This window comes from Triturus cristatus, chromosome 10 (assembly GCF_964204655.1).
Source record: "Triturus cristatus chromosome 10, aTriCri1.1, whole genome shotgun sequence".
Lineage (NCBI taxonomy): Eukaryota > Metazoa > Chordata > Amphibia > Caudata > Salamandridae > Triturus > Triturus cristatus.
Genome location: NC_140593.1, coordinates 490,314,304 through 490,386,392, shown reverse-complemented (window position 1 = coordinate 490,386,392; position 72,089 = coordinate 490,314,304).

Here is a 72,089-nt window from a genome sequence, read left to right as displayed (position 1 = left end):
CATTTGGGGTTTTGCAACGCACTCTGCTTTTGTGTTGGCCAATTCGTAATTTCACCTTTTGTGTTGTCTGTCTGATATAAATCTTGTTGCATGGACAAGAAATGAGATAAATAACATTGCACATATTACAGTTCGAGAAGGAATTTAGAGTGATAGACACATTGTTAAATACAAATTCTTTCCCTTCCATAGTAGTACTACAAACATTACAATTGCCACATTTGGCATGTCCAATGAGGGGGCCTAACCCCCAGTGTGCATCAAGAGTGACCATTGGGCTGGGGGAAGGTAAAGCGGCTCTTACCAGATGATCATTTAGGTTCCGGTTCTTACGGAATGCAAAAATAGGTCGCTCTATTGAGAGATTCCCTGCATTGACCACTGGCCAGTGTTGTAGGATGGATTTACGAATTTGGTTGGACGCTGGGGAAAACGTGGTCACACAAACTAAGCGGTTTGCATTAGTTTTGACTTTGGGTGACAGTAGGATTTCCCTTGGGCAATACCAAGCTCGTTTTTGAGCATTTTTTACCAGTCTTTTGGGGTAACCACGGGCTCTCAGTTTGTTGGTGAGAATGAGAGCTTCAGAGAAATAGTCATCCTTGGAAAAACAGTTACGTCTAATGCGGAGAAATTGGGAATATGGCAAAGAATCTCTGAGTGCTCGGGGATGGTGACTTTCGTATCTGAGTAATGTATTTCTCTCTGTGCTTTTTCTGTATAGTTTGGTTAATAGTTCACCTTCAGAATGATATATGGTTAGATCAAGAAATGGGATTTGTGATCTATCATACGTGTTGGTGAAGTTGAGGCCAGAGCAATTATTATTGAGCCAGTGATTGAATTGGGAAAGTGTATGCTCATCTTGATGCCATATCAGGAAAATGTCATCTATGTAACAACGCCATATAATTATGCCCGGAAGGAATGGGTTGGTAGCATCAAGGATGGTAGTCATTTCTAGATGATCCATATAGAGGTTCGCTAGGTTCGGTGCAAAAACTGCGCCCATCGACGTACCTTTGACTTGCTGGTAATATTCATTATCAAAGGTAAAGAAGTTACGGGACAAGCAGAGTTCAAGTAACTGAATAATGAAAAGTGTAGGGACAGGGTGGGGACGTGGTCTGGAGTCCAAGATCCCTTGGATCACGAGAAGTGCTGGGATTTGGGGAATGTTAGTGTAGAGTGATTCTACATCCATGGTGCAAAGGATATCAAAGGAAGGATCAAAGGGGTGATGCTCGATGAGATTTATCATAGCCATACTGTCTCTGATATAACACTGGGTGAGTGGTACGAAATCCTTAATAAAGTGGTCAATGTATTGACCTAGGGGTTCTAGGATGGAACCGCAACCGAAAACTATGGGCCGTCCCGGAGGGTTGGTCTGATTTTTGTGGACCTTTGGTAAGGTATAAATGACAGGTGTGCGGGGTGATTTTACATTGAGGAATAGAAATTCTTTCTGACTTAGAAAACCCTCCTGTTTGGCTTCTGTAGTGATTTTTAAGATAACCGTTTGTAGCTCTTTGGTAGGCTTCGTAGGAAGTCTACAATAATGATCTGTGTTTGATAATTGGCGTAGAATTTCTTCCTTGTACGTTACTCTTTCTTGAAGGACAATGCCTCCGCCCTTGTCGGCTGATTTAATGACTAGGGAGTCATTCATTTTCAGAGAAGTGATGGCTTTCTTTTCAGGAAGAGAAATATTGTAGGGAATGAAGCGTTTTTTAGATTCCAAGATGGATAAATCATTCAGAACCAGTTTTTCAAAAGTGGTAATTTCACTGGGAATCATGTTGGTGGAGGGTGAGAAAGTAGATGGAGGTCTGAAAGGAGTATTGGAGATGGAAGAAGGGGAAGGATTTAAGAGAAAGAAAGTGTGTAGAAGTAAACGTCTAAAAAATCTGAGTAATTCCGTATGAAGTTCCAAGAAATTGGGATGGGTAGTGGGGACAAACGATAATCCTTTGCTGAGTAGTGATAACTCAGGGTCTGAAAGTATGTGTTGAGAAAGATTGAAAATGGGTATGCGTTGCAGATTGTCACCAGTCTTCTCTCGTATATATCTCTTTCTCTGTTTTCTCTACATCTACCCGTTTTTTGTTTCCCCACAGGCAATTTCGTTCACAATCAGGCATGTACACATCAAAGTCCTGATGATGATCCTGGTACTCTTCTAAAAAGGATCGAAACGTCGTCGACCCCTTAAAATAGCATGCACGTTATTCCCTTGTGTTATAAAAGTGCACTAGCTGTTTTGAAAAAGCTTTTTCCACTGGATAACCTAAAAAGCTCCAATTTTTGTCTTGCCTGAAATGCCTTGTTTGTTTTGTTAATGTCAATGTTCATTCTGGACACAGAACTGTGTCCCACGTGTATTGTAATTTGTGTATGCAACTTCAATTTGAATAATTAAATCGGTTGTCCGGCTGGACTTCCAGAATATAGTATCGATTCTGAACTATATTTATCTATACATTACTCTATCCATTTGAGGATCACTGTTGTTTTTATTGATATTTATTCAGGTGGCGCTTAAGGGGAGCAATAGCCCGCACCAGGGCAGAGTTCACAGAATGCTGCACACGAGCATTCAGGGCCTCCACGAGGTCCTGCTCTAGGGAGCCTGACGGCTCTGCATAATAGTAGTCATCCTCATAACAGTAATCCACCATGGTAGGGTGGACGGTACCAACTATACTCCTGTGATAGAACAGAGGAGTAAGGGGGGAGAGGTACAACCCCAGGCAAGCCAGGCTAGACAGCCAAACAAACTTCAGGAGTGGAGGGAGGGCCTGCCTACACCAAAACCTCTCTAGGCAGTGCCTATGCTGAGTTATACAGCCCGCAGCACAATTAAGCTTTTGGCGTCAGCGGGGGCATAAAATACACGGGCTTCGCTTTAAAATTTTCAGGTTTCCCGCTCCGATCAGCTCCGTAGCGGTGAAACTGACAACAAAATGGCCACCGCGCATGCGCGGTATCGGCCGCCCGTCACAACAGAAAGAGGACTTAGCGCGAGCTTGACGCGCGGTCCTTAAGTCCCAAACTCCCGCTCCACTGCAGACGGACTCGGGGAATCGCGCCCGGCCGGGGAGGCTGGCGCGCTCCCTTTTGCCGCGCACACGAACGGAGGCGGAATTAGGGGCCAAAGCGGGCTCACAGGCTCAGTGCTGCAAGTACCACCGATTCAGGTACGCGTCAGCAGCGAGGCAGCCAGAGTGCGAGCACGCGCTAGAGAATGCCAATTACAGCGAGGTAACACTAACAAAATACAATAAGAAAAACATACACATAAGCATACATGCGCAAAATACAGTGCAGTGCCCCCAAACACATACACCACTAGTGCTAGAAAAGTAGTAAGGGAGAGGCACTTAACTGGCTGCGGAGCAGCAAAGAAAGAGGACGTGTGTGCCTCGGTTGGACATTATATAGGCACAGTCTCAATGGTTATGGAGTACAGGGTGCTCATGGGATTTGTGGTTTATTATGATATGCTGAATAAAAAAGATCGTTTTTTATTGGCTGCTGTAATAAAGCAAAGAAAATGAGAAGCATAATCGGAGCCTCCGATCCTGACATAGAATTGTGGAAGCTAAATAGGCTTTCCGTGCTCCCCTAATCATATTATGATAGACTATAAACCCGAATAGATAATTTGCTTTGTCCTTGGGGGATTTAGTGGAATGCCATCTACGCTCAAGGTGTTTACAGGCCTATTTCTCTTGACGCAAAGTCTCCAAGTAATACAGAGCTGGACTTCTAGAAGAAGCAGATGAATATTTTTTAAAAGGTGCAATACGATCAAAAGCGATGGTCAGGGAATCGTGGTAAACAGACAAAGCTGTGTCCCCATCCAAGTGAGAGTGGCAAGGGGCAAAGTCGACCTCCTTGAAGGCAGCAGGGGTAACTGTGTTTTCTAATTGCGTCGGGATCTAGAGACTGCTATCATTGGATTTCCATGAACAGTTTTACACAAGATGGAAAACCTGATTAGGTAATGATCTGACCGTGTAACAGTAAAAGGTGAATCACAAGAGACTTCGTTAGCATTAGTAGAAATAAGATCCAGCATATGTCATGCCCTATGTATAGGGCCAGACACTATCTATTTAAGCCCCCGTGATTCCAAATCTCTTGAGAGTTGAATCACACCTGGATCGTCCTTGTTTTTGCCATGATAGTTAAAGTCACCCACTACCAGAAACTTTTCAGAGGTCAAGACATAAGGTGCAATATAATCCATTAGTACCTGAGTAAACTCCTTTTTTGTACCAGGAGCTTGATATAATAGCGCCCCTTTCCAGGTTTCTGTGGCAGATAAAACTATCTTAACAATGCATATCTCTAACCAGCCAGTGCAAAGGGTGTAAATTAACTCAACCTTTAGGGGGTTGTCAAAAGCAAAAGTAATACACCCCCCTGCCCCCCTGGTGCTGTGTCTGGTCAGATCTAACAAGACAGTAGTATTTGGGAATGGCTAGAGGAAGTCAAGGGATTTCAGAGGTACAGAGCCAGGTTTCAGTAAAGAAACAGAGCTTAGGGTTGGGCGATAAAATAAGGTCCCATATATTTCTATGGCATGCATGGACATGGATGTAATGTTACAATACAGGCCCACAATTTCCTTAGCCAAATCTTCCTTAACATTGTCTTTGTTAGTGGAAGAGCCAGTGTTGGTCCTATTAGAAATAGTTCCAGACAGCCGGGGGTGCAGTACCGGCAAAGGTTCTGGCACTCCTAAGGGAGTAGAGCACGAAAATCGACATGCCCTATAGGAAGCAGAGCCCTCAAGGGATGGAAAACTCTGGGAGCAACTCCAGAAGGTGTTGTGAGCTGTGACGCTGGCCAGACCCATATTCTTCAGTTCTATGGAAGAATATTTCCTCGCCATGGAGAACAGTTTTGAGGCAAGGTCAACTTCTTCAGATGCATTGATGTTCAACGGTTTATGCTAAAGACCAATAACATCTGTTTAAAAAATCTTTATTAAATAACACCTATAGCATAAATTGCCATGCACCATGTTAGAACTGGGGGTCTCTAGTTGGCAGAGGTAGGTACCTTTGACCAAATAGGGACCCTTGCTTCTAAGTCAGGAAAAGGGGATTACACTACTGGATTACCCCTGCTCACCCCCTTGGTAGCTTGGCACGAGCAGACAGGCTTATATCAGAGGCAGTGTGTTAAAAATTTGTGAACACATATAGTAATACAGTGAAAACACTACAGATGGACACCACACAGGTATTATAAACATAAGTATTCTTTATATAGACTTAACACAAGACCACAAACGACAAAAATCCACACTACTGTACTTTAAATTGGTTTCAAGATGGTAGAATTAGCTTAGTTCAAGTTGTTGGTAAATGCAACACAGTTCTCACAAAAGTACCTGGATGCGTAACGCAAAATTAACAAAAGGCTCGCAGCGTTGGAGATGCGTTGGTTCCTTGCTTCGGGGGAGACGATGCGTCGCGCCTCAATGCTTGCGCAGAGTAGGGGATGCGTCTTGATCCTTACCGGAGGGGAGGTGATGCGTAGATTCTCGTGCTGCAGCCCGGATGCGATGCAGCAAGATGGCACCTCGATGCGATGTGACAATCCGGTGCGATGCGATAAGATGGCGCCCTTGATGTGACGACGTTGAGACGATGCGACACGCCCTGGCAGCCTTGCTGCGACTCTGTACCTTGGAGCCGCCACAGGCCCTGCGACACGCTTCTCCGATAATGACACGGCGACCCTCGCGGTTGCGAAGTGCTTCTCCGGCGATTCGACAGCAGACAGCTGCGACAAAGGCACGCTTCAGGGAGATGCGGCGGTGGCACGGTTCTCCGGCGATGCGATGACTATCGCTGCGGCGGTGACACACTTCTTCTCGTTGCGTTACGCTTCCAGGTCCCAGCGACACGCAGGCTTCTGCAGATAGAATTCCCAGCAAGGAAATTCAGAGGGGAGCTGGTGGTGAAGTCTGTTGTCCCTGAGACTTCAGCAGGATGCAAGCACAAGTTCAAGCCCTTGGAGAAATATTCTGCAAGATGATGAAGTACACACAAAGTTCCTTCTCCTCTCCTTGGCACTGAAGACACCACTGTAGGCCAAACCAGCAACACAGCACACTGGCTGGGGGGCAGTCCACTCCTACAGCTTCCTTTGGTTCTTCTCCTTGTTCCAGAAGTGATCTAAAGTCTTGGGGTTTAGGTCCCCATATTTATACTGCTTTTCTCTTTGTTCTCTGAAGGCAGAGAGGCCTTTGCCTAGTCCAAACCAGTTCTGGTCAGTCCTGGAGCACTTTGTTTACCTGACTCCTTTCCTTTCAGAGTGCAGGGCAGAGACATCAGACACACCACAGGAGGTGGAGCCAGCATTGTGAAGGGAAGGCACAGCCCAATTCAGGTCCCAGGTGCAACTCCTCCCACCCATCTACATGCAGCTCTTCCTATTCAGCCCTGTGCTGACTCACCCTCTCCCCTGGAATCCCCCAGCCCCTGTCACTCACAGAACCAGACACACAATACACAACCTAGCAGAGGCAGGCTTGGACAATTTTCAAACACAGAATGTTAAAACCAACTTTACTAAAATATGTATTTTATCATTTTATCATTCTGAGTTCAGGCATACTAAATTCGAATTTCTACCATGTTCCCTGAGTCAGTTAGGATTATAACATGTAATAATCTAACTGCCCATTCTGGCCTATGGAGAACAGGTAGCCTTGCAATAGTGAAAAACGAAAATGGCTGTAATTCACTATTAGGGCATGCCACACACACCAGGGCATGTCCTACCTTATACTTACAATGCACCCCGCCCTTGGGCCTACCATAGGGGTGTCTGATATGAAGATATGGGACGGTTTAGGGACTGGCAAGTGGGTGCACTTGGTCAGTCAGCATGGCATGACCAGACTGCATATAGGCTCTGCAATGGCAGACCTGAGACACACTTTACAAGCTGCTTCTGTGGGTGGCACAACCAGTGCTGCAAGCCCGCCAGCTGCATTTGATTTACAAGCCCTGGGCACACATGGTGCACTGTACTAGGGTCTGACAAGTAAATCAAATAACCCAATCATGGATTCACTAATCAGTACATCAATTTAACATAGGGAGCACTTGCACTGTGGCACTGAATGGCAGTGGCACAGTGCCCAAAGCATCTAAACCAGCAAAAAATATAAAAAAGAGAGGAGGCAATCAGAAAAAAATGGAAGGGAGACTCACGCCAATGGTACCTGGTCTAACACGTGTCTCCTCCAGCTGACATGTGGGGAGAACTACCCTTCCCCTTGGGAGTTCTCTTCACTAAGGCGGAAAAATTTGGACAGACCAGCAGCATTGGCGTGTTCTGTACCAGGGCAGTGTTCCACCGTAAAGTCCATCCCCTTTAGGGAAATGGACCACCTCAACAACTTTGGGTTCTCACCCCTCATCTGCATCAACCATCTAAGGGGCCTGTGGTCTGTCTGAACCCGGAAGTGAGTTCCAAACAGGTATGGTCTCAACTTCTTCAGTGCCCAGACCACAGCAAATGCCTCACGCTCAATTGCACTCCACCTCTGTTCCCCTGGAAGTAACCTCCTACTGATGAAGGCTACAGGTTGGTCTAGGCCCTCTTCATTAATCTGTGATAGACGAGCCCCCACACCATGCTCTGAAGCGTCTGTTTGAACAATTAATTATTTTGAGAAGTTGGGCACCTGAAGCACGGGTGCTGTGCACATGGCAGTCTTCAGGGCGTCAAAAGCCTTCTGACAGGTGTCAGCCCAGTTCACTTTCTTGGGTTGCTTCTTGGAACTCAGCTCAGTCAAGGGTGCAACAATGTTGCCATACCCCTTGACAAACCTCCTGTAGTACCCCGTGAGTCCTAAAAAGGCTCTCACCTGTGTCTGAGTCTTTAGGGGTTCCCTTGCCAGGATCGTATCATTCTTGGGTTGCAGGGGCGCCACCTGGGCGCTCCCTACCTGGTGCCCCAAGTACACCACGGAACTCTGCCCGATCTGGCTCTTACTCGCCTTGATCGTGAGGCTTGGCTTGCGCAGCGCCATCAACACTTCCCAGAGGTGGCGCAGATGTTCTTCCCAACTGGCGCTGAACACTGCAATGTCATCCAGGTAGGCGGCACTGAAATCTTCCAGTCCAGCCAACACCTGGTTGACCAACCTCTGAAAGGTGGCAGGGACATTCTTCATTCCAAAGGGCATAACTCGGAATTGGTAGTGCCCATCTGGTGTGGAGAATGCTGACCTCTCTTTGGCCCCATCAGTTAAGGCGATCTGCCAGTACCCAGACGTCCAATCAAACGTGCTGAGGTACCGTGCAGCCCCTAAACGATCATTGAGCTCATCAGCTCTGGGGATGGGGTGCGCGTCAGTCCTGGTGACTGAATTGAGTCCTCGGTAGTCCACACAGAACCTGAGTTCAGGTGAGGCACCAGGCGAGGCAGCTTTTGGGACTAAGATCACTGGGCAGGCCCAAGGACTGTTGGAGGACTCAATCACCCCTAAGGCAAACATCTTGGAGACTTACTCCTTGATGTAAGTCCTGACCTTGTCAGTCACTCTGTAAGCCTTGTGCTTCACAGGAGGACTGTCCCCAGTGTCCACATCATGGACGCACCACTCAGTTACACCAGGAACCAAATAAAACAAATCAGAGAATTGTCCCAACAGTTGGCGACAATCTTGCTGCTGATCAGGGGTCAGTGTGGCAGAGAGGCTGACACCATCCACTGACCCATCTTGCTCTGTTGCAGACAGGAGGTCAGGAAGAGGCTCTGTCTCCTCCTACATTCCATCATTCGTTGCTAGGAGCATGCCCTCTTCGTACCTTTCTAAGTGGGGCTTCAGGCGGTTAACATGTAGGACCCGCAAAGGGTTCCTTGAAGACTGCAAGTTTACCAGGTAGGTGACATCACTTTTGCACTCCACCACCTCAAGTGGACCGGTCCACCTGTCCTGGAGCGCACAAGGCTCTACAGGGGCCATGACCCAAACTTTTTGTCCAGGTTGAAGCTCAATCAGAGTGGCATTCTGATTGTACCACCGCTTCATCTCTTCCTGGCTGGCTTCCAGATTCGCCTGAGCGAGCTCTCTGAATCGCCGAGTCTGGTTCCTGAAGGCCAGCATGTAACTGTATACATCCTGGGGAGGTTTCCTGGGAGATTGCTCCAAGCCTTCCTTGACCAGACTCAAAGGTCCTCTTACCGGTTGACCATACAACAGTTCAAAGGGACTGAACCCTAGGGACTTTTGTGGCATCTCACTGTAAGCAAACAGAAGACATGGCAAGACGATGTCCCACTTAAGCCTCATTGGTTCTTCAAGACCCATGATCATGCCTTTAAGGGTCCGGTTGAATCTTTCAACCAGCCCATTACCTTGGGGGTGGTAAGGAGTGGTGAACTTGTAGGTAGCACCGCACTCCTTCCACAGGGACTTCATATAACTAGATATGAAATTGGTATCACGGTCTGACACCATCTCTCTGGGGAACCCCACACTGGTGAAAATCCCCATCAGTGCACGTCCCACCACGGGGGCCGTCACTGTCCTGAGTGGGATGGGTACCGGGTAGCATGGTCCACCAAGACCAGGATAAACCTGTTGCCCATGGCTGTCTTGGGGTCCAGTGGCCCCACAATGTCAATTCCCACCCGTTCAAAGGGGGTACTGACTACAGGGAAAGGTTGGAGAGGAACCTTTTGCTTCCTTCCACTTTTCCCACTTGCTTGGCAAGTTTGACAGGTCCTACAATGAGTATCTGAACTCTTCCACATCTGGGGCCAATAAAAGTGGGTGACAAGCCTTTCAAAGGTCTTGTCCTGCCCCAGATGTCCAGCTAAAGGTACATCATGAGCCAACCCCAGTAGGAAGGTTCTGAAGCGCTGGGGAACACAGGCTGACCCAGGCTCAGCAACCTTAGGCTCTGTATATAGGAGGTCATTCTCCCAGTAGATCCAATGTGATGCAGACTGATCACCTGTTGCTTGGTCTGTGCCCTGTTGCCGCAAACCCACAAGAGAAGGGCACTTCTTCTGCTCTGCACAAATTTCCTCACTGGAGGGTCCGCCTTCTTGCTGCCAATGGGTCAGCTCAGGCAGGACCCCCAGTTCAGCAACCTGTTCCCCTGTAGGTTCCAGGGCATCCCCCTCAAGGTCTGCCTCCTCCTGGACCGTGGGAACAATAGGGGCTGGTTTCCCACGCCCCCTGCCTCTTCTCTTTAAGGCAGGCTCCTGGGCCATACTTTCAGGCTCCAGGACCTCTTCAACACCGTTACTGGCTGCCATAGATCGAGTGGTAACACACGCCCAATCAGGCAGTCCCAACATCTCCAAATGAGCCTTCTTCTCCACCTTAGCCCAAGGGGAGCTCTCCAAATCATTGCCCAACAGACAATCCACAGGCATGGCTGGCCTCACAGCTACCTGAAGAGTACCAGAGACCCCACCCCACTCAAGGGGAACCTGAGCCACCTTGCAGTGGATCTCTGTGTTGTCAGCAGCAACAACTGGGTAAAAGGCATTGGGGACAACCTGCTCTTGAGACACCAGGTGACAATTGACAGCTGTCACACTGGCTCCTGTGTCTCTAAGAACCTCCACTCTATGGCCATTGATGGTCACCCACTGCCTGTATTTCTTGGTATTATCAGGCAGCTGAGCTTGAGGGACCATCTCAAAGTCTCCTAATGAGACAAGGGACATTTCTGCGGGACCCCACCCACCTTGGGTACCATTCTCCTCCCCTCCCAGGGCTACACTCGCCATCTGACAGGGTGGTGCACGTGGTGGCACTCTGGAATCGTTCACGGGACACTGTGGATCAAACCAACGGTGGCCCATTTGACCACATGTAAAGCACTTGTAGGGGCACCTCTGTACAGGTTTACCTGGTTGGGCCTCTTGCTTCTTCTCAGGGGTAGGCTGGGAACCCTTCCCTTGGTTCCCTTGGGAATTACTTTGGGGCCCTTTCTGGAACTCCCTCTGTTTACCCTTGTCCCCCCACTCTTCTACTGGGGACCCTGCCCACCTTTGGCGGAATCTCCCACATGACCCTTGTGGAACCTGGTACTGACCTAGCGGTCCGCCTCCTCAGCAAGCTTCCTAGGGTTAGTTAACTTGCTATCAATTAGGTGCTGGCGTAGCTCTGGAAAACAATTAGCAGACAAGTGCTCCCTGGCAAACAAATCATAGAGCACTTCAAAAGTATCCCCTTTGCTTCCCATCACACAACCATCCATAGCTCTGCAAAAGAAAGACGCATATTCTACCCAAGCGGTTCCCTCCAGTTTCTTACAATTCCTGAATCTCTGTCTATAGAGCTCTGGGGTCAAACCATACCTTGTCATCAGGGCTTCCTTCATGTGGGCATAAGACATCCTATTCTCACTGGGCAGGTCTAACAAAGTATCCCTCCCCTCGCTCACAAAGCGGCCCCACAACCCAGCTCCCCAATCCTTCTCATGGACCCGGTGGGCCAACATTGCTATCTCATAGGCTGCAAATCACTGCCCAATATCCTCATGCTTATGTAAATGTTCGATGACATCCTTGGGAATATACACTCTGCTTTCTAAAGGCACAGATGGTGTGCTGCCAGCAGAGGGATTGATCTCTAACCCCTTTGCCTTGATCTATAACTCCCTCAACATCCTCCCATGCTCCATTCTCATTCTGTCTCTCTCCAAGGACAACTTGTTATTCTCCATTTCCCTCTGAACCTCCATCTTAAGCTTAGCCATCTCCAGCTTGTGTGCCCTATTTCTCTACCTGTCTTCCAACTCTCTGGGGAACAGGTCTTTGGAAGAAGCACTACTGCCAGATGGGGACGGCACTCCTCCCCTGGCTGGAAACACTGGTCTATCAAGTTGCCCATCAGCATCCCCAGCTGGCCCTACCACTGACTCAGGGGCATTTCTTGCTTCTACCCAGGCCCTCAGCACCTTTTGGTAGTCATCCTTTTTAGAAATGCCTGGTGTAGCAACTTTCAATTTCTTGCAGAGATGCTTGAGCTGTTTCAAAGTGTAGGTTTCCAATCTATCTTCCTCAAAATCTAGATCCATTGATGCAACAGATGCTGGTCTACTCATGGCAGTAAGAATTGGCAGTTCTCAGGAAAAAAATAACAGTCCAAGGAAAATAAATTCTACCAAAAAAAAAGTATGTGGTCGCGTTTGGTCTGCACTCACTAGTAGTGTACACCAATCACTGTATATGAGTCACAAATGCAGGTTCAAATCCTCACCGCTGACCACCAATGTTAGAACTGGGGGTCTCTAGTTGGCAGAGGTAGGTACCTTTGACCAAATAGGGATCCTTGCTTCTAAGTCAGGGAAAGGGGATTACACTACTGGATAACCCCTGCTCACCCCCTTGGTAGCTTGGCACGAGCAGACAGGCTTATCTCAGAGGCAGTGTGTTAAGCATTTGTGAACACATACAGTAATACAGTGAAAACACTACAGATGGACACTACACAGGTTTTATAAAAATAAGTATTCTTTATATAGACTTAACACAAGAACACAAACAACAAAAATCCACAATACTGTACTCAAAATTGACTTAAAGGTGGTATAATTAGCTTAGTTCAAGTTGTTGGTAAATGCAACACAGTTCTCACAAAAGTACCTGGTTCCTTGCTTCGGAGGAGACGATGTGTCGTGCCTCAATGCTTGTGCAGAGTAGGGGATGCGTCTTGATCCTCACTGGAGGGGAGGTGATGCGTTGCTTCTCGTGCTGCAGCACGGTTGCGATGTGGCAAGATGGCGCCACGATGCGACAATCCGCTGCGATGCGATAAGATGGCGCCCTTGATGCAACGACGTTGAGACGATGCGACACGCCCTGGCAGCCTTGCGGCGACTCTGTACTTTGGAGCCGTGACAGGCCCTGCGACATGCTTCTCCGATGATGCGATGGCGACCCTCACGGTTGCGATGCGCTTCTCTGACGATGCGACAGCAGACAGCTGCAACGAAGTCACGCTTCTGGGAGATGCGGCGGCATGCTTCTCCGGTGATGACTACAGCTGCGGCGGCGACACGCTTCTTCTCGTTGCGTCGCGCTTCCAGCTCCCAGCAACACACAGGCTTCTGCAGATAGAATTCCCAGCAAGGAAATTCAGAGGGGAGCTGGTTGTGAAGTCTGTTGTCCCTGAGACTTCAGCAGGAGGCAATCACAAGTTCAAGCCCTTAGAGACATATTCTGCAAGATGATGAAGTACACACAAAGTTCCTTCTCCTCTCCTTGGCACTGAAGACACCACTATAGGCCAACCCAGCAACACAGCACACTGGCAGGGGGGCAGTCCACTCCTACAGCTTCCTTGGCAGAGGTTTTTTCTTGTTGTTCCAGAAGTGATCTAAAGTCTTGGGGTTTGGGTCTCCATATTTATACTACTTTTCTCTTTGTTCTCTGAAGGCAGAGAGGCCTTTGCCTAGTCCAAACCAGTTCTGGTCAGTCCTGGAGCACTTTGTTTACCTGACTCCTTCTTTCCTTTCAGAGTGCAGGGCAGAGACATCAGGCACACCACAGGAGGTGGAGCCAGCATTGTGGAGGGAACGCACAGCCCTATTCAGGTCCTAGGTGCAACTCCTCTCACCCATCTACATGCAGATCTTCCTATTCAGCCCTGTGCTGACTCACCCTCTCCCCTGGAATCCCCCAGCCCCTGTCACTCACAAAACCAGACACACAATAAACAACCTAGCAGAGGCAGGCTTGGACAGTTAAGCAAGAAAATACCTACTTTCTAAAAGTGGTATTTTCAAATACAGAATGTTAAAACCAACTCTACTAAAAGATGTATTTTATCATTCTGAGTTCAGGCATACTAAATTCGAATTTCTACCATGTTCCCTGAGTCAGTTAGGATTATAAGATGTAATAATCTAACTGCCCATTCTGGCGTATGGAGAACAGGTAGACTTGCAATAGTGAAAAATGAAAATGGCTGTAATTCACTATTAGGACACGCCACACACACCAGGGCATGTCCTACCTTATACTTACAATGCACCCTGCCCTTGGGCCTACCATAGGGGTGTCTGATATGAAGATAAGGGAAGGTTTATGGACTGGCAAGTCGGTGCACTTGGTCAGTCAGCATGGCAGTACCAGACTGCACATAGGCTCTGCAATGGCAGACCTGAGACACACTTAACAAGCAGCTTCTGTGGGTGGCACAACCAGTGCTGCAAACCCACCAGCAGCATTTAATTGACAAGCCCTGGGCACACATGGTGCACTGTACTAGGGTCTGACAAGTAAATCAAATAACCCAATCATGGAGTCACTAATCAGTACATCAATTTAACATAGGGAGCACTTGCACTGTGGCACTGAATGGCAGTGGCACAGTGCCCAAAGCATCTAAACCAGCAAAACATATCAAAAACAGGGAGGCAATCAGAAAAAATGGAAGAGAGACTCACGCCAATGGCACCAGGTCTAACACACCATTTCCGGCACGCTGAGTTTCCTTCAGGTGTTGATGTGAATGATGAATGTGCACATTGCTGTAGGTAAGTATTCCAATTTTAGTAATGAATTCAATTAAACATCTATCACAGAAAGAAAAACAGAGTATAAAAGATCAACTGGCACATGCATCAAGCCTAAATCCACTCGCAAAAATTGCGAATCGGTAAAATAGACCCTTAGAGCCCGCAAAACATCAGTTTCCAATGCAGCATCTAAAATACCGATAATGTCAGAAATTCGCAAAAAAAACGGTCGCTAAATCTGCGAGAAACAAGATTGCGAATCCGCTGAAAGCTGCACTACAACAGCAACCGCTAATAGCGATTTGCAATTATGGAATCGCTATCCTATGCATGGAAATTCGCAATCAGCGATATGCATGAAATTCGCTATTTAGCAAGTGCAGAATTAGGGGAATCACAATCAGGTGGTTAAGTGAAAAGAAAAGAAAAACAACAGGTGCAACTCATTTGAAACCCCTTAAAAATGACTCTGGAGCGCTCTCAATGATTCCAGGGGCTTCTGGAAAGTCATAGACCGTCCTTTTTTTTACAGACGCTGTTAGAAACATGGAATCAACTATAACAGGGGAATCCTGGGTAGACCATTTTTCGAAAATATTTAATCCAAACGGCGCATCCTTGCAACACCAAAAAGACCACACAATTATTAACTTGGACACTGCGACCCAATTGAGTTTATCTATTTCTGCCAGCGAGGTTGAAGAGGCGCTGATAAAAGGCATCTCTGCAAAGGCCCCAGGGCCAGACGGGGTACCCCTAGACATGTTTATGGGCAATCTCCAATTATGGGCTCCATTTTTGGCAAATGTTTTTAAAGCAATTATAGTGGGTCGCATCCATACTACGTGGAAAGAGGCCGTGGTGGTGCCGATATATAAGAAAGGCAACAGGAATGATCCTGTATGCTATCGGCCCATATCCCTAATTAATGCAACATGTAAAGTGCTGGGGAGGGTAATTCTCGCGCGTCTGGAAACCTGGGCTAATGACTCTGGTCTTATATCTCAATCACAATATGGTTTCCGGAAGGGAATGGGAACGAATGAACAATGTCTCAACCTGTCCCTAGTTATAGGTAAGTACATGAAGGCCAAGGGTGGGTCAATCCACCTGGCCTTCATGGACTTATCTAGTCCCTTTGACACAGTCAATAGAGGGAAGTTGTGGACATTAATGGAAAGCATGGGCTTTGAGGAAGCACTTATTACTTTGTTGCGTAGATTGCACTCAACAACCTCTATCTCTATACGCTATGGACCAGGGGGCGAAAAAACTAGGCCTCTTGCGTCTACTGAGGGTGTCAGACAGGGATGCATATTGGCCCCCTTTTTATTCCTTTTAGATACAAATGGGGTGGAGAAATTTTGATTGGATCAGCAGCTGGACTATCCGAGCATTGGAGGAAAGCGGGTTCCCTTTTATCATATGCGGATGACAGAGTACTGATGTCTTTAACTGCTAATAGCCTACAAAAAGCTTTAATGACTTTTACTGACTTTATGATAGCACTGGATCTTAAAGTAAATTTTAGTAAGTCTTTTATTATGGTGTGTGGCCCAAAACAAACAAAAACGAGGAAATTTGTGGTAAAGGAAAATACTGTAGACAAAGTACCTAATTTCACATATCTGGGGAATGTCTTCAACAATAAACTGAATTGGGATCATCTGATTATAGTGAGGGCCCAACACACTGGCAGAATCATAGAGGGCTTGTTCCGCTTTGCATGCAAGTTGGGTCATAAGCCGGTCGCGGAAATGCTTGGCTTGTATAAATCAAAATGCCGGTCAGTCACAAGTTATGGGGCAGGAGTATGGGGCTATCAAAAATGTAGCCAGATACAAATTCTGGATTTTTTTTTAAAAATAAGACTATTGGTGGTCCCTATTAGGTCTCCTACGAAATTTTGTCACTCCGAATTGGGAGTGGATTATGTTGAAGACCAAATTAAAATTGCCCCATTAATTTTATGGGGGAAAGTGTGGTCTTCAGAGGAATTGTCATTCGCTAGAGAGATCATGAAGGACTGTATGAGTCTGGAAAATGTATTGTCCATTCCTTGGCTCCGTTATGTTAAAAATGCATTCAATAAGATTGGTCTGGGAAATTATTATGACAATCCCGAAAGCATACCAGCTAATATGAAACCAATCATAAAAAATGCTTATTACAAAGAATTAGGAATGCTTGACTTGGTCGACGAGACCAGGAATTTTATTTATCTTTTAGCACCCATACACAATCACGCTTCTATCTGACTAGGTTTCGTTTCTACACAGTGCACTTTCTTCTGGCTTTTCCTAACCCAGTGAGCTGGTGTGAGAGACTGACTCCCTGTCCATGTAATAATCTAACCCAACAAAGCACAATGCACTTTATGCTCTTTTGCACACTATATAAGGATATAAGGACCCGTTTTATTAGGCCAATTTTGAAGGAAATTTGTCCTAGTTCGCATCAAGAGGGTTTTATTTATTTATTATCTTTATCTTCGGTTGCCATCTGTAGTGCTGTGCTTAATTTTATTAGAACTGCATTATCAATTAGGAAACGTTATGAATTGTGTTAGGAAATCCGGATAATGCGATTGAAGGGTTTAAATCCATGCAGTTATTTTCGGATAGTGATAGAATACGCTGAAAGCTTAAGATCATGTTTGAAATTTTTATATTGTGAAATCTAAGTATTTATCCACCCCAAATGTTGTATTGGAAAATTTTAAAGATGTTTTATGTATGATGCTTACTTTTATGAGTCAATGAATCGAATAAAGTTTATTTGATGATGATGATGATGACTCTGGAGACCACTGAAGACCTTCACAATGGCAGCCCTCTACGTGCTGGCAAGGAGGATGAGGATCAATGCAGCAGCACAGCGCAGGAGGAGGAAACAGGAGAGGATTTTTCGGGTGCGCATCACATTGCTGGGTCAAAATGAGGATGAAATATATGATCAGTACAGGCTGAACCGTGCAATGATCATGCACCTAATTGCAGAGCTGGAACCCCTATTGCAGCACCAGACCCGTAGGACTCATGCTATACCCGCACATGTACAGGTCTTATGTTGCCTGCACCTACTAGCGTCAGGCAGTTTCCAGGGGGTAGTAGCCGTAGCAGGAACGGTATCACAAAGCTCACTGTCACGCTTCTTCAAAAACTTCCTTGACGCCATGATGACAAGGATCCACACCCACATCACCTTCCCACAACCCCACATGAGTTGAATAAGACAAAACTTGACTTCTACCAGGTAGCACAATTTCCTCATGTGATCGGATGCATAGACTGTACGCATGTCCCTATCTGTCCCCCAGCAGACAACGAATACATCTTTAGGAACAGGAAATCCTATCATTCAATTAATGTTCAAGTTGTGTGCAATGCTAAGCACATCATTACGGACATCGTGGCACAATTTCCAGGAAGCACCCATGACTCCTATATATTTCGGGCACAGTGGTATCCACACACGTCTGCTCAGGGGTGAATTTGGAGAAGGACATCTACTTGGTACACACATATGCCTATTTGCAACATCAGTCATACAGATGTAATTGCATAACTGTGGCTAACCCTTTACTTTCAACCCTGTAGGTGACAGCGCATACGCCGTGCGTGACTACATCTTGACACCATACCTCAACCCAGCCACACCACATGAGCAGAGGTATAATGCTGCACACATCAGCACACGGCATGTGATTGAACGCACATTTAGAATCCTGAAAAGTCGCTTCCGTATTCTACACAAAACTGGTGGAGCGTTGCAGTACCGTCCAGAGACCTGCTGCAGGATGGTGGCTGCATGTGCCATGTTGCACAACATTGCCAGCAGAAGAGGCATACACATCGAGATGTCCGACAGTGAGTCTGATGGGGACGACCAACCAACCGCACAACACCAACAAGCACATGTGCCAAACTCAGCAGAAGGCCAAAGGAGAAGTGCACACATCCCACAACATTATTTTTGATGCAGGTAATAATGAGCCATAACAACTAAAGGGTGAACGTAAATGTTTTAACATGAGCCCATGTTAATTAAAAATTAGAATAGTGCAAATGAGGAGGGTGATTGAATTGAGGCATAAAGTTAAAAGAAAAAAGTTTAAAGCACTGGATGTCAATCACCATGTCGTAAATGACCATGGTTACACCACCATGGCCCAGAAATGAGGATATGCATGGCTTGCGCCTCCTGCCATGTACACCCAGCCTCCTTTTGTGTGCCTCTGCAACATCAAACTGATGTGCAATTGTGGATGTGGTGCTGCGCGAACTGCGCCTCCTGGCAGGGGTCACTGGCACCAACATACTACTGAGGCTCGATGCCTCCTCACCCCCCTCCTCCCCTTACAAGTTGATGGCACTCACTGTCCCGGACTGTATGTTTTCCACTGCTGTGGTCACTTGTCCCAAGGCCCTTGCAACATCCCCACAGAAATGACCGAGGTCAACTTGCATTGCAACGGAGCGCCGTGCCAATTGCACTGTGGTGTTGCAGAGCTTGTTGATGGCCCTTGTATTTGCCTACGTGCGAATCAGGCTCTGGCGATGCCTTTTCCGCTTAGTGCTCTGTCCTGCAAGCACTGCTGGTGTGAGCTACTGTATGTCCGAGTTTGTTTGACGATTGGCCTCTGCAACCACGGTTGTTAGGTCACGCACACTGTCTGCCATTGTGCTGCTATTTTTTGCCAGCTTGGAGATCTGAAGAGTGATTGTGCCCATGTGTCTCCCCTGCAGGCGTTGCACGCGTAGCATCTGTGACTCTACACCACCATACATATTTGTCGCCTGCTCATCACGTGCAGCAATACGTGCCCTGGACTTGCGCCGTTGCCCTGGTTGGACCTGTGCTGGTGGTGGAGTTGGTGTTGCAACACGTGGCTGGATGGAGACTGTAGTAGGTGCTGGTGTTAGTCCGGCCTCCATTGGCTGCAGTGAGGTGACATGTGCCCTGCGTTTTGGTGGTGGTGGTGTGCATGCTTGGGCCACTGGAGTCTCTACATCGGTCTCCGCAGGTGTCTCTGAGATGTGGAGTCGGTCACTATCATCGGAGTCTGCCTCAGCTGCCTCTGTGATGTGAAACAGTGCAATGTTAATTTTTGTTAATCCTACATTTGTTAAACATTTGGCATACTTTTCTCAGATTAAATCACTGACTAAATACACTGGCTGCCATGCAGTGTTGGTGTTTTCTGATTGCCCTTGTGGCTTTTGAATGCAAAATTTGCTGACATGACTACAACTCCCATGATGCATTTTGTGTATGAAGGGATACGTGGCCTGGAGTTTGATCTGTATACTGTGTTTGTCTGGGGGTATGTGCACGATTATACAATACGCAAGGGATTAACGCTTGCATGCATCTTACCTTGTGTTGTACTTGCTGCGCCGGATGTGTCCAGCTGTGTGACTCCAACAACCGCCTCAGGCTGAATTGTCTCCTTAACAAGGTCCTCCAGGGCTGTCTTTGTGGGTGCAGTCGATGCTCCTCCTCCTGTGGCACCTGTTCAGCCTTTCGGCTATGTGCTCTTTGGCACGTATCCTCAGCTCGTACCACCTTTTCTTCAAATCATCAATGCTGTGGTGTGTGACTCCCATAGCATTTACTTTAGCCTTGATGCGCAGCCATATTTTTCGTTTTTCTGCCTCAGGAACTTTCAGAGAGAATTTTCCAAATAATTTGTCATGGCTTCTGCTGACCTCCTCAATTAGGTATTCCAACTCCCTTTCTGAGAACTTCATTTTCCTCTTCCTGGGCGTGGCACTCTCCCCTGATACAGTTTTGTCCATCCTGTGTCTGACAAAGTAGCTGGATACAGAAATGGAAGTGATTCTAGTCAGCCTCAGTACTCTGCCTCCTCCTCTGAGCTCCTCAGGGCACTGAATGAAGCATGGACTGTGTGACTTCCTGGTTGTGATGTCATCAGCCTGCTTCCAATGCGACACGCTCTTTACGATTTTCTCTATTAGCAATTTCGCAAATAGCGAGATTGCAATTTGGGATTTTCTGGTTTAGCGAGTCGCATTTGTGTACTCGCTATAGTTTTTGCAATTATTAGCGAGTCGCTATTAATTTGCGAGTGGCTTCATGCATTCCAGATAGCGTTTTTTTTATTGCGATTCCTTATTTTTCGCAATTAAGAAATCGCTATTTTTTATTTTGATGCCTGTGCATGTTAATTCCATTTCAGAGCAACAATATAAGTGGCAGACTGGTTAGAAAAACAAATAATTCTGTGTTTTATTGGTTATTCAAAATATGAATTGAAACTGAAAGTGTACCTTTTTCAGGTGTCAGCTCCTCAGTTTCATTCTGAGTACTTAAGGCCTGATTACGAGCCTGTCATTCCGAGGACCGCCAGACTCATGGTGGCACGGTGGATCCAGCCACAGCCGCACCGGTAGGAGTTGGCCAGTCGGACATCCCTGGGATCATTGGCTCTGCCAGGGAGCCGCTGCTCTCTGGGTTGGAGCTGCAGTCAGAGGCCGCCATATACTCAGCGGGGCTGGCGTGGTCCCGCCAAGCATATTACGAGTTTCCTCTCCTCCAGTGTTTACATGGCGGTTCCTCCTCCATGTAAACCTTGGAGGAGAGGAAACAAAGGGGGCCCTTCAGGGATCCCCTGTGCCTCACCCGCATGTGGATGTACTCAAGGGAGCATAACATGGACCCCCCTGTGTGCATGCACATAGGTTGCTGCAGGCATGGACTTTTGAGTCTGTGCCATGCAGGAACCTTGTAGTGCGGTCCCATTGCGGTACCTTTATCAAAGGCACAGCGACCTTTAAAAAAGGCACTGCCATGGAACTACTACAACATCCACCTGCCCGACTAGTAAAAAGTTGTAATCTGACGGGCGGGTGGCGGCAACCTTTCGGTGGAATGGTGGCACAGCGGTTTGCGCCACCGCAATGCCAAAAAGTTGTAATCCGGGCCTAAGTGGCTTATCTGCTTTATAAAAATTACCAAATTCAAAGTGTCTCTCCAATCAGGTGTCAAACCAATATAACATAGTTGCAGACTGAAAATAGAAAGAGGGCAGTGTTCATGATCATGAAAGAAAAGCCAAAAATATTTTTGAACAATAATAATGCACTGTGTTGCGAGTAAAGCTGCATCATCATTGTGTGAGGACATTATCCCTAATGTCTTAAAAGACATAGCATCAACCTACATAGATTATTAATCCCCCTCTAAGTAAGGCTGTTAAAATGATTAAGGGCCGTATTTAGGATTTTGGGGAGAGGCTACTCCACCAAACAATTACCATAGTACTCTGTTCCCCATTCTTGGGGCTTCCCCATCTCTATTTAGGTTGGGGAAACAGACATGTTTCTGTCGGTGGAGTATCTGCGGGTGCCGCAGGTGGTAACCTTTGCTATCCAACTTTTTTTTCATGTTCACAACTACTAAAGAAAGCCTGACAGCTCCGAACAGAGAAACAAATAAATGGCCTCAACATGCTGGGAGAAACCTCTCATTTTGTAACTGACATATATTTTTCAAAAACAAACTCCATATTTGGGAGTTTTTTCTTATAAGAAAAAAACTGTGCTGTGTGTGCACTTTGAAGACAACACCCACAGAACAAAGCTTCAGTGCCCTCAGCAGAGCCATCAGCATGACGGAAAACTCTGAATATGGTGGGCAGCAGAGTGCATACCTCCACTGACCTGGTGAAACGTAGTACAGTCTGCCAAACCTTATAGAAGAGTCTAAACATCTGTTGCGTTACAAAGAATTAATAGCAGGAATCATGGTCATCTATGTAAATAACAATACTAAAAGCTTATGCTTTATAGGTGAGCAACCACACCCTCCTAAAATGTTTCATAAGTGGGAACTCTCACTACATATACGCTAAATACATATCCGTTTGTATGGAAGGTCAAGGAAAAAGCCAAATTTAGTCTTAGCAGTTTTTTCAAAATGATGACCATGACAGAATCTATTAGTTAAAATAACTTTGCAGTCTTCGATGGTCTATGTGCAAGGAGTGTTCTTCTATTTTAAGGTATTGTATAGTGTTGGCGGGATGAGAAACCTTTGTTTTGGGTTTAAATTGCTGCCCGAGACAGTGGCTGTGAGTTCCTTGCAAAAGTAAGGGGACCTTTAGTGATAGTCAGCCTGAACCAATATCTTTCATCAAACCCTTGATTCAGTAAGGAGATGGAGGCCTAGTTGACTGAATTCCCTTGGTGGTATATTTTCAATATTTTGGGCCTTATTTAGAATGTGGTGGATGTGTGACATCATCCAAAAGTGGCATATATCCTGTCATCTCTAATTAGGTGTATATAGTGCACTCTATAGAGCATTGATGCAACGCAGTTTGGCAAACGTCCCTCATTAACTAAAATTTGAATTAGGTCCTTTCTATTTCTTTAATTAACTCAAATTTAGTTTTGCCTGAAACGTGAGATTCCATCTGGCCTAAACACAGCTGTAGCTTTCTGAGTAGGCTCATGATTTTGAAAAAAAGAAAACCATAATAAAGTACACAGATATATACATATTTCATGGGGATTTTTTTCTCCATTGATTTCTTAAACTGTCATTCATACTTAGATCTGCTGGCCACAGAATACAGCATAGGTCTTCCTAACTGTGAATGAGGCGTTTTGCATGTGTACATGTGAATCCACAAACAAAGTAGTGTATTTCAATACCAGGTCTCGTAGACCAGTCTCTACTCATATTTCCTTTCTCATTTTGGCTTTATTTGTTTTTGTCTTTGCTAGAGTATTTTTTTTTGTGGCAGGCCAGGAGCTCCCCATAACGTTGCTGTCAGGCTGCTTGCTACCTTGCTGCTGTTTTCAGAGAACTGTTTTCTGCAGCACTGCTTGAATGGGTGGCCATCTTTGAATGATTTACTAATACTGTAACATAGGATTCTCTTTCCTAGATGGTCACCTACTGCTTTTAAATGCAACAATTAACCTTGACAATTGAAAAAGGAAAGCTAGTTACCAATGCTTCTTCTTTACACCATAATAACAAGGTCATTTTTCATCCAGTTTTGCAAATTGTAGCTCTTTTTTCTTGAATTGTTTAAGAATTGTTATTCTTGCATTTGTTTTGCGTCTGTTTCTTCCTGATTTCTTTGTTTAGAGAGATGCTGAGCAATATAATCACCTTTGCAAAAGTCTTGTCAAGATGTGTTGGTAGATTTGTTTCCTTACTTTGTAGTGTATTTATTTACAGTTTCAACTAAGTTGACGCTTTGCTGTTTAATGGGTCTGGTGTCTTGGAAGCCAAGGACAAAGGATGGTTGAACCATTGAAAGGTAGTTGCTTATGCTTGCACAGCTTTTCAGCCATCTTTTCATTGTTTAACATACAGTACCATTGTTTTAGTGCTCCAACATTGCCGGCAGACTACACCATAATTTGTTGGTTATCTTGGAACGAGAACCAATATTAAAGTATACCACACACATTCCAAATGGCGTCCCACACTCTCACAAGCTTTCACGGTCTCCAGTCCTGTGATGCCTGCGTAGTAAAGTACGAGCTAATCATGGCAGAAATCACTTTTCTGAATGCGCTGTGTGTTTTTACAGGAAACAATGCTTGTTCTATACAGGAACCAATGTTTGGTTATATGAAGTAACTCATGTACTATGTTGTAGTATGCAATAGGCTGTGCAAACAAAACAGCAAATATCCATATGTAAGACGTATTTACTGTAGCATACTGTGAAGCACATCAGTGCACTAGCAAATGCATACGAACTATACGTTAAGAAACAAGCACTGTCATATGGCTGTTAGGGTCATTGTTGACATTGCTGGGTTGGCATGAGCTCTGATGCCGTGATGCTGCTTTTGCGCACGTTGCTACATGACTTTATTTTGCAAGACTCTGTTTAGTCTAAACATGGAGTGCAAGGTTGATAAACAATGCACTTTATTATTCTGTTCTGGTCAGTCCCTAGCACTTAGACAAAACATGATACACATTTGCGACTGCTGGAAACTCATGCTTTGATATTATGGGGAGGTATGTTGGTTTAACACACACTTGGAGAGGGAGCTTTCCAGGGAGAAGAGCTATGCTGTTCCTATGACATAAAACTACCATATAGGCACTAAGGTATGGGGTCTGCTGAAAAAGCCCAGAGATCTTCCTTTATATAATAAAACGTATTCTTTCCAAGAAGAGGGTGGTTAGGCCTTATAGTCCTTTATCCACTGTCTGTCAACGATGACATCCCCTTTCATAGTCTATGGACTTGTTACAATGCCAACTGTTTTAGGTTTATGCGTTTTGCTGCTGGTAGTGGCTCGTATACTGCATTATTGAGCACTATAGTTAAAATAAACATTTTGAACTATAACAGTGACTCTGTCAATTCTTATTGTGGACAAGTATGAGTGAGGGAGCAAAAAGCTACGTCTTCCTACCGCGATTCCTGAGAGAGTCAGGAGTGTTTTGTTCTGGGTTGTCTAATCATTTGTACGTTCGTGATTATGTAGGAGAACGAATGAGACACTATAGCTGGTCGGTTCTGGGATTTTGGGTACTGAGGCAGTAGGAAGGCTTAGCCCCTACACACTGAGGTCCTGTTTTCTGGCGCATAGTTCTGTGTATGTGCAGAATCCGCGCAACATGGCTCTGCCAACTTTTGGTCTGATACTTATCTGCGAGACTCCTGAGTAGTGCTTGTGCTTGTCTACAATCCCCTCACTTCTGTTTCCGGAGACGGATGTGACGGTTTAGCCTCCTATTGTCGAAATATCATAGGTTTTTCAAGCTTGAATTTTAAAAGGTCTTTCTCCTTCTCTAGCCAAGTGTTGTGCTGCCGCTCGTAAATTGTTATAATATTCTTTCAATATGGCGGTTGCCATAACGGTTCCTAACCACGCTCCAGTCACAGCTTATTTGACTCAACATGGAGTCCCTAATGCTGTTGCTACTTTTATTTTTGTTGTTTTTTGCGGATGCAGCTCACCACTTCAAGGTATTTTATTCTTGGGTAACCTTTCCGGCTGGGGATGGAATTGATCATTTTTTTCACGAATATACTGCCACCGCGATTCCGCTGGATTATCGACCTTATAGATCTCTTGAAGTTCCGTTAATGGTTTGGCAACATACCATTTGGTTCAATGGCACCCTTCCACACCCTGTAATAGCGGTCCGTTTAGGCCTCTTGTCAAATGATGGGGCTGTGTTGCCCGTTTTGGCTGGGTATACACCGCATTCAAATTATCTTAATGTTCCAGTCGCAGAGCTATGCGTATTGCATACTTCGTTAATATGTGTACATAGAGCTGTTCTACAGTTCATGTTGCGCAACATGCATGTGGGACCACCTGGAGTTGCTGCACAACCACCGGGACCCGGTGATTTAGTTATCAGTCCTGTCATGATTAATTCAGTGATGGGCAAGCATCCGCAAAATAAGGACGAACTTCCTTATTGGCTTGCTGAACAATTTGGACAACACAAAGCTGTTTTTCCAAATACCACACCTGTGGAAAAACACAGGATTCTGACAACGAGTTTACCTAAAGGCCTTGTTCCCGAATTATCTGATTGTAACACTTGAGGTAAAGTGTTTACAGCGGTATATTCAATGTGTAATGGCACGCCCTCCATGAACGTTCTCCCTTCCATGATAAAGCGTGTTCAAGATGAACATGGGGCCGAGGTGGCCCTGGAGTTGGGGATGAGACTGGTGGGAGTGTTCGATATTGTTTGAGATATGATCCTTGCTAATGTAAAAGGAGATGCAGTAAGCTTGCAAGTGGCGCAACGCTTGGAGGCTGTTACTGATGCAGACAAACAATGTGAATTGCCAAAGATTATCGCTAAAGGTTATAAAACCTTAGGGCACAATAGTCTGGGAATTAAGCCTTTTACTCAAACTCAAACACAACCTCAACAAAAAGGCCAAACTGATAAGGATGGGTGACTGCTCTTTCCTAAATAGAACTGGAAAAATAAAAAACAGGAGCAGCAGCAACCGAAGCAAGGTTTGCGTGCTGGTTCACTGACACCTCATTCTTCTGAGCGGACTTATGATCTGCATGAAAATTAAGTCTCCTGATAGATTTCAAGTCCCTGATCAGCGCTCTCCTCGTTCTTTACAGACACATTGGACTCTCCAGTTGGTGGGGCAGCAAAGGTGCAGCCACTTAACAGGGATGAGATCAACCCCGCCAGTTTGACATGAAGGCCAAACAAGAGGGGCTGCCTAGTTTTGGACCCCTGTATCAGAGGAAGATAGTTGCTGCTTAAACAGCGAAATATGACTCAGACGGTGAGGACGCTACTCCTAGACTGGCGATGGGCAGTGTCTCTGCTCGACAGCGCAGCGGAGGTTACCATAGTGCGGGAGGCACTGCATCCCTGTCTGAAGGCGAGAGCAACTGATACATTTATTACAGTAGAAACAGCAGAGTTGCTCCCATGGATAGACTCTATGAAATAGTCATCCAAATTGAGGGTGATATACAGCGTACAAATACAGCGTTTGTTTGGAAAAATCTCACTTCTTCATATGACATTTTGTTGGCGGAGGCATATTGGCCTCCACCATTTTTTTGGGCTGCTTCTAGAGGGGAAGACGTGATACTTCAGAGTTTTTTACCATACATCCCTGAGGAGGTTAAACAGGGATACGCATCGGAGTGGGCATTGGCCCTTGCTTCGGCAGTGTACGGTAATTCAAGTGGGCTGGGATAGAGATTCACCGGCACACGTGATTCCATTACGGTCTATGCTGCAGCCACAACCACAATATCCAATCAGGCAGGAGGCTAAATCTCCCGTGTGACATTCTGACTCAATTGGAATATCAAGGTGTAATTGAATCCTGTGTATCACCGATGAATAATCCTCTTTTTCCGGTATCAGAACTGGACGGTTCATATCTCATTGTGTTGGATTGTTGAAATTTGAATAGTCATTGTCACACGTTTGCAGTATAGAACACTAATAGCTCTGCGTTAGTGAACAGTATTGACCGTAAAAAAATACAAAACGACACTGGACATATACAATGGTTTCTACAGTCACAACCTGGCTCCTGAGAGCCTTGACTTGACAGCATTTACTGCCATCGTAAGTCAAAAAAAGTTTACGCATTTGCCTATGGGGTAGAAGAGTAGCCCGGGGCCTTCGCAGCACGTGTTGTGTCTGCGTTACACAGCATCGACCCGGATACGTTCTCATACATAGATGATATTTAACGGACTACAAACTGATACCGGATCTAGTCCGAGTCAACAAAATTATTCTGTCATTTGCTGACTATGGTTACAAATTTAATTTTCCTAAATCACACATCACTTGTTTGGCAGTGCTATTTTTGGGCTACGAGCTCAATAATGAAGGTAGGGGTTTAGCCCCCCCACTTTCTGGAGAAATGTGCACAGTTACAACCTCTGTCTACCCTGAAGAAGCTTCAGTCTTTGCTGGGAGTTTTGCATTTCAGGAGAACATACATTCCCGATTATGCCCAGCGTATCAAACCGCTCTTTGTGTTGATACAACCTACTATTACTACTGCCTGCTGGTTACCGGAACATACCTATATTCCACGATCTTTGCGGACTGATCTGTTAGAGACTAACTTCTTGTTAACACGAGATAATTCTACGAACCTGGTCATATGCATTGTACCAGGGACGGTGGGTTTCACGTAGTTAACGTTCAACGAAGGAGACACAGTACCTATTGCATACAAATCACATTTGTACACAGCAGCGGAAATGCGCTTTTCGAGTGTGGAAAAGGTTTTGACTGCAGTCCAAATCGCGATTCTGAAGGAACGCTCACTGGTGCAGGGGAAACACATTCTTATGGTTTCGCCTATCCCTGCTTTAGAAGCAGTGACTAAGGCAAGTGTACCGAACTCCAAAGCTTTGCATCCCCGTTGGATACAATGGGCTACTTTTTTGACATCGGCTGATGTCACGTTTATTATTGATCCTGCTCTTCAGACACAGGAGTTTTTACAGTATCAACATGTTCATACTCTTCTGTAGTCGTTGCTTCCTTTGGATGAGTACAAATGTATCATTTACATCGACGACTCGGCACAACCCGCCATCGGGTCCAAACATGCTTATTTCGTGGCTTGCACTATTGTTGCTGGTTCAATTGTAAATGGTGAATTTAAGTCTTCGATTGTGCATACGCAGATGCTAGGAGACTATACGGCACAATTGGCGGAGCTGTGCGGTCTTGTTCTAGCTCTCGAGTTTGCAGATGCTGATGTGAATACTCTTATTGTGTACGATTCTTACTACTGTGTTCAGTCTTTTAAGACAACTTATTCTTTTGGTCTCAAAATTATTATCAAGACTCTAAGGGCCGTGCAATACAGCACAAAATGCTTTGGGTTTGAGTGGCGGAGCTTAAAACACGTCTGCTGCTCACACAGGTTATTCATACTCTTGGCCATCAACGTGTGGAAGCACATGCTGTTGGTAACTCTTTGGCTGACAAAGCACCAAATCTGCAGTAGCCACGTGTTCTGTTGCAGCAGTTACAATGTCCATGACTCAGATACATAATGAAATTCTGGTGGCTATAGCTGCTACGAAGGATGGAACTGCTTACCTTCAGGGCTTCCCTTCTAAATATTCTTATCACTTATCTCCCGAACAAGTTCCTTATGCTACAATTCCGTCAGTTGGGGATCGGCTGATTCCCAATGTGGACCGCAGGCTTCTTTTGATCATAGCAGCACATGAGGGCATGGCTTCTGCACATGCAGGGGTGTCTGCGACTGTGTTTATTCTTCAGCAACGTTATTGGTGGCATGGTTTATATAAACAAACACCTAGTTATGTGCTTTCTTGTGACATTTGTCAACAAATCACACCTTCTACGGCTTCACGTCTACCACAGACACAGCTTTGTATATCAAATCAGCCGCTCGGCTGTATATTTCTTGATCACTGAGGTCCTTTGACAACTGATACTGCATATAAATATATTTTTGTTGCAGTTGATTCGTGCACTAGATTCCTATGGGTTTGGCACCAACGCAGTGCTGACGCTCGAAATGTCATAAGAGATTTACGTGTCTTTGTCGGGACTTTTGCCTGTGGCACCTTCCCTTCTGACCAAGGTCCAGCGTTCGCATCTTTGGCAAGACGCAATGAAGTCTTTGGGGGTGCTGGTGCAGTTTTCGTCTCCATACAGGCCTGAGGGCAATTCTATAGTGGAACGAATGAACCATGACTTAAACCAATCTTTGACAGCTAGAGTCTTCGGTACTGGCAGGAACTGGCTGGCCCATTTGTATGGGGTTCAACGTGCACTTAATATTCTCCCTAGAAGATCTCTGGGTGGGCGAACCCCATACGAAATGCCCTTTGGCATCAAAATGTTTGTACCTGACCTTGATGGTCTAGATGTTGTGGCAGCAGCTCCAACATTTGAAGTATATAACCATTCTACTATGTTACAGGACCTCAAAAATACCTGTGACAGCTACGCAACTGAACATATACCCGCTTCCAATGACACAGCAGTGCTGATTCCAGTCGCAGGCTGGCTTCTTAAGGTTGGGGATCGGCACGAGAAAAGCTGGTGAACAAAATAGAATTTGATTCCTCTTATCGTGCACCTGTCCCAGTTCTTGGGTTGAAGGGTACTCGTAAAGTGATACTGCCACCTCTGCCTGGTCGCAAAGAAAACAGATACATTTCAATTGACCATGCCAAACTACACCATCTGGCCAATTCTGAATAGTGTATTCCATGTTGGTTTAACACACACTTGGAGAGGGATCTTTCCAGGGAGAAGAGCTATGCCGTTCCTATGATGTAAAACTACCAGCTAGGCACTAAGGTATGGGGACCGCTGACAAAGCCCAGAGATCTTGCTTTATATAATAAAACGTATTCTTTCCAAGAGGAGGGTTGTTAGGCCTTATAGTCTTTTATCCACTGTCTGTATACGATGATATCCCCTTCATAGTCTATGGACTTGCTAGAATGCTAACTGTTTTAGGTTTATGTGTTTTGCTGCTGGTAGTGGTTCGTATACTACATTATAGAGCACTATAGTTCAAATAAACATTTTGAACTATAACAGTGACTCTGTCAATTCTTATTGTGGACAAGTACGAGTGAGTGAGCGAAAGGGTACGTCTTGCTACCGCAATTCCTGAGAGAGTCAGGAGTGTTGTGTTCTGGGTTGTTAAATCATTTGCAGCTTCGTGATTATGTAGGAGAACGAATAAGACACTATAGCTAGTTGGTTCTGGGATTTTGGATACTGAGGCGGTAGGAAGGTTTAGCCTCTACACACCGAGGTCCTGTTTTCCTGCGCATAGCTCTGTGTATGTGCAGAATCCCCGCAACAGCACCAGGTGTGCTGAACATGCTGACTTAAGACACTCGCGCCGTACCTTGACTTTCAGTTTTCCTAATATTGTCCATTTTTAGTTTCAATGCTCGCGGGGATGAGATAGCAACATCATGGCCGTCATGCCGATTGGCTATAAATACCCCCTGCAGAGTGTGGATTATTGCCGTTCCAGCCAGCGAGACCTGTGCTCATGCCTAGCAGCTTTGTGGGTACTTCCAACAAGCAAAATCGAGAGCGGTAGGTCTATCCAGATGTCGGAGGACAGGTAGGCACCTACGCTTGTGCTGAGTGCACATCCGTTGTAGTTTGAGACTGTGTAAGCACGTACTGTGAATCCTGAATAGTGAATTCTAACAGTTGTTGAATAGTGCCAATCTCCCATAGTGGACTTGATTATAATGCTGTATCTAGTGCAGATTAATAACACAAATAACTTTCTGGAACCTATGAGTAAATAGACATAAGCCCTCAAAGATAATAAGTGTAGAACCAAAATCCAAGACCTGCCAGATGTAGGAGTCGAATCATCGAACCAGCAAAGCAAGATCGAGGGAATAACCCACAGCCTTCCATTTCTCACTAGTCTGCGCTCATTGGTTTTCAGGTAATGCTGTGTATGTACTATTGTTTACTTAATGTGTCAACTGCAGTGACTGTTTTGTGAGCTACCTCAACAGTGATTAAAACAGATTGGATCATCTGTTCCAGGTCTTCCTCCCCGCAGTACCCTCCTTAAATCCCTTCCTCTCGTCTGGCCACTCTAATCCTCTATAAAACTAAATTCAGAGATGGAGCTGCCGGAAAGTAGGCCTCTTGGAAATACTGCTCGAGGAACAAATCAATCTCTGACACATTGGTAACGCCAATAGCTGGACCATGAGTTATGACATTAAAGACCAGACCTATTGGCTTTTATTGATACCTGTTTCTATTTATAACGTTAGTATCAGGTGAATTTGCAGCCTTTTTTCTTCCTATGGTTCATATTAGACATTACATAAAGAGGATAGAAGTTTAAACTCTTCTTCGGAATAAGAAACAAATATACTTTATAATACCCTATGATTTGCATTGAAGCACTGAAAAATGAATGTTTTTGATTGAGCCTAACCACGCCTCCTCTTCAGCCTGATATCCCAAATCCTTCCCACAGTACCCACACATGCAACAGGTCTATCAGATTTTTATAGAAACTTCTCTGCAGCTGCTGGTAATGAATTTTGGGGCTCAATGTTCCTTGAATGTATCAGAAAACTTTCTGAGGCTGTCGCTTTGGTCGAGGGATAGCTCTGAATATCTATGTGGAGTGTGTTGCTGTCAGTTACATATTATTAAGTGATTTAGAGACTGCATCCTGAATTACCAAATATCTTGTGGTTCAGCAAAGTGCAGGCCTATCTGTTTCATAGCTGCTTTCTCGATGACGGTAGGGCCAGCCACTTTTGAAGTGTGACTCTGCTTGAGCATGTGGGCTGCCAGAGCCATGCAATTGAATTCAGTTGCAGGGTTTGGGACGGACTGAGACACCCTGAGCAATTGGGACTGCAGATTTCGTAGTTTAAGCACTCGATGCTGTGGTGACAAAGCTCTGTAAAAGTAGGTTTCAGCATGGCACCCTGTTTTTCTCATTTAGGACCTCTCAGTCCCTAGAAAGACCCCAGAAATAAGCAGAAGGAGACACACAGTTAATGTGAATAATTTGTCACAGTTTTCTGACTTTATTTGTTTTTCATTTAGAAGCAGTCTGCCAATTGATTTTGGTGAAGGGATCATCATGAGTCATTCCAAGCACTGGACCCAGATCTTGGCATACCCATCACTCCTAGGGTGCATTACATCACTTATTGAGGAACAAAAGTAGATAATGACATACCTTTATTACAAACTTTTTGAAATCCGTTATTCTAGGCCTTTATTGAACAGCCACTGGTCCCATTGAAAACAGAAACCGGTAATAGACACAATGATTTAAAGAGGATTTGTTTTGAAAACCGGATGAATTAAAATGTGAATAAATACTTTGAATCGAATCAACATACATGGCAGTGGAACACCATTTTGGAAATATTGTTGTAAGCTGACACCACCGGAGGCAGGGGGAGAGACGCCTCACCACTCTACCGCCGCCGTGAGGGCAACAGCCATCTAAACTACATCCCCCAGACGCCCCAGCCGGTCGCCGCAGCGACGCGGCCAAGAGCGCCAGGAGGTGCATAAATTACTCTGCAGCCTCCCGCAGCGGGAATCGTATCTTGAAGCTGACACCACCGGAGGCAGGGGGAGAGACGCCTCACCGCTCTACCGCCACCGTGAGGGCAACGGCCATCTAAACTACATCCCCAAGACGCCCCAGCCGGTCGGCGCAGCGACGCGGCCAAGAGCGCCAGGAGGTGCATAAATTACTCTGCAGCCTCCCGCAGCACGGGAATCGTATCTTGAAGCTGACACCACCGGAGGCAGGGGGAGAGACGCCTCACCGCTCTACCGCCGCCATGAGGGCAACGGCCATCTAAACTACATCCCCCAGACGCCCCAGCCGGTCGCCGCAGTGACGCGGCCAAGAGCGCCAGGAGGTGCATAAATTACTCTGCAGTCTCCCGCAGCGCGGGACGCGCGCGGGCAGCGCCCGGGCCAAGGGCGGGCCCGTCCTTGCCCGTTAGTGCTAGAAGGAGCCAGGACAGGGCCTCCCCCTTAACATTTGCTACCTGCCCTATGGAACTCTACGATACATCTTCCGCAAGGGTATGTACTTCATTAAAATAGACTCGTGTATACCGCGATATACGAGGGAACTGTTTCTTCATACACGATTCCTCCAATGTCCGGAACCGGTACATCCATTTAGACATTCTGGTCTTAGCTGCCCCTCCCGGTAATTATATTTCCGGATTCTTTTTACTGTTTGTTCAACCCAGTGGGGTTTTAAATAATTGGACAAATTTTTATTCGTTTGTTTTCGTGATTTTTTGCTAGCACGTGTCACCTTATCTCGGGCTGATTTACCTTGCCCTTGCACTTGCACTTTATATCTTGGATGTTTACTGTATCCTAGTACTGTATTTCTGCTAGCACGTGACACTTTATTTGATGGTCTTCTTGTCACTTTATCCTGGGCCCATTTACCTTGCAATTGCACTTTACATTTTGGATGCTTATTGTACCCTAGTACTGTATTTCTGCTAGCACGTGACACTTTATCCGAGGGTTTTCCTGTTCTGTATTTGTATCTTTAAGGTTGCCTAACATTTTATATTCAATTTTATGCATAAATAACTATAGTGTGGCAGATTACTTCATTCTACTCTGAATTCGTATTGTACAAAACGGATTGTGTTTTTCTTCATTGCTTTCTGTATCCATATAGTCTCCCCGGTAACATCACCATGGCCAGGAGGAAAGTAGTAAAGCCCTCTAGCGATCGATCATGTAGTACGATCGATTCGTTTTTGGTCAAAGCAGTTAATGTTCTCTCGAACTGAGAGACGTCTGTCTTTAGGTTCCAACCCTATGGGGGTTAATCAAGGAAACAAGGCTGGCACCCTTTGTAGCCCTTTTAGGGAGATTGAGACTGAGATTAATATGACTACAAATAACACTCTGGTCATTGGGGAGCCAGCCTCGGACACCATTGACATTAGATCGAGAAGTGAGGACTGTTCTCGAATATCACTGACCCATAATTCAAAGCCCCCCCCCTCCCCCCAGAGTCCCCCTCCTTTGGGAAAAACCAGGGGATGTAGAAAGAACACTGTGGAACAGGGGTACTCACATTCTAATCCCAAACCAAAAAAGGCTATCAAGAATACCCGGGCTGTGAAACCAGGCCTGCTAAATGACCACCCGAACAGAATAGATACCTGAGCTTTTAACACTGGACATTGTATCGGATAAAATGACAGAGTTATTAAGGCCACTATATGATAAACTGGATACCCTGGCCAGGGAAATCCATAAAATCACTGGAGCACTGGAGAAAGTTAATGCCAAACTTATAAAGGAGCCAAGTAGAATTAATCAGAAAGTTGCTGCATCAGGAGCAAATAACTTACTCACCTTACAGGATAGGGAACTTCTTGACAACCCAAAGGAGCAGCTCCTTAACTTAGATGAGAGCAATAAGGATAACGAAAAAATCCTAGTATCGAATAATTCTCTTATTAATCATGGACTTAATCCATCACAGAAGGATAGAATGGTGACTAAGCCGGACAAATATATTTCACGTAATTTTGTAAAACCAGTTGATTTGAGAGGGCTTGTTAGCGAGGAAAGGGAAATGACCCCAACTGTAAACCTACCCCCTCAATGTAGTGCATATGTCGCTATTTTGGCCAACGTACCCAAACTCAAACTTGGACAGGCAGAAGATCATGAGTCCCTCTTAAACAAAGTAGTGTTTTGGTTAACCAACAATTGTAATTATCCAATAGGAGGGATCAATAAGATCCTGACAACACGAAGAGTAGGGTGGATAGGTTCCTCTAGAAAATGTTTTGCAGGCGACTGTATAATCATTAATTTTAGGTCCCCGAGGTGGGCGTTTAATACATGTATCCCTTTGCTTCTAGCTTTGCTGTCCCGGTAGCTAACAAGTTTCAGGTGTTGGGTAATTTGGACAGCAACGATTGACGCAAGGGATCAAGTTTACCCAATAATATAACATGTCCACCCACTGTCCCTGGCGAATGTATCCCTCTAGAACCAATTATTACCAGAAAAGAGGTGGGACATGGTGAATCCCTTCAGCAACCCGATACCAAGAATACGGATATAGGGTACCTGGTCACCACTTGGAATATTGCTGGTTTTAATAGGAAAAAAGGAACGCCATCATGGGCAGATTTTATATCGGCCCAACATGATATTATCTGCCTTGAAGATACATGGTGTATTGATCCTATTTATGTAGAGGGTTTCACCTCACATTGGCTCCCGGCTCAGGCTTCCTCTTCTGGCAGAGCCAAGGGAGGCCTCCTGATCCTGATTTCAACCAGCCTAAACAAATGTAAAATCAAAAAATGTATTAATGTGGGTATCCATGCCCAGATCCTGGGGTTGGTCTCCCTTATAGGTAAAGATGTCATCCTGATTAATTTCTATAATAATGTATTTAGTTCCCTTCGTGGTTTAATCATTAACGATCTGGAAAGAGAACTTGAGAAGCTGACCAGTACTATTAGGAAGCCAATTGTCATTGTTTGGGTGGGCGATTTTAATGTCCAAATATGTCCTTTTTCTTCAACCAAGGTGTGTGGTCCCCGGAGAGGGGAATCTGAACTTGACGACGATTGTTATATGCATTGCCCCCACTGTGAATACAGTATGGCTTTAAATGGTGCTATGGCCAAATGGGATCTTGAATTGTTATATTGTGCCACTGATAAACACAATAAGATATGCTCCACTTTTACAGGTAGAAATGCTATGTCTATCATCGACCACATTATAATTTCCTGTAACAGCGCACATTTATTTTCTCCACCGTGGATAACGGATCAACCCACTAGTGACCATAATAGCATCTCTATGTATTTATTTTGTTGGGGACATAAACATATTCTTAATATACCTCTAAGTACAGCTATTATCCCTACCAGACCAAATGGTGTCCGGATAAAATGGGCCGGTGTGAACCCAGACGAAATTCTGCTTGATGTTGTCACCCAATGCCGGAATGAAATTGAAGTTTGCTTAGGGGACGAGGTTGTTTCTGCATTGATGTTAGAGAATTTTAATAAGATAAATAACAGTGGAGAAGCTTTTGACGAAACCAGTCCGCAAAAATAAAAATCCTAAGGCGGGCTGGTTTGATACTAGATGCACGACGGCCTTGAATAATCTCAAACAAGCTCTGAAATGTAATCCCAGAAATTCAGATTTAACCAAGGCCATGCGTGCTGAATATGCCAAAGCCTTAATAAACAGGAAAATGGAACTTCAAGAAATAGCCTGGGAAGATTTAAGTTTGGCAGCTGATACTAAAAATAGTAAACTGTTCTGGGAAACTGTCAATAGCACTTTTTTGAAGGACGACCATATCCCCGAAATTAATTCTTATATCAACTGTATTGACTGGATAATTTATTTTCTAATATTTTTAATCCAGCCAATACAGTTATACCATCTACTTATTCTAACCAGCCCCTAGATCACAGCTTTCCAAACTTTTCAAGTTGGTGACACACCTTTTAGAGAATCTTCAAGTAGGGACACGGTAATGCTAGCGCAGCGAGCGAGCCCAAACCACATCAGGGGGGTCCGGGGGGGTTCTCCCCCGTGAAAATTTTGACAAAATAGTGGCCAAATGGTGCATTTCCAAGCAAATTTGAGAAAGCAGGAAGGTTAATAAAGTAATTGTGAAGCTGTTCTAACAAAGACAGTGACTGGCAAAACTGGGTGCAAGCAAGATGAGGTTTGTGCCTGAAACAAGAATATAATCATGCACACATTGACACATGCCCCAGTGATTTACGGCACAAAAAGGTGGGGGGGGGGGTGCACGCACTGCCAACCCTTTCAACCATGCACAAAGTCCACCTGTTGCCTTGCTGAATATGAGTTATACAAAAATCCGTTCAGGAAGGGGATATTGCGAGTGGTAAAACTATCATTCAACCTATCAGCCGGTCTCGGCGCATTGAACTCAGGTGGGACCGCTTTCCTCATTGCAGCGTGCCAAAAGGCAACAGAAAATAAGACAAGTGATATGTTTTTCCATTCAGTACTTTGAGGTAAAAATAACCGGATATAAGACAGAAGGATAAATACTTACATGCCATATAAATTGCAACTATATCAAAATGTATGGGGACACAACATATCTCACGAAAACCTTTCATTGATTTTTAAACTGAACTGAACTGATTTTTAAAAGAAAAAAATAAGATTTGTAATATAACACACATATATTCCCAAAACATGTTGTCCTTTATGAGTAACAATATAAATATGTGCAAGAATGAAAAACTTTGAATAAAAACAACAGCACTTACTATTTTATTGAGATGAATGAGGTGGATAGGATGAACACAGCTGGTCAATATTTCGCAATTCGGCATTAAGCATTTTCATGGGTTTCAACATTTGGTAAGTAATGATGAAGGTTCTCTCCGAGCAATGTTAAATGGTCAACAATCAGGGGGCTGATATCACATTTCAGCAGGCACTTAGCAGTTTTGGAAAACCTTTCAAAATGTCCTCCTTGCGCTTTGCTTTTCCAAATTGCTCTTTTGTCTCTCATAGCACAAGAATTACAAAATTTGAATAAAAACCAACAGCACTTGTCTTACTATTTTTTTTTTTTTTTTTTTTGAAACCGTTTATTACATGTTAAAAAGGGTTACAAGTATGGGCCTACAACCATCCGGCCGGCCGCTAGAGTGGCAGAAGCATATGACATACCTACAGTAAGAGTCTCTTGGCGGCGCAGATCGGTAAAGCAGGAGATATCAATAGCGCAGGCCACATAACTCCAAGCCCACAATACGGTTTCCTTTTTTCAAAACAGAACAACACAAAAAACCACACCCGCAAGGCAACCCGCCATCCAAAATGACGGCACGTGCTCCTTAAGTGGGGGATCCCAACCAGCAGCCAAACTCTGAAGAGGGGAATGGGAATAAATCAGGGACAGGGGAACCACATGCCCGCGGCTGGGGGAGGGGGTCGGCTAGGGGGACGGAGCTGGTGAGGCGGCCGGTAGCAGTGGCGGCTCACAAATACCCCCGCGATAGGCGTTCCAGGGGCCCCAGATTTTCACCCACGCCCCAGGCTTACCCCTCGCCACATACACTACCTTTTCACGAAACATACACCAATCCATGTGTTCTTTCCAGGCCAACACCGCTGGGGGCCACCGGGATCCCCACAATTGAGCAATGTCGCGCTTAGCTATCATGTATCCCAGAGTCACCCACCGCGTCTGCGGGACCGAATAGTCATTTGGTTCCCACACATTCAGCAAGCATCTCCTCGCTTCAGGCAACAGCGCAACACGCGTCACCACACGCAGGACCTCATGCACACCACGCCAGAATCGCTCCACCTGTGGGCATTCCCACAGAATATGCATGAAAGTTGCCAAGGCACCACAGCCCCGCTTACACAATCCGTCACCAACAAAGCCCATACGTAGAAGCCTTGGCCCCGTCACTTAAACCCGGTGGAGGATCTTAAGCTGGACGAAGCGAAGGCGAGCCGGGATGGCCACCTCCTTCGGAGAGGCCACCGCGGAAATCCAGTCCTCGTCGTCCAGTTCCAGCCCGTCGGCAACCCAGGCCTCGCGGAGACTAGTCAGCAGGCACGATCTGTCGTTGATCAGTTTTTTATATATAAGGGAGATCGTGCTGTCTGGGACATGGCCATCCAGCACTCTGTCCTCCAGGGGGGAAGACTCCGGAATGGACGCGACATCAGGGAAGACGGAGCCCAGCGCGTGGCGGACTTGTAAGTACCGAAAGTACTCACTGCCTTGCAGCTGAAATTCCGTCCGCAGCGTCTCAAAAGTTTTGAATCCACCCCTTGTCCAGAGGTCTCCCACTGTGCTGATTCCGATCGTGTCCCACTTCTCGAAGCCCTTCGATGTCCACAGGGAGCCCAACCTCTCAGACGCATATAGCGGTGTCGCCCGGGTCAAACGGTCCTTCCACCCCATCGCTGCATTAGCCGCGTGCCAGACACGCACCATGACACGCGTCGGTCCCGTCAGACGGGAGTCGGGCGCGCCAGAGTAGAGCGCTCGATTGTAGTCGCCACCGGGCAGGAGCATCTTGTCCATTTCAAATGCCGGGTTCAGGGCGGGCCCGTAAAGGCCATGATTAATCGCAGCTAGCTGGGAGGCCCAGTAATACCGTTTAATGTCCGGGAGGGCAACCCCCCCATCGTACCACGGGAGCGTCAATTTAGCCAGAGCAATACGCGGCCTCCCGTCCCAGAACAGGCGCCGCTGCAGGCTCTCCACCTCACGGAAGTAGCGCGCCGGAACCAAGTCCATAGTGTTCTGAAGCGCATACAGAAAGCGCGGCAAGGACATCATCTTAAACAAGGCCGCTCGGCCAAGCGGCGAAAGCGGAAGACGCCGCCAGCGCGCAACGTCCTCCCGCAAGCGCTGGAGGGGGGTAGTAGGTTCCGCTCGTAGCGGGCCTCCGGGTCAAGAGTAATATATATACCCAGGTACCGGAACCCCTGGGAGGCAATCTGGATCGGGCAGTCCCGTGGTAGGGCCGGAGCCTCCCCGGAGAGCACATACACGCAGGATTTCGCCCAGTTGATGACAAGGCCTGAGTTGCGACCGAAGGAGCGCAAAACATCAACCAGGACAATCAGCGAGTTACGCGGGGAGGCGAGATACAAAAGGATATCATCGGCGTAGAGGGACACACGGTCCTCATGCTCGGGGGTCCAGCGGAGACCACGGATGGAGGGGTGCCACCGCAGCCACTCCGCCAAGGGCTCCAAGGCCAATGCAAACAGGAGCGGTGACAAGGGGCAACCCTGACGCGTGCCCCGCCCCAGCGCGAAGGGGGCCGAGACTCGCCCATTCACCACCACCTGCGCCAATGGGCCCGAATACAAAAATTTGACCCAGCTAATGAATCCCGGTCCAAATCCAAATTTCGCCAGCATCGCCCAGATGTATGGCCATTCAAGCGTGTCAAACGCCATGGTGGCATCTAAGGACGCCAAGATGGCCGGCTCCCGCACAAACGGAACACGCGCGAGCACCCCATGCAAGCGTCGCAGATTAAGAGCCGTGTTGCGATGGGGTATAAAGCCAGATTGGTCTTGGTGGACCAAATCGCCCACCACGCCAACCAGCCGGTTGGCCAGTACCTTGGCGAGGATTTTGGGCTCCGCGTTCAAGAGCGAGATAGGCCTATAGGATGTAACCCGCTCACGGGGTCTCCCCTCCTTGTGGATCACCACGATTGTGGCCAGACGCTGGTCCGGCGGGAGGGAACCCTGCGAGTGGGCCGCCAGGAACATGGCGCGCAGGTGGGGCGCCAGTACATCCGGTCGCAGCTTGTAAAGCTCGATGGGGATACCATTGGGGCCCATGGCCTTGCCGGATGCGACCGAGCGAATGGCCAGGGCAATTTCGTCCGAGGTGGGAGGAGCGTCCAGCAAATCCCTGTCCTCCACCGTAAGGGAGGGCAGCGCGATGTCCCGAAGCAGGGCATGGGAATCTTCCTCCGAGCAGGGAGAAACCGGGGAGTACACCTCGCGGAAGTAATCCGCGAAGCAGGCGACAATGGCTTCCGGCTCGGTGACAGGCACACCATCCATCCCCTCAATCAAAGGAACCACACGACTCGCTCTCTCCCTCTTGTCCAACCACGCAATCAATTTACCAGCCTTATCACCCACATCGTACAGTCGCCCCTGTTGCTCTCTACTGAGGCCCCTGGCCGCCTCCGTGACGAGGGCCCTATAGGCCGCCTGCTTGAGGTGCAGAACATGCAACTTGGCGTCTGTTACCCCGCTCCCCAGGTCACCCTCTAGTTCCGCAATTTCGGCCTCCACCCGGGTTACCTCCTCCCGCTCGCGCCTCCGGGCATGGGAGATAAAGGAGAGGGCCTCCCCTCTGAGAACTACCTTAAAAGCCTCCCACAGGGAGATGGCCGAAGGGACAGACCCCACATTCTCATCAAAGTATCGCTGTAAGGATTTGATCAAGTCGGCACGAATAGTGGGGTCACGCAAGTACCAAGCATTGATTGGAGCCACCCTGCCCTCCCCCCTAGGGAAGACATCGAAATGTAACAGTACTGGGGAGTGATCTGAAATGCCCCGCGCCAGATGGCACACCTCTCCCACCCTCCCAGCATAGGCCGCCGGGACAAGGATGTAATCAAGCCGCGAGAGGCTACCATGGGCACCCGAGTGGAAGGTGTATTGCCGCTGTGCGGGATGCTTTAGTCGCCAGCAATCCACCAGGCCCAGAGTATCTAAAAGGCCGGACAGCCAGGCCTGTGCCCGGGGGAGGTCCCTAGGGGGATGGCGATCCATAGACCCAGAAACTACCGCATTAAAGTCCCCCCCAACCACCAGCAGGCCACCCGGGAGGTCCAGGAGGAGGCGCCCCAAATCCGCAAATGTAGTAGATTGTAACCCAGGCGGGACGTACACTGATATAAAAACAAACACTCTACCCTCCATTCTACCCACCAGAACAGTGTAGCGTCCCCTCTCATCATGGCGCACCTCATCAATCTCCAACGGGAGCGAGTTCTTAATCATGATACCCACCCCCCGCGAGCCCGAGGTGAAGCCCGAGTGGGCCACCAAACGATAGCCTCGCCGATTCATGGCATGAAAGGAGTTACCTATAAGGTGCGTCTCCTGCAGGAAGATAACATCTGGTGAGATACGTTTCAGGTACTGCAGGACCACACCACGCTTAATCCTGTCCCCCAGGCCGTTAACATTCCATGACAACACAGTCAAATCCCTACCCCCCATCATACGTAGAAGCAATCAGTCGTCCCCCACAGAGCATCTCGAGAGCAACAACACAGTAAAGGGCTTGCCTTGCGGTGCAAACAAACAACACACCCCCCCCACCCCCCCATCCCAACAGAACTCCCCCCTCCCTGCACCCCTGCATGAGCCCAGACAGCCCCCCCAAAGTGCAGTGTGCCTGTCGCCCCATAGATGAAAAACTAACTAGTCCCCCAGAGGAGGAGGGAAGCCCCCAACAGACCCCACACGACCTCCATCGGAGGGGAACATAAACGATCAGAAAATGGTAAAGGAATGTTGTCCAGAGCAAGGCCTATTCTTCACCCCTCAGTTCTGATCCGGCGGGCCCTCCCCGCCAACCGCACCCCCCCCACCCCCCCGGCCCCGATCTCCAGGCAGAGTGTCCAACCAGTCCCCAGCCGCCTCGGGTCGGTCAAAAAAGTGCGTGCGCCCATCCACCTCCACCCTTAGCTTAGCTGGAAAAAGCATTGAGTACTTAAGGTTCAGGTCCCGTAGGCGACGTTTAACTCCAAGAAAACTCAGTCTCAGTTTTTGGACCGCCGGAGTAAAGTCCGGGTAGAAATGCACGTCCATGTTATCAAGCTTGACCGGTCCCTGTTGCCTGGAGGTCTGCAGGATAGCGTCTCTGTCCCGGAAATTAAAAATCCGGGCAATGAGAGGCCGCGGTGGGGCACCGGCCTTAGGTCTGCCCCCAGGGACCCGGTGAGCACGTTCCACCGCAAAAAGCTTACTCAGCCCCCGGGGATGGAGATGGGTAAGGATCAATTCTTCCACAAAAAGATCTGCCGCCTCCGCCTCTCGTCCCTCCGGCACTCCCACAATGCGAACGTTATTCCTCCGGGCCCGACCCTCGGAATCCTCCAGTCGCCGGTCCATCAGGGCGCTCGCCTGGCCAAGCCGGCGCACCTCCTTTTGGAGGGCCACCACGTCCGTCGTGAGGCTTGTTGTGGTGTGGGCCAGGGAATCGACCCGGTCGTTGGTTTTGGACAAGTCAGCCCTCACAAGGCTAACATCCACCAGGACCGAGTCTATCTTTTGCGCTAGGGTGTCGAAGCGCTGGTCCACTGAGGCCTTCATCTCTGCGATGGCGCCCATGACGTCCCGGAGGGTCAGATCCACCGGTTGAGCAGATGCCTCCGTCGGGCCCGCCGGGGATGTGTGCGATGTCTCCGGAGATCCCTTCTGGAGGGTGTAGCGGTCCATACTGTTGGATTGAGGCGCCGGGCCGCGGCGGGTCGTCTTCACCTTCGCCCGGTCGCCATCTTGTTTGGTGGACATGCCTGCTCTCCCACCGTCGCGCCAATCTCCTCGAAAGGGCCGAGGAACCAGTTCACGGGTTCCGGGGGGGGGGGAGGGCGACCACTGGGCCGCAGGACGACTCACGGCCGGCGGGTCAGCCGGGCACCTGGACAAGGCCACACCACCGCACCCCGCTCCGCAACCCTACCTCGCTTGAGGGCAAGGAGAGCGCAAAAGCGAAAGTGAAAGCACGGGGTACGCGAGTCGCCCAGCCCTGCCCACCGCTGTTGTTCGCTTTGTCCCCGGATCGCCCCACTACTCCAATCCGGGGGGCCAGCGCGGAGAAGGCCGCAATCTTCAATCGGTGCTCCCACCGGTGTCCGGGGTCCGATTCGAAAAGGAAAAACGGATGGCGCCTCAGCTCGGGTTCACCGATGCAGTCCCCTCAACAAGGACAGGATATAGCCAGGATTAATTCAGGAGGTCGTGGTGGTCCTCGGGAGCCTCGCACCTACGCGGCCATCTTGGTTGCGCGCTAGGCTCCTCCTCTTGTCTTACTATTTTAATGAGAAATATGAGGCTGATAGGATGAACACAGCTGGTCAATATTTGGTTGAATATTTGATAAAGACACTCGCATTTCATCATCAAGCATTTTCAAGCACCCACGTTTCAGTGTCTTTAAGTTTGTCATCGTTGAAAAGGATACTTCACAAATGTATGTAGTAGAAAACTGCAAGAGAATATGTAACGCTTTTTTACCTATGTTTGGATGCATTTTTGTAACACGAATCCAAAAGCTGTCTAAATCACCCTCTGCATGCATCATGAACATACTTCGATCATTTTTTATTTCAGCTAATTCTTCTTCTTCAATTAGTGAAAAGTTCCCAGTTGCAAGAAATGGATTTCTGATCCAATCATAGTCTTGGATTTCAACATTTGGAAAGTAATGAGAAACTTTCTCTCCGAGCAATGTTAAATGGTCAACAATCAGCGGGCTGATCTCATTTTTCAGCTGGCACTCATCAGTTTTGGAAAACATTTCAAAACTGCCTTCTTTCACTCTCCTTTCCCAAATTTTTATTTTGTCTCTGAAAGCACAAATTTTATCTACTGCTGTTAAGATATTTTCTCCTATTCCTTGCATACTGGTGTTAATTTTATTCAAATGTTCAAATATGTCAGCAAGATATGCGAATTTTTTTTTTTTTTTTTTTTTTGAAACCGTTTATTACAATCTCGAATATATACAGGTATGGGCCTACAACCTTCCGGCCGGCCGCTAAAGTGACAGCAATTAGTGACATATATACAATAAGGCACTTGGCGTTACAGAGACGCTAAAGCAGGAGGTATCAACAACGTGGGCCACATGACTCTGAGCCCACAATACGGTTTCGTTTTATACAACACTAACAACATAAAACCACACCCGCAAGGCAACCCGAGAGCAAGAGTGACAACATATGCTCCTCAAATGGGGGGACCCCAACCATATATTAAAATCGAAGGAGGGGAAGGGAAATAGGTCCGGGACTGGGAAAACACTGTGCCCGGGATTGGGGGAGGGGGTCATCTAGGGGGACGGAGCTGGTGAAGCGGGAGGCAACAATGGCGGCTCGCAAATACCCCCGCGGTAGGCGTTCCAGGGGCCCCACACCTTCAGCCACGCCCCAGGCTTACCCCGCGCCACATACACAACCTTCTCTCGGAACATGCACCAATCCATGTGTTCTTTCCAGGCCGACACTGCCGGGGGCCTCTGGGATCCCCACAGTTGAGCGATGTCACGTTTAGCGATCATATAACCCAGAGTCACCCATCGCGTCTGTGGAACCGAGTAGTCGGTTGGTTCCCACACATTCAGCAGGCATCTCCTTGCTTCAGGCACCAGCACGACATGCGTAACCGCTCGCAGGACCTCATGCACACCACGCCAAAATCGCTCCACCCTCGGACATTCCCACAGAATATGTAAAAAAGTCGCCAATGCACCGCACCCACGCCTACACAGTCCATCCTCGGCATAGCCCATACGCAGAAGCCCTGGCCCCGTCATGTACAGCCGGTGAAGTATTTTAAGCTGGACGAAGCGAAGGCGAGCCGGGATGGCCACCTCCTTCGGGGAGGCCACCGCGGAAATCCAGTCCTCGTCGTCCAGCTCCAACCCATCGGCAACCCAAGCCTCGCGGAGCCCAGTCAGTAAGCCCGAGCGGTCATTAATCAACTTCTTGTAGATGAGGGAGATCGTGCTGTCCGGAACGTGGCCATCTAGCACTCTATCCTCCAATGGGGAGGACTCCGGGATGGCGGCCACGTCTGGGAAGACTGAACCCAGAGCGTGACGGACCTGCAGGTATCGAAAGTATTCACTGCCCTGCAGCTGAAACTCCGCCTGCAGTGTCTCAAATGTTTTGAATCCTCCCCTCGTCCAGAGGTCCCCCACTGTACTAATGCCTATCGTGTCCCACCTATCGAAGCCCTTCGAGGTCCATAGGGAGCCCAACCTCTCAGACGCATACAACGGTGACGCCCGGGTCAAACGGTCCTTCCATCCCATAGCTGCATTGGCCGCGTGCCATACTCGCACCATGACACGCGTGGGTCCCGTAAGGCGGGAATCGGGCACGCTAGTGTAGAGCGCTCGAGTATAATCGCCACCGGGCAGGAGCATCTTGTCCATTTCAAATGCCGGGTTTAAGGCGGGCCCGTAAAGGCCATGATTAATTGCAGCTAATTGGGAGGCCCAGTAATACCGCTTAATATCCGGGAGGGCAATCCCTCCGTCATACCACGGGAGCGTCAACTTTGCCAGGGCTATACGCGGCCTCCCGTCCCAGAACAGGCGGCGCTGCAAACTCTCCACCTCACGGAAGTAACGCGCCGGGACCAGGTCCATCGAGTTCTGGAGGGCGTACAGAAAGCGCGGTAACGACATCATCTTGAACAATGCCGCCCGGCCGAGCGGCGAAAGCGGCAAGCGCCGCCAGCGCGCGACGTCCTCCTTCAAGCGCTGGAGGGGGGGAAGCAAATTCCGCTCGTAGCGGGCCACTGGGTCCAGCGTAATATAGACGCCCAGGTAACGAAACCCCTGCGAGGCAATCTGGATCGAGCAGCCCCGCGGGAGAACAGGAGCCTCCCCGGAAAGAACATAGATACAGGATTTAGCCCAGTTGATGACAAGACCTGAGTTACGGCCGAAGGAGCGCAGAACATCGACCAGGACAATCAGTGATTTACGCGGGGAGGCTAAGTACAACAGGATGTCGTCGGCGTAGAGGGACACGCGGTCCTCATACTCAGGGGTCCAACGGAGACCACGGATAGAAGGGTGCCACCGCAGCCACTCCGCCAGGGGTTCCAAGGCCAGTGCAAACAGGAGCGGCGACAGGGGGCAACCCTGTCGCGTGCCCCGTCCCAGCACGAATGGGGCTGAGACTCGACCATTCACCACCACCTGCGCCAATGGGTCAGAGTACAACAATTTGACCCAGCTGATGAATCCCGGGCCAAATCCAAATTTCGCCAACATCGCCCAGATGTACGGCCACTCGAGCGTGTCGAACGCCATGGTGGCGTCCAAGGACGCCAAGATGGCCGGCTCCCGCACGAATGGAACACGCGCGAGCACCCCGTGCAAGCGCCGCAAGTTAAGAGCCGTGTTGCGATGGGGGATGAAGCCGGACTGGTCTTGGTGGACCAGATCGCCCACCACGCCGACCAGCCGGTTGGCAAGCACCTTGGCGAGGATTTTAGGCTCCGCATTCAAGAGCGAGATCGGCCGATAGGATGTAACACGGTCTCGCGGTCTCCCCTCCTTGTGGATGACCACGATGGTAGCCAGACGTTGGTCCGGCGGGAGGGAGCCCCGCGAGTGGGCCGCAAGGAACATCGCACGGAGGTGAGGTGCCAGTACATCCGGTCGCAGCTTATACAATTCGATAGGAAGGCCATTCGGACCCATGGCCTTGCCCGAGGCGACCGAGCGTATGGCGAGGGCGATTTCATCCGAGGTGGGAGCGGCATCCAACGAATCCCTGTCCTCCACTGAAAGCGAGGGCAGCGCGATGTCCCGCAGCAGGGCATGGGAGTCCTCCTCCGAGCAGGGAGAGACCGGAGAATATACCTCGCGGAAATAATCCGCGAAGCAAGAAACAATGCCTTCCGGCTCAGTAATTCGTACACCATCCATCCTCTCAATCAGCGGGACCACACGACTAGCTCTCTCCTTCTTATCCAACCACGCAATCAGTTTGCCAGCCTTATCACCCACATCATACAATCGCCCCTGTTGCTCTCTGCTAAGGCCCCTGGCCGCCTCCGTGACGAGGGCAGTATAGGCCGCCTGTTTAAGGTGTAGAACATGCAGCGCCGCGTCAGTCACCCCACTCCCCAGATCCCCCTCCAATTCAGTAATTTCGGCCTCCACCCGGGTCACCTCCTCCTGTGCGCGTCTGCGGGCATGGGAGATAAAGGAGAGGGCCTCCCCTCTGAGAACTGTTTTAAAGGCTTCCCACAGGGAGATAGCCGACGGAACGGACCCCACATTCTCCTCAAAATACCGTTGCAATGATTTAATCAGGTCAGCGCGAATAGTGGGGTCACGCAGGTACCAAGCATTGATTGGGGCCACCCTGCCCTCTCCCCTCGGGAAGACACCCAAGTTCAACAGGAGCGGGGAATGATCTGAAATACCCCGCGCCAGATGGCGCACCTCACCCACCCTCCCAGCATAGGCCGCAGGGACAAGGACATAATCAAGCCGCGAGAGGCTACCATGGGCACCCGAATGGAAGGTGTACTGCAGCTGGGTGGGATGCTTTAAACGCCAGCAGTCCACCAATCCCAGTGTGTCCAAAAGGCCCGCTAACCACGCCTGTGCCCGGGGGAGGTCCCTAGGGGGATGACGATCCATAGTCCCAGAAGCCACCGCATTGAAATCCCCCCCAACCACCAGAAGCCCCCCCGGGAGGTCAAGAAGGAGGCGTCCCAGATCTGCAAAGGTGGTGGACTGTAGCCCCGGTGGGACGTACACAGAGACAAAGACAACTACCCTGCCCTCCATCCTCCCCACCAAGACAGTGTAGCGTCCCCTCTCATCATGGCGCACCTCGTCTATTTCTAGCGGGAGCGAGGTCTTGATCATGATGCCCACCCCCCGCGAGCTTGATGTGAAGCCCGAGTGGGCCACCAAGCGAAAGCCACGGCGATTCATGGCACAAAAGGAGTTACCAATAAGGTGTGTCTCCTGCAGAAAGACCACATCAGGCGAAATCCGTTTCAAATACTGCAGGACCACACCCCGCTTGATCCTATCACCCAGTCCGTTAACATTCCAGGACAACAAAGTCAAATCCCTACCCCCCATCACATAACGAAGCCATCATTTGTCCCCCCCAGAGCATCTCAAAAACAACAATACAATAACGGGTTTGCCTTGCGGTAGAAACTAACCACACCCCACCCCAACCCACCCAACCCAACAGAACTCCCCCCACCCTGCACCCCTGCATGAGCCCAAACAGCCCCCCCAAAGTGCAGTGTGCCTGTCGCCCCATAGATAAGAAAACTAACTAGTCCCCCAGAGGAGGAGGGAGATCCCCCAAGAGACCCCACACGACCTCCACAGGAGGGGAACTTACCCTAACAGTCAATAGTGACAACAACGCAGTCCAGAGCAAGGCCTACCATTAGTCCCTCAGTCCTGATCCGGCGGGCCCTCCCCACCAACCGCACCCCCCCCACCCCCCCGGTCCCGATCTCCGGGCAAAGTGTCTAGCCAGTCCCCGGCCACATCGGGTCGATCAAAAAAGTGCGTGTGGCCATCCACCTCCACTCTCAGCTTAGCTGGAAAAAGCATCGCATATTTGAGATTCAGGTCCCTTAGGCGACGTTTAACACCGAGAAAACTCAGTCTCTGCTTTTGGACTGCCGGAGTGAAGTCAGGATAGAAATTGATGTCCATATTGTCAAGTTTGACCGGCCCTTGTAGCCTGGAAGTCCGTAGGATAGCGTCTCTGTCCCAAAAATTGAAGATCTGGGCGATGAGAGGCCTCGGAGGGGCTCCAACCTTAGGCCTACCCCCGGGGACCCTGTGGGCACGCTCCACCGCAAAGAATTTACTCAGCCCCCGAGGCTGGAGATGGGTGAGAACCAGGTCCTCAACAAATAGATCCGCTGCCTCCGCCTCGCGTCCCTCCGGCACCCCGATAATGCGGACGTTGTTCCTCCGGGCCCGACCCTCGGAATCCTCCAGCCGACGATTCATCAGGGCGCTCGCCTGGCCAAGCCTGCGCACCTCCTGTTGGAGGGCCGCTGCTACGTCCGTTGTGAGGCCCGTGGTAGAGTGGGCCAAAGAGTCGACCCGGTCGTTGGTTTTAGACAAATCAGCCCTCACGAGGCCCACATCCACGAGGACCGAGTCAATCTTCTGCGCCAGAGTGTCGAAGCGCTGGTCCACCGAGGCCTTCATCTCGGCGATGGCACCCATGACGTCTCGGAGGGTCAGGTCCGTGGGCGGAGTGGAAACATCAGTCGGGCCCGTGGGGGACCTACGCGGCGCCTCTGGGGATCCCTTCTGGAGGGTGTAGCGGTCCATACTGTTGGATTGCTGGGCCGCGCCACGGCGGGTCGATTTTATCTTAGCCCGATCGCCATCTTGTTTTGTGGACATGGTTTCAATCCCCAAGACGAGTCAATCTCCTCAAGAAACGGGGGGCCGACAATCCAGTTCAAGGGGTCCGGGGGGGAGCAACCACCGCTCCGCAGGACGGACCGCAGCTGGCGGACCGGCAGGGCACCCCAGCGAGACCACACCACCGCACACCGCCCCGCAACCCAACCTCGCCTGGCAGCAAGGAGGGCGCAAAAGCGAAAGTGAAAGTGCGGGGTACGCGAGTCACCCAGCCTTGCCCGCCGCTGTTGTTCACTTTGTGTCCGGATCGCCCCACAACTCCAGTACGGGGGGCCGGTGTGGAGAAGGCCGCAAACCTCAATCGATGCTCCTGACGGTGTCCGAGGTCCGATTTAAAAACGGAAAACGGGCGTCACCTCTGCTCGGGCTCACAAATACAGTCCCCTCATCTGGGACAGGATTCTGTCAGGATTTATGCAGGAGGTCGCGGAGGTCCTCGGGAGCCTCGCACCTACGCGGCCATCTTGGTTGCGCGCTAGGCTCCTCCCCTCCAAGATATGCCAATTTTGTGCACCAAAGTTTGTCTTGAATTAGATCGCAGAATTCGTGTTGCTGATTTTCCTCAAAAAGCTTCAGCATCATTTCCCGCAATTCGTATACACGACAAAGCACGCGACCTCTTGAGAGCCAACGAACGTCTGTGTGCAGTAGGAGCTTTTTAAACCTTGCCCCCATTTGTTCACAAATATGAGCAAATATTCGTGATTTAAGAGGTCTGCTTTTAATGTAATTGACCATTTGAATCACTTTGTCCATAACTTTTCTTAATTCATTTCCAATGGTTTGCGCGACTAGTGCCTCACGATGTAAAAAGCAATGAGTAAATATGATATTTGCATTTTCTTTCTTTGCTAAAGCTATAAAACCTTTTGTTGAGCCGACCATTGAGGGTGCACCATCCGTGCATATCCCGACACAATTTACCCAGCGCAAATTATTTTCCTTCATGAAGCAATCTAAAGATGCAAATATATCCTCACCTCTAGTTCTCAAGGGAAGTTCTAGGCAACACAGGAATTGCTCAATAATTCTGTCACTATGAATGAAAAGTATAAAAACCAGTAATTGAGCTAACCCACTGACATCCATAGATTCGTCTAATTGCAATGTAAAGACCATATTATCGTCTTGGAAAATATCCTTCATTTGTAACTTAACGTTAGCAGACATATCTTGAATACGTCTTCCAATTGTGTTATCTGCCAAAGGGATTTTATTAACTTCTATCTCAAATTCTGGCCCAAACATTGTTCGAACAATAGCACAGCAAGATTGCCTTATGGTGGTTTCGGCAACAGTGTGTGGTTCCTTGTTTTTGGCAATTATTTGAGCAACCAAGTAACTTGCCTTTTGAGCTTTCTCTGATGTCTTCATTCTCTTTGTGAATGATGCAGACTGCTTCCTTGTAGATTTAGAAAGCTCAATAAAGTATTCTTCTGGTTTTTCTGACAAATGGCTGTGTTTTGTGGTAAAATGTCGTTTTAACTTATTTGGTACCATACTTTCATTTGCAAGTATTTCCCCACAAACTAAACACTGGGGGCAAGGATGGTTTTCATTACCAGAAAATGTGAACCCCAGTTTCATATAAGCTTTGTTATATAAACGAGGATTGGAGATTTTCCCCTTACACTTCTTACGTGCTGAGACAGACCGCTCAGTTGATTCTTGGGTACTTTGTTCAATAGCTGCTACATGTTGTTCTTCGCAAACGCCATCTTCACCAGCTTTTCGCTTCCTAATTATAAACTTATCCATTTGGAGTTTGTTTGCCTTCCGGGAATATGAAGAAATGTGGAAATCTAGAGATAGGAAGAACATGAGACACGGAGTTTAACATTCTTACGCCTTGCTTACAGTCCTCATTCTCTCTAGTATCCTTGAGTAGTAGACAATCATGTGAAATCAGAGCTCACAGCATAGGGGTGACAGAAGTAATAACTGCATTGACGCTGGCTTTGAGAGACTCAGGATGCCAAGTGAGCTGTCCCGAACCCACAATTATATTCCATCCTTTATCAGAAGGCCCTTACATTTCCATGCCATGGTCTTCCCCGCCAAACTAGATTGCTTACTTTCCTAAAAAACAATTTGTCTCATTTTTAATCTACCTATTTGAACAGGAAGCAATCAAGAGATAATCACATAAACAACCACATATTCTTCCGCTATGATCCTGAAGCCTTTTTGACTGGATCAGAGACAGGCAAACTAAATGAGGTAGCAGTGCGGCACGCGGAAAACATGACATTGAAGGTGGAAGAGCCACGCCAACATTGCCCACGGGAAATTGTAATTAAGTTGGAGAACCATGTTTCTGAAACCTCAAAAATGGTTAGGAAATCAAACTGTTGCCCGAGCTGTGTTGTCATCTTTCAATAATCTAGTTCTAATCTAGTCAATAATATCAAAGGACTTAAGATTGGTCTAGAAAACAACGAAGCAAACACAAGGAGATGATGGACGGAGCGCTGAAACTTTATAGACACTGACCCCCAGTCACAGATCTGGGTTTAATCCATAATCATTCTTTAGCTCACTGTGCCACCTCAGTTCAGACCCAGCTATATGACAATGAATTTACACTGGAAGAGCAAGCAGTAAACACAAAGCTGGAATCTCAACCAATTTTGAAAGTCAGAAATATAAACAAAGCATTTACTTAACAGCAAAAAAAACAAAAACAGCTTGCTTGAAACGTGACTTTCGGAATGTACAAACAACCAGAGTGCAACACTACCTTGATGGCTAACTGACCAACTCTAGTTTTACAGTTATATACACAAACATCACAATCCAGCATATAGTAAGGCTCACTTTAGTGCACAAGTAACAGAGCAGTACACAGGTTATTTGAACATGGTTTTTCACGTGCACAGCTTTAAAAATGAATATCTAGATTAGAATTAGAGAAGCTGAACTGAGGCAGCTTGCTTCTGTGACTACATGATCCACACTAATGGTAAAGTATCTTCTGAAAATTGGAGAAGCCTGGTCAGCCCCAGGTCTGTTAGTGTTTGCTAGGCTCACCCGAATGCACCCTTGGCCCACCCAAATAAAAAGTCCTGGGGCCGGGCCTGATGGGGGGCCACTTTTATTTGATGCCAGGACTATTTTCGGGCCCAGTCCGACCCGGCTGTTGTGTGTGCATGGAACTGCACCGCTATGAAGGAATATAAGAAGGGTGGCACTGTACTGTGAAAGAAATGATGTAGTGAGGAAAAAATGGGACGGTAGGGATGAGGGGAACAGAGATGCAGCAGATTTATGTTGATGGATGATACGGAAATGGCAAAAGCGGGGTGTTGTAAGAATGGAGTGGATGGCAGAGTGATGGAGGGCATGATGAGAAGTGTGGAAAGGGAGAAACATTAAGCTGGTGATTCGTGGGATAATGGATGCAGCCAACATCATGCGCCTGCCAGGTTTCAAGATTGTGTAATTAAATGATGTGTTTCGTTTATTATGTAGGAGGAAGGTGTTATGGGGGGATATTTAATGTGGTGGGTTTTGTTAGTTTTAATATTAATTTTCTACGGTTTATTGTGTAAAGAGAGAAGAAAAGTTATGTGAGCTGGCAGGTTGTTCAGTGATTGTTGCCATTGTGCCCAGGATTTTGATTAGTGATTGCAATCCTGCATTCAACTATGGTGGCAGCTCTCCAGGCAAGGGAGCTTCATGTATGTGGTTGGTTGTGAATAAACTCTATTTCCCCTGTTGCAGTTGCATGAAGTTTACTTCAGTAGTACAGAAAATTAAATTAAACTTATCCACTGAATTAAATTCGAAATGCTCCTCGTTTTCCATTCTGGGCTCCAGGAAGCACACGCAGAAGTGATTTCGCTACAGCAAAGTGCCACGCAGAAGAGTGTATTTCTTGGCAGTGGGGCATGTCTCCCACTGCGCGACGCAAGGACTTTATTTTCTGAAAGGTGGCTAATTACTTACTGCTGGGTTACAGTGGCTTCAGGGCAGCCATGGTTTTAGACCAGAGGCTCCACTGACCCATATTCATTTGTGCTCATGGAGGGGGGCTGTTAATTTCGTGCAATATCAGCAAACCACCTAAATTAAAACCAAGTACACAAGGAAAGGGCACGTGTTAAGGGAATAAAGTTCATGTGTTAAACATCTGGTTTGGGGGGGAAAAAAGACTATGAAGTTGCAAATAAAATACAGTGCTTTGTCAGGAGCTGTTCAGAAATGAAACACACCACGAGCGGCTCAGGAAACAAATATAATTACAGTGTTTGTTTTTAGCATTCAAAATATGCTCATTACGTATGCTACCAAACACTTAGGAATACTAAGCATTAGCTACTCTGAGTCAAACTCATGGTCCATTTCTTTAAATTTGACCTGTACTAAGGTGCTGCCAGCACGAATGTGAAGAAAGACCACGTTACTGTAATATGCAAGGTTCTGTTGTTAAAAGTGATATTGCCGCTTTGCATAGTAAGAGTCTTGGTTTTGTTTATCAAATCAAATATAAATGCTGCAATTTAAAAACAATGGCAATGATCTCATTCATCTCACAGCCCTAAACTCCAATGGCAAGTAACTTTACATCCCTTCACAATTACCGCTGTGATTAGTCTCTCTCGTTGACTTTATCAGAACACCCTGCCAGGCTCCATCCTTTGATTACGGAGAGAGGAATGAAACACTTTTCTGGGAAAAACGTCGACCATGCACAAAATGTAACTTTCTGGACAGACCAGATTATGGCACTTATAAATATTTTATGTCCAGTCTTCTGGGCTCCAGGGCCGGCTTTAGTGCTGGTGGCGCCCTGTGCATCAATGTTTGTTGGCGCCCCCCCAATGACCACCTCCACCACGGATTCTCTCACTAGCACCCTTTAACAGTGATCAAGCCTCCATAACCAAACTCTCTCAGATGCATTTAATTAGTTATATAGCGCCACTCATACCAGTGTAGGGTGTCCGAGCACTTTGCATCACACACACATAACACAGAGACACTCAATCAAACGTGTGTAAATCAGTGCATAGGAAATGTTACATAAGCCAAAGGACTAAAAGCGTAGGAGTCACATGTCATCCATACTGGTAGGCAGTATAGTTTAAGAGTGCTTGGTGTGGAGAAGCACAAACGCACAGTCGAAAAAGAAACAGCATAGTTAGGAGTTTTTGTTTAATAATATGAAATCGATTTCTCGCCAAATTAACCCTTTTTGCTACATTAATCAATGTTCTAATAATGTATACTTTGCAGTGTGTATGCAGTTCTAGGATGAAAGTTAATAGCTCACTATTCTATATTAGGACTTTATGTTATAAATTGCAAGTAACAAAAGGATGCCTCTTTTGAAAGCAGTAACCTGCTGATCTGTTTACATCATAAGCACTCTGTAATCTACTTGGTACACGTTCTTTGCAGCAGGCATATTAACCCTCTGCACTAACTTCACATAGGTCAAAACCTCAACTATACAAAATGCCGATCTCTCTCCAGGAAGATAATTAATCACGAGTTTTCTTGACATTTATGTGAGGCCTGGTAATTGCCGGTGGAAAGAAACGCTGCAACAGGTGCTTCAAAAGCATAATAAATACGGCGCCCCTAGGAAGCCAGCACCCGGTGCGGTGGCACCGTTCGCACCGCCCTAAAGCCGGCCCTGCTGGGCTCCCTTTCCACACTTCAAGTAAAAATCGGAAGAATGTAGAAAATTCCCGGAGACTCGTTATGTATTTTATTTGTGGCTTTACAATTACATTTCAAAGGCTAAAAAAGCTGGATTTGCATCGTTAGCTTGAGAATGATAAAATACCCAGGAGCCAAGCAGCTTTGACCTGCATAAATCTATGCTGGAGGGGGTGGGGGTCGTTCGGTCTTTAAATCAACTATAATTACAGGGTGTTCTGAAATCCGACCCACTTGCAATCCCGGGAGGCCGAAATGGAGTTTCAAAATAACAAAGATTTCACTTACCGAGTGCCTGGGGAACAGAGGCAGCTCCGTGGTTTCTCTGTGAAAAAAGGGAACAAGGCCTCACACTCGCCTAACGCTTCTCCTTCCTCTCCGTACGTCGTCGCTGTACTGTACAGCGTCACTGCATGCAAGCTGGATTAGCCTGAATATGCCTGCCGACGTCATCGCAGCGCGACGCACCCACACACTAGAGGCGACACAGCACTGTGTCGGGACACACACTTTGGAAAGCACTGCCCTAGATGAATGGCCTATTATTCCTTTATCAATTAGTTTAGAAGAGGTTACCGATGGTATAATCAGTAGTAAAGGGGGTAAGGCACCAGTACCCGATGGGGTTCCTATCGATTTTATAAAAACGAACCAGCTTTATGGTCACCTTTTTTAACAAGAGTGTTTAACATTGCCATTGAGACCCAACTTCCTTTATCATGGGGTCAATCCATTATAATTCCCATACACAAGAAGGGAGTTAAAACCGACGTTAGTAATTATCGTCCAATATCTCTGCTCGACTCGTCTATCAAGATCATGAGTAGGGTCATGTTAACGAGATTAGAAGCATGGGTCCAGGAGAAGGAAGTACTTACTCCAGTATAATATGGATTTAGAAAGGGAGTTGGCACACTAGAACAGTGTGTCAATTTAGACCTTTTGATTGGAAAGTGTACCTTAGCCAGGGAAGGGAATCTTTATTTATGTTTCGCTGACCTTAGTAACGCCTTCGACCTGGTAGACCATTCAATTTTGTGGCCATTATTGCTAGATATGGGTGCACCCAAGGAGATGATCTATCTGCTAGCGAGATTATATAGTACCCTGTCTAGCAAGGTGCGGTATGGACCCCTAGGCGAATATAATCCCTTCTTCAAAGTTAAAAGAGGTATCCGCCAGGGCTGCGTGCTGGCCCCATTGCTTTTTTCCCCTGTTTATTAACGAAGCAGACGCAGCCCTGAAGTTGTTTGAGTCGGATGCCCCTAGCGTTGACGGTTTGCCCGTCCCAATTCTATTATATGCGGATGACGCGGTTTTACTATCCCGTACCCCCATTGGTTTACAACGTCTCATGGACAATTTTACCGCTTTTATTGCTAAAAGGAAACTTTGAATTAACAAATCTAAAACTTTCGTAATGGCGTGTGGCAGGAACCCTATATCATCCAGTACTTATTATATTGAAGGCTCTAAGGTCCAGACAGTTAAAACCTTCAGTTACCTAGGTATTACATTCGCAGGAAATCGGTCATGGGACCCGGAACAGGAAAATGCCTGCTCTAAGATGTTGAGAAACATCAACGGCATTTTCAGATTTGCTGCCAAACTAGGTAACCGACGCATCAGAGATATGCTGGTTATTTATGAGATACAATGTGTTACCGCAGGTCTGTATGGGGCCACTGTCAAGGAAACAAATTACAACAAGTTGAAAATTCCTTTTTAAAACGTTTATTGTGTGCTCCATTATCTGCCTCTACCGAATTGATCCATAGGGAGGTGGGCATAAAATACATCTCAGACTTGGCTTTAATTCGCCCCCTCCTATTATGGAAATCCATCTGGTCAAAAGAAGAGACACTGTTTACGCAATCTATAATACGGGATTGTCTCAGCATGGATAACTGTCTAAAAATACCCTGGCTTAATTATAATATCCATTGGTTTAAACTTTTATTCAATTGTGATATCCGATTGGATCCAATGTGTTCAGTTTCTATTGACAAAACTGAGATAAAAACAGTTATGATGGCTAACAAGGTAGAGGCAAGATCTCTAGCCATCAAGTCTCAATCTACTCTTGTCTTGTATTTACAAATGGATCTTAACAAGGGTTTCCAAAGCTATCTGTCGTTTGTGACCAGAGCATCACATCGTTTAGTGTTGACACGATTAAAACTAGGTACTATACACCATCTTGTCAACTTTCCTGTTACAAAACGGAGCTCTGATCACCCATGCCCATGTGATGGAGTATTACATCAAAGCTGTTCCCACATGCTACTTTTTTGTCATTTTTACACTCAACTTAGGAAACTTTATTTAAAACCTTTCTTTCTATATTATAATATTAGATTTTTTTTAAATGCCATGGAGCTGCTTTTTAGATTAGATGATCCGCAACTGTGTTTTTATCTAGCTACTTTTCTGATGAAAGCTATTAGTGCTAGGAAATCTTTGATTACTTGATAATTGTTTGTATGTCATCCTTGGTATATTGCATCTGCACTTTAAATTAGGCTTGTTTATGCCTAAGTAATATGTCATGAGATTTTGGTGAACCATGCACTTGCACTTTTGTACCTCGTACTTTTGCACTTGATATTTTATATTCTTACATGTTATCCCCACTGTTTTTCGATTTTTTTTTTTTTTTTTTTTTATCAGATTGTTTTATGGATGTATTGCTTATATGGTTGATTTACTTGACCGAATAAAAGCTTATAAATTGAATTGACTTTGACATTGATGTCTGATTGCAGAGCATGAGTTTCTCTTTGTTAAAACACAATGCATCACTGGATAAGGGCAATCCCTTCTCTAAACAGTTCAAAGCTTTTGAAGATAACATAGTTTCTGGGCCAGAAACTCTAATTGGGTTTGAACGATTTCTCAAAAAGTCATTCTTAAATCTTGGCAGCGGAGCCTATGAGGCAAACATGAATGGAGCACCCGATATTACCAAAACTAATGAATCCTGCTCAGAAAAGTGGTCAACTGTGTAACAGTTCCAAAGAGGACTTGCTCTTAAATAGGGCACAAATCAACAAACAACCAAGACTTTCTTCACTCCAATCTCAACACCAAAACCACTAATCCTAACGAACACAAAATTCCAGGAAAAAGAGTAATAGGGAACATTGATAATCATACACATAACCGAACCACCAAGGTGCATGGCATACACCAGCACAACTATGAATCTTAGCTCTCCAAGACATAAACTTGCTCCTTCCATTAACCAATGGAAACAGCCTAAGAAAAATCAAAAGATACAAATAATTTACTAAATATGATGGTGTGACAGACAAATGGAAACTAGTCCTTGTTAGACCCGGCCCTCGTAACATAGCTAGACCGACCCCTGCACCTCACACCAGCCCCCAAACCCCCGGCCTAGCCGATTCTTCCCACCAGAACTCACACGCACCCAACCCGGACTTCCCGTCCGTGGCCTTCCTCCTTTCGGCCACACCGGGCCCGCGTGCCCACTTCATGCAACAAGATGGCCGCCCAGCCCCAGCGCTACCCTGGCCTAGAGGCGCCACTCCGGCTGGAGAACATCGCGCTCCCCCTGGGATGAGAGAGGGAGGAGCAGTTTCTATCACACCTCTGCGCTTCCCTGGGAAGGTGGGTTTCGATCGACCTGCCGGCCTCCCCGAGGGCTGGCTCCACGCCTGCTGGGTGTCTGGGACTCCTCCCGACCCGGCCCTGGAAGGATCAAAGGACAATGGCAGGAAACCCCAACAAGCGACCCCCAGGTGACAAGACCCCTGCCTGCACAGACTCCGGACATCAAAGAGGAGTCACCCTATAACAAGGGGTGCTCTGGGACTGTCCGGCAGATTCGCCTTGGAAACACCTGAGCCCTGCTGAGTGACTCGCGGCTCCCTGAAGATCGTAAGACCTCCGAACTTGTGCTTGAGCCCTGCTGAGTGACTCGCGGCTCCCTGAAGATCGTAAGACCTCCGAACTTGTGCTTGAGCCTTGCTGAGTGACTCGCGGCTCCCTGAAGATCGTAAGACCTCCGAACTTGTGCTTGAGCCCTGCTGAGTGACTCGCGGCTCCCTGAAGATCGTAAGACCTCCGAACTTGTGCTTGAGCCTTGCTGAGTGACTCGCGGCTCCCTGAAGATCGTAAGACCTCCGAACTTGTGCTTGAGCCCTGCTGAGTGACTCGCGGCTCCCTGAAGATCGTAAGACCTCCGAACTGATACTCGAGCCTGCCGAGTGACTCGCACCTCCCACAGACTCTCTTGGTCCCGCCGGACCCCACAACGACAAGCATATCCCCCAGCTCGAGGATTGTGAGCTGTGCGCCGGGTACGCTCCTGCATTTGATTCCCGCTACCTCCTAACCCCCCTCCAAGACCTTGTGAGCCCGCGCTTTACTTGTATATATTTTGCCTTGCTGATCATAAAGATCCTACCACTCGATCTGATAAAGATTTGCTCTTAAGAACTCCTCGTGTGGTGTCTCTCTGTCGTGTGGTGCCGAGTGTACGATCCTAGAAGCGAGGTTCCTCCCCTGAGGAGTCTCCCGCCAGTGCCCGGCTACGATACCTCGAGGGTGGGTCTCAGGGCAGTCAGGGCCCCCTCCGGGCCCCTCTGAGGTCGCCTTCTAACATTGGTGGCAGCGGTGGGATTCGGGCTCGTCATCTAGAGATCGTACCGTGAACGTCTGACGCACTACCGACAAAGATGGCAGAAGTAAACGCCGTGGTTCTCACAGAAAACGACACCAGTGCCGTGTTCCAGGTGGAACAGCTGGAAGAGTACACTCACAAAGAACTAAAACAATTCTGTAAGGAACTCAAAATCGCTACCACTGGTCTCAACACCAAAGAAGATATGCAAAAGGCACTGCAAGCTTGGGTGGATTCTGGGGCCTCCCGCCCAGAAGGAACAGGGGAGCCCCACGACGAAGCTGGACCCTCCCAAGGAGAACGCAACAGCAACCAGGTGCGAGGCTTCGTACCAGACGGGGGCCTATCCCCGGAGGAACTCGCAGACAGAGAAAAAAGTCGCCATCACGAGCTCGAATTAGCCAAACTCAAAATTGAGGGCGAGTTGAAATTAGCCGAGAAAAAGCTAGCAGTAGAACAGTTGCGAGTACAAGGAGAACTAGAAGAGAAGAAACTCCAACGAGAACACGAGGGAAGGAGACTTCAACTGGAGCATGAACGCAGCTTGAAGGAAATAGAACTGAAAGCAAGAAGAGAAGAAGCGCGGCCCCCGGGGAACCGGGAGGCGGCCGCCCCGGCGGAGCAGAAGGTCCACATCCCCAAGGATGTGGTCAAAGAATATTACAAAAATGATGACATTCAGCAGTGGTTCCGGGCCTACGAGGTCGCCATGACCTCCCATCGGGTCCCGCAGAAGGATTGGGGGGCTGGGTTGTGGGGACGATTCCTGAGCGAAGGAAGAGACACCCTGCTCGACCTACCCACCTCCATGCAGACCTCTAATGACCACATGAAAGCGGCCCTCCTCACGAGGTACAGCCTCACCCTGGAGATGTACCGCCAGCGGTTCCGGGACTGCCGGAAGATCCCGGGTACCACCTGGGTGGAATATGTGAATTTCTTCAGCCGCGCCTTCGATGGGTGGATCAAGGGCAGCAAGGTAACCACCCTGGAAGAACTAACCGACCTTATGTTATGGGAACACCTGGCTGCGAACTGCTTTGTGGAACTACGCCAGCATCTGCTCGACAGCAAGCTCACGGACCCCAGAAAGCTGGCTGTCGAGGCGGATCGCTGGACCAACACCCGGGTCTCCCAGGGCCCTGTAGGAGAATACCCCCGAGCCAGTCAGGGACCACCCCGCCAGAGAGGGGGGGAACCAGGGAGGGCAGAGAGAGTCCCAGGCTAGTCCCCCGAAGTCCCAACCTCCACCTTTCCCGGCACCCCCACCAGCTGTATCCGGCCCCCCCCTGAGACGGGGCACCGGGTAACCATCACTTGTTTTTGTTGCCAGAAGCCCGGGCATTACGCCAACGACCCTGAATGCCCCATGGCCCCACGCACCACCCAGGCAGCACCCCCTGCTGCTAGACAGATAGCCAATGTAGCACTGGGGGAGGAGGTTGAGGAGGCTGAGGAGTGGGAACCCGCCGCTATGGCCCTAGTATCCTTAGGAGATAGAGAGATGGTCCCCGGGAGCCTCCTGCCCCCTAACACAAAGAAATATGGGCAGCTCGTAACGATCAATGGCCACCAAGTAGAAGCCCTCCGTGACACCGGGGCCAGCATCACCGGTGTCCTCAGCCATTTAGTCCACGAAGACCAGGTCCTCCCCAACGTATTTTGCCCTGTCATTTCAGCCGACAATACAGAAAGCCTATGTAAGGTAGCCCTGGTGCCCTTTGAGTGGGGAGGGGTGGTCGGTAAACTGAAGGTCGCGGTAAGAACCTCCCAGCCCGTCGACTGTCTCCTGGGGAGCGACCTGGAAAGTTCCCCCTGGAGACAAGTCGAGCGCAAGACCCACCTAGGGATGATGGGCCTCCCTGAGTGGGTGTGCGCCACCACTCGATCCATGGCGGCTCGACTGACCCCCCTGAGGGAAGTCGACGACGCCCCGACCCCTGAAGATAGTATGGTCCTGGCCGAGGGTCCCCACATTCCCCCACCAGAAGAGTCGATCGCCAGTGACAAACCCCCGCCTTCCGACTCCCCCCAAGTCACCGAGTTAGGCGATCTGCCCGAATTAGCCCAGTGGCACCACGAAGGGGGCCCCTCCCGAGAGGAGTTCTGCCGAGAGCAGGCTACCTGTCCTTCCCTGGTCGGGCCCCGGCAACAGGCAGAGGCCCAGGCCGGCGGCGACCAGACGGGGACGCACCGGGTGTATTGGGAGAATGACCTTTTGTACAGCGAACAGAAGTCGGTGGAGCTAGGGTCCGGCCGGGTGCTGGTGGTACCCCTACGCTTCCGAAACCTCCTCCTGGGTTTGGCCCACGACGTCCCCCTCGCAGGCCACTTGGGCCAGGACAAAACGTACAGTCGCCTCGTGACTCACTTCTACTGACCCAGAATGAAAGCAGACGTAGAAGCCCACTGCAAGTCCTGCCCCACGTGCCAGGCCAGTGGGAAGAGCGGAGGAAAGCGCAAGGCTCCCCTCCAACCCTTCCCTGACGTCAGTACCCCTTTTGAGCGGGTCGGGATCGACATTGTAGGACCTCTGGACCCCCCAACTTCCCAAGGGCACTGGTTCATCCTCGTCCTGGTGGACCATGCCACCCGTTACCCTGAGGCCATCCCCCTGCGCACCGTCACAGCCCCCGTGGTGGGCCGGGCGTTGATGGGGATCTTCTCCCGCATGGGTTTTCCCCGCGAGGTCGTGAGCGATCGCGGTACCAACTTTATCTCCCGATACATGAAGTCCTTATGGCAACAATGCGGGGTGTCCTATAAGTTCACCACCCCGTACCACCCCCAAGGAAACGGCCTGGTAGAGCGGTTTAACCGGACTCTGAAGGGGATGATCGCGGGCCTGGAAGAGCCCCTCCGGCGTAAGTGGGACATCCTGCTCCCCTGCCTCCTATTCGCATACCGAGAAGTTCCCCAGAAATCCTTGGGGTTCAGCCCCTTTGAGTTACTCTACGGGCACCCCGTCAGGGGGCCCCTCAGCCTGGTCAAGGAAAGCTGGGAGGCGGCGCCCCGAGGCCCCCCCCGAGATGTGTTCCGTTACGTCCTGACCCTCCGAAATCAGACTAGGAGGTTCCGAGAGATGGCCGAGGCCAACCTGGAGGCGAGTCAGGAGGAGATGAAGCGCTGGTACAACCAGAACGCCACTCTGGTCGAGTTTCAGCCAGGCCAGCAGGTATGGGTCATGGCCCCCGTGAAACCCTGCGCCCTCCAGGATAAGTGGACCGGGCCCTTCAAAGTGGTTGAGCGGAAGAGCCAGGTCACGTACTTGGTGGACGTCCAGTCCCCCCGGGACCCCCTCCGGGTCCTCCACGTGAACCGCCTCAAGCCCCACTTTGTGCGGACGGAGCTGAGCCTCCTACTGGCCACTGATGACGGGTCCGAGGAGGAGTCAGATCCTCTCCCTGATCTCCTGTGCACCAAAGAGAAGGACGGCTCCGTAGAGGGAGTGAACCTCTCCCTGTCTCTCACTCCCCAGCAACGTGAGGATTGCCGCCAGCTCCTAGGGCAGTTTTCGGACCTCTTCTCCCTGGTCCCTAAGGTCACCGACTGGTGTGTCCACGATGTGGATACCGGAGACAGCCCGCCAGTGAGACACCGGGCCTACCGGGTCCCTGATCGGGTCCGGTCCTGTATCCAAGCCGAAGTCTCGAAAATGTTGACCTTAGGCGTGATCGAACCCTCAGACAGCCCCTGGGCCAGCCCCGTGGTCCTGGTCCCAAAAGCAGCTGCCCCCTGGGTCGCACCGGAACTCCGCTTCTGCGTGGACTACCGGGGACTCAATGAAGTCACCCGAGCCGATGCCCACCCCATTCCCCGAGCCGACGAGCTCATTGACCGGCTCGGGGCTGCTCGGTTCCTCAGCACCTTCGACCTCACCTGCGGCTACTGGCAAATTGCGCTCACAGAGGGAGCCAAGGAGCGGTCCGCCTTCTCCACCCCGGATGGGCACTATCGCTTTCGCGTGATGCCCTTCGGGATGAAAAATGCCCCGGCCACCTTCCAGCGACTGGTAAAATTCAGTGCGGCATATCTCGACGATATCGCAGTTTTTAGCTCCGAATGGAGTGAGCACCTCCAGCACCTCCGGAGGGTGCTGACCGCCCTGCACCAGGCAGGCCTCACCGTGAAAGCCAGCAAGTGCCAGATTGGGCAAGGTTCGGTAACCTACCTGGGGCACCAGGTCGGAAGCGGACAGGTCGCCCCCTACAGCCCAAAATCGACGCCATCCTAGCCTGGGAACCCCCCACGACCCAAACGGAGGTCCGAGCCTTTCTGGGCCTCACGGGCTACTACCGGAGATTCATCCGGAATTACGGCAGCCTGGTCGGTCCCCTCACGGGACTCACGTCCAAAAAGCAGCCCAAGAAGGTACAGTGGTCCCCTGCCTGCCAAGAGGCGTTCGAGGCCCTGAAAGCAGCCATGTGTACTGCCCCCGTCCTCCAGGCCCCCGACTACTCCAAAGAGTTTGTAGTACAAACTGATGCCTCCGAGCATGGCATCGGGGCAGTCCTCTCCCAGGTAAATGACCAAGGCCTCGACCAGCCCGTAGCCTTCCTCAGCCGAAGGCTATTGCCCAGGGAACAGGGATGGAGCACCATCGAGCGCGAGGCGTTCGCCGTAGTCTGGGCCCTCAAGAAACTACGCCCTTACCTGTTCGGCACCCATTTCAAGGTCCAAACCGACCATCGCCCCTTGCGATGGCTCATGCAGATGCGAGGAGAAAACCCCAAGCTACTGCGGTGGTCAATCTCCCTCCAGGGGATGGATTTCACCGTGGAACACCGCCCTGGGACTGACCACGCCAACGCCGATGGCCTCTCCCGGTTCTTCCGCCTCAACGAAGAGAACCCCCAAGAGGATGGGTAGTTCTCTCCGGCTTTCAGCTGGGGGGGACGCGTGTTAGACCCGGCCCTCGTAACATAGCTAGACCGACCCCTGCACCTCACACCAGCCCCCAAACCCCCGGCCTAGCCGATTCTTCCCACCAGAACTCACACGCACCCAACCCGGACTTCCCGTCCGTGGCCTTCCTCCTTTCGGCCACACCGGGCCCGCGTGCCCACTTCATGCAACAAGATGGCCGCCCAGCCCCAGCGCGACCCTGGCCTAGAGGCGCTACTCCGGCTGGAGAACATTGCGCTCCCCCTGGGATGAGAGAGGGAGGAGCAGTTTCTATCACACCTCTGCGCTTCCCTGGGAAGGTGGGTTTCGATCGACCTGCCGGCCTCCCCGAGGGCTGGCTCCACGCCTGCTGGGTGTCTGGGACTCCTCCCGACCCGGCCCTGGAAGGATCAAAGGACAATGGCAGGAAACCCCAACAAGCGACCCCCAGGTGACAAGACCCCTGCCTGCACAGACTCCGGACATCAAAGAGGAGTCGCCCTATAACAAGGGGTGCTCTGGGACTGTCCGGCAGATTCGCCTTGGAAACACCTGAGCCCTGCTGAGTGACTTGCGGCTCCCTGAAGATCGTAAGACCTCCGAACTTGTGCTTGAGCCCTGCTGAGTGACTCTCGGCTCCCTGAAGATCGTAAGACCTCCGAACTTGTGCTTGAGCCTTGCTGAGTGACTCGCGGCTCCCTGAAGATCGTAAGACCTCCGAACTTGTGTTTGAGCCCTGCTGAGTGACTCGCGGCTCCATAAAGATCGTAAGACCTCCGAACTTGTGCTTGAGCCTTGCTGAGTGACTCGCGGCTCCCTGAAGATCGTAAGACCTCCGAACTGATACTCGAGCCTGCCGAGTGACTCGCAGCTCCCACAGACTCTCTTGGTCCCGCCGGACCCCACGACGACAAGCGTATCCCCCAGCTCGAGGATTGTGAGCTGTGCGCCGGGTACGCTCCTGCATTTGATTCCTAACCCCAAAGACTGTCCCGCTACCTCCTAACCCCCCTCCAAGACCTTGTGAGCCCGCGCTCTACTTGTATATATTTTGCCTTGCTGATCATAAAGATCCTACCACTCGATCTGATAAAGATTTGCTCTTAAGAACTCCTCGTGTGGTGTCTCTCTGTCGTGTGGTGCCGAGTGTACGATCCTAGAAGCGAGGTTCCTCCCCTGAGGAGTCTCCCGCCAGTGCCCGGCTACGATACCTCGAGGGTCTGTCTCAGGGCAGTCAGGGCCCCCTCCGGGCCCCTCTGAGGTCGCCTTCTAACAGTCCTAGTCTGCACTAAAAACAGAGTTTATTTGCTTCGAAACATTTATTCCATGGAACCATCATGAGGGAAGAAAAAAAAGTAACTAGACATATTAAAACCCCACAATGATCAATGGAACATCAATTTGTTAAAGTAGCAACTGGTAAAAATTCCCAGATTAAATATACTAAGATGACTAACCCTGGCGGAAAAACTCATGTGTAAAGTCACAAGGTGTATTACATCAACATGTACTATGACTTAAATGTATTCAACTTTTGTTGTTTGACTGTTAGACCTGTCAGCCTTGAGGCTGATCTTATTCCAAACCTTTTGCTTGATTACCTCCAATATCTGGTGGATATTTGCTTTTGTGTGCCTTAGGACTCTGTGCACTTTACCACTGTTAACCAGTGCTAAAGTGCTTGTGCTCACTCCCCTAAACATGGTTTGATTGGCATTACCCCAATTGGCAATTTTAATATACTTATAAATCCGCTTTAGAGTGGTATGCCATATACCTAGGGTCTGTAAAATAAATGCTACGAGTTAGCCTACAGCACTTCTTGTGCCACCCACTGAGGTAGCACATTAAAACATGTCCCAGACCTTCCATTGCAGACTGAATACTATTTGGATGTCAGCCATGCAAATAGTGAAGAAGCTTCACTATTTAACTGACCAATGACTAAATAGAAGACATTATGCACAATTTGGCCAGCGGCTGTGCAAATAACAAAGAAATGTCATTTTTTACCTGGTTGATGGTGCTGGAGCGGGTTATGCAAAAATTTGTATACCCACCCCATTTTGCATGTTGTTTTATTAATTAGATTAATGAATTGATTATAATCGAACTAATGGTTTGGAGTGATGTGGAAAATATTTACCAACCTTACTAATATATGAATTACACGTGGGATTTACATTTGCATGGCCTAATTAATACGTGATTTAAATTCTGTACGCATACTAATGATAGACAATTAGAATATTGCATGATATATGTTGCTTTTGTGATGTAATTGTGATTCGTGCTTTATTTATTAAGTATAAACCGCATTGAGTGTTGCTTTTGGCTAGATAAATACACACACATATGGGTATTAGCGAGGGAATAACATTTAATCAGTCATTTCTATGTATTAATTACGTTTTTGTTTTTCTTTGCTTAAGTTGTCCATTTTGGCCTATCGAAAGATGGCTGCCTTTGGTGCCTAACCCGACTGCCAACCCTGAACAAGGCTTGGGTGAAGTGCGCTTGCGCTAAGATGAGCAACAATGGCCCCTTCCTGACCCCAGGCAAGCTGTACTTATCAAGGTCGCACTGGGAATAGTGCCAACACTACAGACAAAAGACTTTATTAAAGAACCGGAACCAGCAAGTATGATGACACCATGGACTAAACCTTATGAGAACTTTGTAGGACGACCCCTGACCAGCCAATCAGAACAGTTTAAAACTCATGTTTGTTACATTTTGTTATTTAAATTATTATAAATACCCATAGAATAGAGAGGTTGGGAGTCGCTCCTTCGATTTCCTGATGATATGCTGACGGAGAGGACGGTGACACTGCAGGACAGCTGTCAGCCTGAATCTTTGACGGACTGAATTAATGCCCAAACTCCTGATGCACTGAACCTGCTAAAATTGATGGGCATAGATTTGCGAGACTGCAAAATTTGACATAGAGGACGACTTTAGCCAGAATAGGTAAATATGAATGGCAACTTGATCAAATGAATGATTTAATTTGCAATATTAATATAAATTTGAATTTGAACATCTACAGAAATGAGTTGGTTTGTTTATTCATTAAAAAATGTAAATGAGAAGGTTAATTAGAGTATTAGAAATTCACTTAAACCTACAACTAACTGATCCGTCCCGTTTATGAGGGGGAATACCAAAGGTGAAATCTAGGGCCTAATGAGTATAAGAAGGTTGTGTAGATTTGTTACTCATTAGGGTAAAAGTATTTTTCCTCCCTCATTATCCAGCGCTTGGAAGGATAATCGCCTCTCGCACGGACTGATGGTGAGTGTGTGTTGGTGTTATGGGCCCCACCAGCAAATGTATGGATAGTGTGCGTATGTGAGATCTTTTGGTCCGTGACGGTAGGGAGGGATTTTGTACTCCGCGCTGGAGCAGTTTTTCTGGTAGCAGTATGATGGTTTGTTATTGTTTGGTTTAGTGATTATTGCTTGTACATTGCTTATTGATTTTGGTTATTGATTGGTATTGATATATGTACTAACACTCTATGTTGAGTTACGTTGAGTTCTGTGTTGTATGCACGGCTTCTGGGATGTAGGAAGTCAGAAGTTTGTAACAGTTCCGTAGTAGAGCAGAGGTAAGCGCTGCTCTCGGGAAAGACGGAATTGTTGTAGCTTTGTAGGTACACAGGGGAAACGTGTGACAATTGAAGTTGCACGGCGCATTGTCTGGGTTTGATTTGGTGACATCGCCGTGTGTTGCCATTAGAGACATTTTCTGTGTGAAAGAAGTGTGTATGATAGCGAAGGTTACCTGTGAAATTCTGGTCTTAGGTACCAGGGATCCAACTGGCATTCCGATAACGCATATCACTGGAAAGGTAATAGGTACTCTCTGAGCTTGTTAGAAGGACAAAGGAGAGGTAAGCGCTGCTTTGTTAACGTATGTCATAATTCTGTAGTAGAACAGACTGTTCGCTGTTCTCGGGAAAGACAGGATTCTGTGTGAATATACTACATTTTTATTGTGTGAACGAGTGTGAATGCAAAGGCATTTGGGTTGATTGCGAAACTCTAGGTTTATTTCTCAGGAGCATTGGGTCTCCAACTATGTGTCTTAAATACTAGAGAAACAATTAGCTAATGCTTGTTAGAAGGGTGAAGTAGAGGGATGTGCTACTTTATCAACGGAAGTAATGATTCCGTAGTAGGGCAGAGGTAAGCGCTGCTCTCGGGAAAGACGGAATTCTCGTGAGAAAGGTCTTTTTGTTGTTCTTTGGTTAGCGAAGCGGACAATGGAGATGTTTCTATGTTGTTACTAACAGAAGTGTAGAAATTGAAACAAAAACTTACTGAGCGAGTTTGTAAAGGAAGGGTAGACAGAAGCAGAAGTAGGAGTAGGAGCTGCCGCAGCGGCTGTTGACGTCAGAACGACCGCGCTGGTATTGGACAATCGGTCAGAACTGTGAAACGCTCCGGATTGGTGTGTTAGTGTACGCCGCGCTAGGATTGGAGGAAACAGGGTGACGTAGACGCTCCTTATTGGTGCGTTAGTGTGAGTCGCGCTGGGATTTGAGGATTGTGACAGTGACGTGGACGCTCTGAATTGGTGCGTTAGTGTGAGTCGCGCTGGGATTTGAGGATTGTGACAGTGACGTGGACGCTCTGAATTGGTGCGTTAGTGTGAAGTCGCGCTGTGATTGGATAGACTAACGGTACAGTTGTCAAGAAGGACTAGCGTTGCGCGAAAGACAAGAAAATGTATTACGACCCACCAGAAAAGGAGAAGAAAACCTGGTTAGGAAGAATCAAGAAGTGGTTTAAGAAAGACAAACCAGTTAAGACTAGGGAAGGACAGTTACGCCCTCCACCGAAAACCCCTGCATCCTTTATGATTGCGAAATATGGGTATCATAATTGTATTTGGCTAGATAACTGGGTGAGCTACACCAAGGACGACGGAGTTTTAGCTTTTCCAGAGTATGGTTCATTTAATTTGGCTGTTTTAAGAAATTTAAGGGAAAGGATGATGAATTTGGAACCAAGACCTAGACCGACACAGTTTGAGGCTTTGACGGAATGGGAAGACGAAATGCATAAACGAGAAAGACAAAGAAGTGGTAGAGGATATAGGTACTGGTTTGGAAGACCATACGGACACGAAACATATAGCGATCGAATGAAAAGATGGCGAGATGCGAGTATGACTGAAGGTGTGTTCCCTGTAAGAACTGTAGGAGAGAATGAAGGATGAAAGTGTGCAGAAAAGAGGCATAATTTGGATTCCCTGTAAGAACTGTAGGAGAGAATGAAGGATGAAAGTGTGCAGAAAAGAGGCATAATTTGGAGTCGAGAGGGTATGGAGCGAATGAGTCTGAGGATGATGGTCTTGATGATATGTTCTATAAAAATCCACCACCGTATCGACCAGAACCAGAAATGTTAACTCCAAGTGCCCCAATGAGAGAAACGATGCGAATCATAAAATCGGAACCAGAATCCCTAAGTTTGAGTAAGAACAGTGGTACCAGGAAAGTAGAAAAGAGATCGGAAGGAAGAACAGATGGAGAAAATTCTGTAGAATTAGAGAAAACAACCCTGGAATTAACTGAGAAAATAAGAGAATTGACTAAGAATCTAGAAGCAGTAACTGTTCCAGTAACGATAGGCACAGTAATGCCTATTTTTGAAAAACAGAAGGACAGTGAGCATGGTTTGACAGTCCCTTACAGAAATAATAACCCTGTAGAACAACCAAGAGTGAGTCAGAATGAGAATCCATGGAGGCAGACTATGAGTGTAATGGACCCAAATTTTACAAATAATCCATTTGTAGATGAGAATTGTGCAGAGAGACGTATGACAATGATAGAAACAGTGTCTGAAACACAAAAAGATTTTGGACACGGAAGTATAGAAAAACCAGTAGGACCATCAACAGACGAGTTAAGTGAATGGTTGAGAAGCTTGCAGAAGAAAGACAAGGAATCCTAATCAATTGATGTGGCCAAGTTACGAATGGTATTGGAAGAATTAATCGTAGGGACTATCCCGACAGAAAAATTAAAAAACTTTCAGGATGAAGAATTATTATTTTTATGCAAAAGTGTGACCTGGAGAGCGAAAAACTTGCATGAAAGGTTAGAAGAAGTAGCAAATGAAATGGGTATTGATATTGAAAAGGTAAAAGCCTTACAGAAACCATATCGAGTAGAATTTACTGAAAAGGACATTGAGAATATGAACACCACAGGACGAATAGGTCAAATTAAGGACATAATAATCTTGCTGAGAAAATGGGGAGACGTGGATAAATGGAGAAGCAGGTGGTATAGAAAACGTGATGATGCCTCAGATAAGACGTTTTCAGCCTTTCCTGTAAGAGAAAAAGAGAAGGTAGTGAGTGCCCTATGAGAGAGATTCCAGGAGGAGGATATGTACATGTCCCATTGACGAGACAGGATATTTTGTCTTTTACGAATGATTTCCCTCGACTACGTGAAAAGCCCGTCGAGTGGTACAGACAGGTAGACAGATTTGTGAAATTGTCTAAAGTACTATGGATTGATTTGAATAGTCTATTTGACGTAATTGTACCAGCAGACCTATGGTCAGAGTGTAAGCTG